Source organism: Jaculus jaculus, chromosome 8 (genome assembly GCF_020740685.1).
Source record: "Jaculus jaculus isolate mJacJac1 chromosome 8, mJacJac1.mat.Y.cur, whole genome shotgun sequence".
NCBI classification, from domain to species: Eukaryota; Metazoa; Chordata; class Mammalia; order Rodentia; family Dipodidae; genus Jaculus; species Jaculus jaculus.
Genome location: NC_059109.1, coordinates 88,495,183 through 88,567,271, shown reverse-complemented (window position 1 = coordinate 88,567,271; position 72,089 = coordinate 88,495,183). Strand labels below are relative to the sequence as shown.

The 72,089-nt window shown below is 38.7% G+C and overlaps 1 protein-coding gene and 1 non-coding gene across 2 annotated transcripts; one reads left to right on the top strand and one right to left on the bottom strand.

Moving 5' to 3' along the window:
• The first annotated feature begins 23,830 nt into the window (after window positions 1-23,830).
• On the top strand, window positions 23,831-62,941 carry Tmx4 (thioredoxin related transmembrane protein 4). The gene is made up of 8 exons (XM_004661449.2): window positions 23,831-24,070; window positions 36,506-36,621; window positions 49,358-49,403; window positions 50,951-51,079; window positions 53,229-53,274; window positions 59,180-59,281; window positions 60,816-60,876; window positions 62,240-62,941. The coding sequence occupies exons 1-8, from the start codon at window positions 23,904-23,906 to the stop codon at window positions 62,611-62,613; spliced, it is 1,041 nt and encodes a 346-aa protein (XP_004661506.2). The 5' UTR covers window positions 23,831-23,903; the 3' UTR covers window positions 62,614-62,941.
• An 8,143-nt stretch (window positions 62,942-71,084) lies between these two features.
• LOC123463280 lies at window positions 71,085-71,275 on the bottom strand. Its single transcript, XR_006638860.1, has one exon. It is a non-coding gene; the product is annotated as a U2 spliceosomal RNA (small nuclear RNA).
• Between the last annotated feature and the right edge of the window lie 814 nt (window positions 71,276-72,089).

The following is a 72,089-nucleotide window of genomic DNA, read 5'->3' as shown; positions in this document are numbered from 1 at the left end:
CGTTAGCCAGATGCACAAGGGAGCGCATGTGTCTGGAGTTCGTTTGCAGTGGCTGGAGGCCCTGGCATGCCCGTTCTCTCTCTCTCTCTCTCTCTCTCTCTCTTTCTCTCTCCCTCCCCCTCTTTCTCTCTCTGTCTGTCACTCTCAAATAAACAAAAATTAACAAAAAAAAAAAAAAAAGAAATTGCAAAAGAGACTAGGAAATGGAAAGACATCCCATGTTCTTGCAATCCTCATTTAAATTCCAATGGCATTCTTCATGGAAATACAAAAACAAACCCTAAAATTCATTTGGAAGCACAAAAATCCTTGAATAGAAAAAAAAAAATTGGAGCAACAAAAATAAGACAGGCTGGCGGTATCATGATATCAGATTTTAAACTATATTACAAAGCCATAGTTACAAAAAACAGCATGGTACAGGCACAAGAACAGACACATAGATCAATAGAACAGAATAGAGGATGCTGATGCTAATCCAGGAAGCTATAGCCATCTGATTTTTGATGAAAGGACCAAAAATATTCACTGGAGAAAAGGCAGCCTCTTCAACAAGTGGTGCTAGAAAAACTGGACATCTATATGTAGAATGATGAAAATAGATCCTTGTCTCTCTCCATGCACAAGAAGCAAGTCCAAATGGATCAAAGAACTTAATATCAGATGCAAAATTCTTAAACTGCTACAGGAAAATGTAAGGGAAACCCTTCAACATATTGACATAGGCAATGACTTTCTGAATATAACCCCAGTTTCTCAGAAAATAATATCACCAATCAACCACTGAAATCTCATAAAATTTAAAAGCTTTTGTCCAGTTAAGGACACTGTGAATAGAGTAATGAGGCAACCTACAGAATGGGAGAAAATCTTTGCCATCTATACATTTGACAGAGGATTAATATCCAGAATATACAAAGAACTCAAAAAACTAAACAATAAGAAATTAAACAACCCAATTAAAACATGGGCTATGGAACTAAATAGAGAGTTTGCAAAAGAAGAAATACAGATGGCATATAAACATCTAAAAAATTATTTTACATCCTTAGCCATCAGGAAATTGCAAATTAAAACTTCTTTAAGATTCCATTTCACTCCTGTCAGCATGACTATCATCAAGAAAACAAGTGACAATAAATGTTGGTGAGAATGCAGAAGAGGGAGAAACTTTCTACACTGTTGGTGGGATTGTAATCTGGTACAACCATTGTGGAAATCAGTGTAGAGTTTCCTAAGACAGCTAAAAATTGATTTGCCTATATTACGCTCCTAGGAATATATCCTAAGGACTCTTCTCATTACCTTAGAAATACTTGCATAACCATGTTTATTGTTGCTCTATTCACAATAGCTAGGAAATGGAACCTGCCTAACTGTCCCTCAACAAATGAATGGATAATAAAGATGTGGTATATTTACACAATGGAGATCAATTCATCAGTAAATAAAAATGAAATTGTGAAATTTGCAGGGAAATGGATGGAGCTAGAAAGGATTATACAAAGTGAGGTAATCAAGGCCCAGAAAACCTAACACATGTTTTATTTCATATGTAGATCCTAGTTACAAATGTCCAGACTTGTGTGTGAGGTATAATGAAAATTGGTAGCAGAGGCCAGTAAGCTCGAAAACAGCTATAAGAGAGGGAGGAGAGGGGTTGACCCAAGGGGTTGGTACTGTAGATATGCAAGTAAATGGACAGATTACTGTGGGTGGAATTGCCTAAATGATGTCAGGGAAGAGATTGAGTAAAATAAGTGTGTGTGTGTGGGGGGGTTATCAAAATTCAGGATAATGTTAATAAGCCACATGATAAGCTACTCTTTTTGGATAATGGCACACCAAGAAGCCAGACACTGTTACTAGAAAAATTTCAGTGCCAGGGATGGGATACCTTCCAGTGAGTTGTTGGCCAGGGAGGTCTCTGATACCCCCAAAACATTACAAGCCATTGCCAAGGCTCTTGGTTTCCCACCAGACATAGATGATAATACCCTATTGCTAAAGACTCCATATGCCTGGGCTGCAAGGCCAGCAAGAAATAAAACTGGGACTGAGCTGAAAACCTTCTCCTGGTAGACCAGCTGACAGAAAACTGGAAAAGGTGCACTGCATGCAATGTTATGGGAAAGAGAAGCCATCAGTGGTATAAACAGTGGACAATGAAAGCCTCAAGTTTGGCCAGCCAGGCCAAATGAGACAATGTGTGGAATAATGGCATGTCTATTATAGGGGAAACCAACTGTTCTCCACTTGGACGGAAGACCCACTCTGTGGGAGAGGATACATGTCTGGTACTGAAAACCTAATCAAAAGTCTATGGTGTGGGTGGTCATGAGTATTAGGAGTGTAATGCCTGCTCTTGTCTGGCTAAATACATATATCATACTCACCAAACTGCCCTGTAGTCACTTTATTTAATGTTCATCCCATATATTAATGCTACTCTCACCTTTGGTTAGAGAAGCTTCCCTTTTCAGATATCAGTTACCACTGGGATAACCAAAAAGGCACCATAATGCTGAGAAGATGTCATGGAGGAATGTTAAAGACTAAAACATTTCTATCACACCTTTCAAGGTTCAGGGTCCATCGTGGAAGATGTGGCAGAAAGAATGTAAAAGCCAAAGGAAGCATGAGACTGCTTACAATGCAGTCAATCAGACAGAAATTGGCCTTGATACCCATGACGTGGCAGTGGCTAGCACTATCTTCACAAGATCCTCATAATAGGAGGAAATCTCCAGACACATGTGCCCCCTTGTGCATCTGGCTAACATGGGTCATGGGGAATCGAACCCTTTGGCTTTGCAGGCAAGTGCCTTAACTGCTAAGCCATTCCTCCAGCCCTCTTCTCAAGTTTTAACTACTATATTTATACTTTCCATTTTCTTCCTAAATTGATCAAAATATCTCAATAATAATTTTGTGATATTCGGGTTCAAACCCAAGGCTTCACATGTGCTAAGTAAATCTATACCACAAGACCTCCATTTGAAGTTAAGTATACAATTCAGTGCTATAATTCTATCTATAACATGCAAAAGCATCTATTATCAATTTCCAAAACCTTTTTGTTTAGAATTTTTATTTATTTATTTGAGAGAAAGAAAGAGGCAGATAAAAGAAAGAGAGAATGGGCACACCAGGGCCTCCAGTCACTGCAAACAAACTCCAGATTCCTACACCACTTTGTCCATCTGGCTTGCTGGAGAATTGAACCTGAGTCCTTTGGCCTTGTAGGCAAATGCCTTAACCACTAAGCTGTGTCTCCAGCCCAATTTCCAAAACTTTTATGTCACTTCTAAACAGAAACTCTACCAATTAAATAATGCTTCATATTTCTTCCCCTCATCCAGAAACCTTTGATCTTTCTGTTTTGTGGTTGCCTCTTGAAGACTCTGTATAATGGAGGGATCTTGCACTAGTTGTCTATTGGTTTCTGGCTTATTTCACTTACTTTAATCTTATTAAAGTTTATCCATTTTGTATCACGTATTAGAACTTCATTCTTTTAGGTTCCTTTATTTGAATGAATAGAATACCAAAAACAATTCCAGGTACTGGTTTGGATATGGAATAGTTCTGCTTCTCATATGTTGCCTATAAAGATGCAAAATAGTTACACAATCACAGACAAATGCTGCATGGTGTCACTTATCTTCAGTTCCAACTTGGACCTGCTCAAGTTGCTGACATACCTGATAGGAAACTCAAGGCTCAGACAATAGGGATGGAAGGGTTTCGGGGGAGGGGCAAGAGGGGAAACAAACACAAAACTAAATCCAAGCACTGATAACCATAGAAACTTTTATCCTTGGAGATAGCCTAAAATATATAACCTTCAAAGGGAGTAAGTGGGGATCACATGAAACATAGGGCCCTGGAGAGGGTGGGATGAAGCCTAATCTTAAAAGAAAATAATTTTTGTCTCTGGCTTGTAAGTCACAGCACCAGAGATTGGTTGCTACCCACATTAAGCTATTGATCAAAGAGATCTATGAGGTGCCCAAATCAAAACAGCTTCCTGTCAAAACATTTGATTATCTGCCTGAGTCAAAAGATGAGACCCAGGCTGGAGAGATGGCTTAGCAGTTAAGCGCTTGCCTGTGAAGCCTAAGGACACTGGTTGGAGGCTCGGTTTCCCAGGGCCCACGTTAGCCAGATGCACAAGGGGGCGCACGCATCTGGAATTGGTATGCAGTGGCTGGAAGCCCTGGCGCACCTGTTCTCAACCTCTCTCTCTCTCTCTCTTTTTCTCTCTCTCTCTCGCTCTCTCTCTCTGTCTCTTTCTCTCTGCCACTCTCAAATAAATAAATAAATAAATGATGAACAAAAAAAAATTAAAAAAAAAAGATGAGACCCTATTGCTGAAGACACCATATGTTGCCAACACAGAGCATGGAGACACCTGGCTGGAGTCCAGAAGAAACCCAGTTCCCAGACAGTTAGCCTGTCTAGTGCTAGAAAGCACTACATGAGCTACTGGGGGAAAGTGGCCAACAATGGTGTGAGCAACCAGAGGTCTAAGCTACTTAGAAGCAAACATGCTCATAAGATGCACACAGCCTCCGTGGGTAACCAATTGCTTTTTGATTGGCTAAGAGATTTGCTCAGTGTAATGGAATCTGTATCTAAAATCTGTTCTTTTCTAGAAGGTAGCAAGTCTGGAAGAGATAAACTATTCCTTGCATTTTAGTCAAGCTGCATCTGAAACCACAGAGAAACTGGGGAGACAGCAAGAGTGCAGCTCCCATGCTATTCCTGATAATAAGCACCAGGGTGAAGGATACAGACCCTGAGGATACTCAACACCTACCAAAGCAGAGATCCAGATGCTACCAAGAGCTCATCACTGAAATAGACTTAAAATTCACCTACCACAGCTCAAGGAATTTTCAAAAAGAGGTGGAAGAAAAGACTGTAAGAGCCACAGGTTGAGACATCATGCCCAGAGGCATTCCCTCCCCACAAAAATAACTGACTGGTATTTCCACAATGCATAAACCACAGCCCCGTAGGGAATACCTGCAAACTGACTGAGGAGCATACCCAACAGAATGGGTGCAGGGATGAGGGAAATGAGGATATCAACGCATAATGTATCCATATGAAATATGTCAATAATAATAATAATAATAATAATAATAATAATAAATAAGAAGAAGGAGGAAGAGGTGGTGAAGGAGGATGAGGAGGAGGAGAAGAAAGATGCAAAATAATGCTGTAATTAAGGAAAAGAACTTGGAAATTTCCTGGGATCTTAATATATCCTTACTGTTTGACTCAGAAATCCCATTCAAATCACATGAAAATCTAAGTACACACAAAAAGTGCATACATAATACATACATATATACATATTGCTTTCTATATATATATATATATACACATACATATATATGCATATGTATATTCATTGTAATTCATCAAACATGGGAACAACACAATGCCCCTTAACTAGGCCCTGCATATATGATGTATAATGTAGTATATTTAGTAATCAAAAACAATATTAAAAACACTCAGCAACATGGATGAGTCTCAAATGATTTCAGCTATATTGTGTTACATGAAAGAAGACAAAAATTTTAAAAAGACTATTATATACTATAATTGCACTAATGTGAGGTTCAGAAAAATAAAACTATATGAACTAAGGACAGATCAGTAGCTGCCAGGGTTAAGGCATATATGATGATATATTTGATCAAATCATCATAATCAAAAGTGGGCATGTTCTACAGAACATGTTCCATATTTGTTAATAGCCAAGTTTCTTCTAAACACAAATGGTGTAAGTTGCAAAAAATACCTAACTTATGCCATGATTGACAAGTTTTCCTCTTCAGGATGATGGAGTACAATATACAGTTGGTAGGATATGCACTTTGAAATTGAAGTATTATCCTTACCTTTACTAGTGTTGCTCTGGTGATAAGAAGTTCTCATTCAGCCTGTTTATCATGAAAATAAACAAACAATAACAACTGACTGCTGTATTTCTACACTTGCTTACTTTCATGTTACTAGACCACAAAATCTGATAGAAACAGCTTAAGGGAGGACAGATTTATTGTGACTCACAGTTCATGTAAAAAAAAATACACACACACACACACACACACACACACACACAAATATATGTTGAAAGTTACTTTCTCATTGTCCCATTGTTGGGACTAACAAGTAGGGTTTTTCATATTTTATTTATTTGACATAGAGGTAAAGAAGTACAGAAAGACAGAGAGACAAAGAGAGAGAGAATGGGTTCACCTATGCAAATGGACTTCAGATGCCTGATCTACTTTGTGCATTTGTCTTTATGTGGGTCCTGGGGTAATGACTGCTCAGCAGGCTTACTATAAGCACTGTTAGTAACTGAACCATCTCTGCAACCCTCCAAAATGGTTGTTACCCTCATCCCACAGCTTGAATCTACTGTTTTCTCATATAAGTAAAAAATGGTGGTGCATTCATGTTCTCCTACAAACAGTTTCTGCTGCTCATCCATATTTCAGATTTGTTAGTGCTTCTGTTTCCAATTTCTTCAATGAGAGATTTAGAGGCTATTGGTCTTCAGAATTTTTAATTATCTATTAAATTATTTGATGAATATGAGATCAACAGAGAAAGTGATTAGATTTTTGAAATAAACATCATAAAGTAGCCTATTACTTTTTGCCTTTGGGGGTCATGAAAGGTATAATTCAAAGTTAGTTAGACTTTTCTTTTGCACTTGTTGAAATAAGGGCATAAGCTGAAAACTGACAGCAACGTTTTTTTATCGCACAAGTTTTAAAGTATGCATTGTCCTCATATTAGCATGCTTTCAGAAAAAAAAAAAATTAATGTTGTGATTAATTAGGTCTTAGGCAGTGCTGTAAATCTTCATGGAACATGGGAAAATGTCATTTAGTTATGTCAGAAAAAGAATCATGACCACAGACTAACCACGATGCTAAGGACATTTACAGTTAAGGTAGGTGTATGTGCAGCAATAGAAGAAAGCAGAAACTCAGCACCATATACTCACTTCACATGTATGTTCTTTGGTTATATTTTTCATACATCTTTATTTTTTGTGTATATACACATGTGTGTTATATATTCAGGTACTTGTGTATGTCTGTGCAGATGTATACTCACATGTGTTTGCATGCATGTGGAGGCCAGGTGCTGTTCCTTAGTTGCTGTCTAGCTTTTGTGTGGTAGGGTGAACCCTACATATTCTGTCTCAGCCTCTGCAGCATTAGGATTAAAAGTTTGAACCACTGCCTTTTTGACAATATACTGAAGATCAAACTCAGGTCCTCATGCTTGTAAGGCAAGAACTCTACTAGTTGAGCTGTCTTCTCAGTCCCTTAAATAACATGTTAAAAGAAAAGATGTCTAATAAGTACCCAACAGAAGATTGAATCTAATGCAATTTAGATCCTGAAATATATAACATATATGACTCTTATTTTTATTTTTATTTTTTATTTTTTGGTTTTCCAAGGTAAGATCTTACCCTGGCTCAGGATGACCTAGAATTCACTATATAGCCTCAGGGTGGCCTCAAACTCACGGCACTCCTCCTACCTCTGCCTTCCAAGTGCTGGAATTAAAGGCATGTGCCACCATGCCTGATTTTATTTTGTATATTTTATGAGGCAGAATATAAGGGCAGAAAATCAATGTGACATGAGAAGAGAAAGAAATCCTTCACCCTGAGCTGTAGTTGGTCTTTCCTGCTGACAGAGACAACTTCAACACTACTAACAAAACTAAATTTATCTACAGAGAAAATGTGTACTTTCTTAATGACCCCTCACACAAGAATATTAACGTCCACCAATAAAATGTGCTTACTTAGGGCCAGAATATTTGTTTTCTTGAATTTTAACATATTAGCACTCCTCTCATCCATAAGTCTAAACAACATATCTAATAAAACCAACTAACAATTCAATTTGCAAAATGAAGTTCATTAAATTAAAAGAGAAAGTAAATCAGCTCATATATTTTTACTTAATATTTAATGTTTACCTAAATTTGAAGCCTTGCTTAATTTTTAAATTTCTTGTGAATTGTACTCATTAAACAATCTAACTTATAAAGCTCTAGGGTCGGGCTGGAGAGATGGCTTAGCAGTTAAGCGCTTGCCTGTGAAGCCTAAGGACCCTGGTTCAAGGCTCAATTCCCCAGGACCCACGTTAGCCAGATGTACAAGGGGGCACACGCGTCTGGAGTTCATTTGCAGTTGCTGGAGGCCCTGGTGTGCCCATTCTCTCTCTCTTTCTCTCTGCCTCTCTCTCTCTCTCTGTGTCTTTCATTTCTCAAACAAATAAATAAAAATTAAAAAAATAAAGCCCTAGGGTCACATATATAGCTATGATAAAAAATAAGGTAAGACTATCTCTTGAGACACACTTGGTTATGTCTTATACTTTCCTTCAATATCTCAGTTTCTATTAACACCTGTGTTTAAGATTTATGTTTAAAAGTCTTTGAGAAGGCTAGAGAGATGGTTTAGTGGTTAAGGCACTTCCCTGAAAGCCTAAGAACCAGGGATCAATTCCCCAGTACAAACACAAAGTCAGATGCACAAAATGCTGCATATACCTGGAATTCAAATATAGTGGCTAGATGCCCTTGCATATGTATTCTCTTTCTCTTCCCCGTCTCTCTGTCTCTCTCTTCCTGCAAATAAATGAATAAGTAAATACATAAGTAAAAAATATTTTTAAAAGAAAGGCAAAAATGTCTTTTAATAAATTCCAACTCCGTTTCATAGTAGTTCATTCTGAAACTATTTCCTGAGGTTAAGCTAAGATTCCAGTTCTAACTATGTGGGTGTGTCTGATTTCTCAGCCTGCCCAGGCTGTTGCATGGGGCCACATCTCCCTCCAGCACTGCCATTGCTCTAACAATTCACACATTTTCTTCAGAGTTTTAATCTACACCATAAGTGTTTAGAACCAGTGAATGGCAAGCAATGTTTTTTTTTTTTTTTTTTTTTTTAGTGGAAGCAAGGTATTTGTTAGCAGTATTTGTAGTAAGTTCAAAGATCAACTTGAAATAAATTAAAATAGAAAAACAGCTGAGAAATTTAAGACCTTTTTTTTTTTTTTTTTTTACTAACAAGTGAATATCAATTTGGTAGTTTAAAAGAACAAAGGATATTGGTGTTTAAATCATAGAAATTGGCAAAGTCAACAAACAAATCAGGGCTCTTCCACCTCAAAGCTGTTGGTTATTTATCAGCACACCCCTGGTGATTAGGCTAACTTACATTTTACATGTTAAAGTACTGTGTCTGTTTCTTAGTTCATTGTATAAATGATTTAAGTGAAATATACTTTCATTTCATTTGTATTTTCTTTGACATTATTTACCTTGACTGCTTTCTTTACATCTATCGGGAACATGGCAGTTTGAATAGATGGCCCCCACTATATTCAGTGTTTTATTAGTTTACAGTTTGCATCTGTAGCCACCTGGCTGGAGGTGGTGTCACTGGGTGGATCTTAAGGTGTGGTGGTAGGTTTCAGATTTCAATCTAAAGATATGCAAATTATGCCTAGCTGGAGTTCCTGAAGTGTGCTGTGCTGTGTGGCTTGCAAGTGAAGATGTCTTCTGGAGTAGTAAGCCAAGTTTTATGGACTATTCTGATGAGAGTCTGCGAATGCTAAGTGCAGACAGCATTGAACTTCAAGGCTTGGCTTATGAGCTTTTTAAGGGGAAGGAAAGACTGCATAGTACTTTGTTGGAACTGGGCTACTGGCATAAGGGCTGGCTGTGTCCTGCTGCCTAGGCCCAAAGAGTTTGATCAAGTTTAAATTTGTAATGGACTGATGTGCTTGGCTAGAGATATTGGACTGAGAGATTTCAGATTTTAAGCTGGAAAATCCCAAGCAAGTTAAAATTACAGGCACTGAGACTGGTTTTAGGCTACTGAAGCTGCTATTGTCAACACATTAGCTATCTTAAGGAAGATGGTCCAATTGCTTTACATTAAAACAATGAAAACTATGCCTGAGGAAAGACTATCATAGAAATGCAAACACTTTTGGAAAGAGTTGACTGGAGAAGGAACCTGCTTTTCAAGGTTAGGATTAATTTTGTCCCTGAATTAAGAATATGGCTGTGTCCTGTACGCCTGGTATTGGATTCAGAAGCATGGAAGATGTGAGGAGTGGTCATGAATTGCACATGGTTCTAGGAGCTGCTGCTGAGATGCAGCATGAGGCAGGGCATGATGCCCTGATAGGCTGAAAGAGCCTTTGGACGATGGACTGTGAGTTGCATGAAGACCTTAAGATGTTTTGGATATACCAGGACTATGCAAGCACTACCATAGAGTTCACTGTTGGCCTGAGATGGAAGTGTTCCCTGGCTACTCTGCCCAGCTGGAGGGGCGGAATTGGAAAATCTGGAGACTATCAGTCTTTGGTTGTATAGGACTTGCTGTGCAGAAGTTTCATGTTTGTTTGATGGTGGTTGAGTTTGCATTGTTTTAGTCTCTCCTTGGTATGCATTATACCAGTTGAAAATGTTTACTCTGTACATTTATATGTTGGATGTATTTAACTTGTTTGATTTTACAGGACTCACTATCTTAAATTGGCCAAGACTTTGGGGTCCTTTGAAATTGAACTGAGTACAATTTACAATGTGTGATGGTTATAAATGCATTGGGGGCCAGGGGCGGAATGTGGTAGTTTGAATAGATAGCCACCAATATATTAGTTTTTTATTGTTTGTAGTTTGCATCTGCAGCCACCTGGCTGGAGGCAGCGTCACTGGGTGGATCTTAAGGTGGGGTGGTGGGTTTCAGATTTCAATCTAAAGATATACAAAGTGTGGCAAGCTGCAGTTTCTGAAGTGTGCTGTGTTGTATGGGTTTTGGATTTTGGCTTGTGCTTCTCTGTCTGTGTTTGTTCCTGTGAAGGCAGGCCAGCTTCTTTTGCCATTTATGGAACTTCCCCTGGATCTCTAAGCTTCAATAAATCCCTTCCTCCATAACTGTGCCTGGTCTGGAAGTTCATCTCAGTGAATCTGAAACTATCTGCAATGCTTGGTTGTTAGGCTAACTTACTATATTTCACATGTGAAAATACTGCATAAATTTCTAAGTTCATTGTAAAAATGATTTATGTGAAATATACTTTTATTTCATTGTATCTTCTTTGACATTATTTACATTGACTGTTTTCTTGGCATCTATGAGGAACATGGAAATCACTTCTGAGCACTGTCTCCAATTGTTTGCTAAGTAAAATACAAGATGAGAGATTCTTGATTATCTAATCAAGATTAGCTAATATTTTTTTAAATTTATTTATTTGAGAGTGACAGACACAGAGAGAAAGACAGATAGAGGGAGAGAGAGAGAATGGGCACGCCATAATATTTCTTAATTCATTATTTTCACCATGGTAATGCCCTCCCTCGTCCCACTTTCCCCTTTGGAACTCCATTCTCCATCATATCCCCTCCTTCTGTCAAACAGTCTCTCTTTTATTTTGATGTCATCATCTTTTCATCTTATTAAGATGATCTTCTGAAAATGGAAGGTTCTCAACCAAAAGTGAGAATAGCATTAATAAAGAGGTATAAACATTAAGAGAAGTGCTTACTGCATAGTTTTATGAGCACAGTATGTACATTTAGCCAGACAGCTGCAGAAGTTACAACCCTAGGGCTCATAAAGTACTCCATCTTTTAGGTTTTCAGTATCAGGGATGTATTCCTTCCCGTGGAGTGGGCCTCCAGTCAAATTAGAGGGTGGTTGCTTTCCACCATGTCAGATGTGCCACTATTGCACCATTGGTTCATTTGGTCTGGCTGGCAAAATTTAAGTCTTGCCTTATCCACTGTTGAGTATCTTCATTGGTGATTTCTCTCTCTCATTGAACTCATGGAGATTGCCTTCTTCCAAATTTCTGTCAGCTGGTCTACATGGAACAGGTTATCCGCTCAGTTCCAGCAGGATTTCTCAGTGACCTTGCAGCCCAAATAGGTGGAGTCCTCAGAAATAGTATCTTACCATCTATTCCTGGTGGGAAACCAAGGGCCTCACCAATGTCCTGTAATGTTTTGGGGGCCACAGCGGCCTCCCTGGCCAACAACTCACTGGAGGGCTTCCCATCCCTGGCACTGAAAATTTTCTAGTGACTATCTACAGCTCCTGAGTGTTCCATTGTCCCAAAAAGTAGGTTTCCATTTGAATTATTTATATCCTCTTAGATTTTGATTAGCCCTCCCTCCACCTTTCCTTTACTCAATTTCTTCCTCTGACTTCATTTGGGCCTTTTCACCTCCATTAATCTATTCTTCTACTAATATGTATACAATATCATCCTATCAAGTACCACTTTCCTTTCCTTTATCTTCACTTTATATATATTTTCTAGATTACTGGCCTTTGTTACTGAATTTTCTTCCTACTCACACAGAAGTCTAATCATCTGTAGCTAGGATTTACATATGAGAGAGAACATATGATGCTTGGCTTTCTGGGCCTAGGTTACCTCACTTAGTATAATGCTTTCCAGATCCATCCATTTTCCTGAAAACTTCTTAACTTCACTTTTCTTCACCACTGAGTAGAACTCCATTGTATAAATGTGCTATATCTTCATTAGCCACTCATCAGTTGAGGGACATCTAGGCTGGTTCCATTTCCAGATGTTGTGAATTGAGCAGCAATAAACATGCTTGAGCAAGTATCTCTAAGGTAATGAGATGAGTCTTTAGCATATATTCCTAGGAGTGCTGTAGCTGGGTCATATGGTAGATTTGTTTTAGGAAACTCCACACTGACTTCCACAGTGGCTGGACCAGATTGCATTCCCACCAACAATGTAGAAGGGTTCCACTTTTTCTGCATCCTTGCCAACATTTATGGTCATTGGTTTTCATGATGGTAGCCACTCTTACAGGAGTGAGATGGAATCTCAACATAGTTTTAATCTGCATTTCCCTGATGACTAGGGATGTAGAACATTTTTTTAGATGCTTATATGCCATTTGTATTTCTTCTTTTAAGAACTCTCTATTTAGTTCCATAGCCCATTTTTAATTGGGTTGTTTGACTTCTTATTATTTACTTTTTTGAGTTCTTTGTATATCCTAATCTTCTTTCAGATGTATAACTGGAAAAGATTTTTTTTTTCCCATTCTGTAGGTTGCCTCCTTGCTCTTGTCCTTCAGTCCTTTTATATAGTGTGTTACATTTATTGATTTGCCTATGTTGAACAATCCCTGCATCTCAAGGATAAAGCCTACTTGGTCAGAGTGAAATATCTTTCTGATATATTCCTGTATTGTGTTTGCCAATATTTTGTTGAGAATATTTGCATCTAAGTTCATGAGGGAGATTGGTCTGTAATTTTCTTTTTCTTTCTTTCTTTTTTTTGTTCTATCTTTGCCTGGTTTGGTATGAAGGTGATGCTGGCTTTGTAGGATTCTGGTAGGATTCCTTTTTTTTTTCTTCTATTTTATGGAAAAGTTTAAGAAGCAATGGTGTTACTTCTTACCTGAATGTCTAGTAAAATTCACCAGTGAATCCATCTGGGCCTGGATGTTTTTTAGTTGGGAGCTTTTTGATAACTGCTTGGATCACCATACTTGTTATAGGCCTATTTGATTAATCTCATCTTGATTTAATTTAGGTATGTCATATAAATCAAGGAAATCATCCATTTCCTTCAGATTTTGATACATTTGGAGTGTATGTTTTTATAGTATATCCCTATGCTTTTTTGAATTTCTCTGGTATCTATTGTGATGCTGCCTTTTTCATCTCTAATTTTATTAATTTGTACCTAATTCTCTTTCTTTTGGTCAGATTTGCTAAGGGTTTATCAATCTTGTTTATCCTTTCAAAGAACCAACTCTATTTCATTGATTCTTTGGATTGTGTATTCTGCAGCATTTGGATGAAATGTCTTGTATATATCTATTAGGTCCATTTCTTCTATGACCTCATTTAGGTCAGATGCCTCTCTGTTTACTTTTTGCCAGTATTATCTATCAATTGATGTGAGTGGTGTGTTGAAGTCACCCACTACCTCTGTTTTTAGTGTTATCTGTGACCTTAGTTCTAGTAGTGTTTCTTTGATGAAGTTGAAAGCTTTCATGTTAGGTGCATATATGTTTAGGATTGTAATGTCCTCTTGTTGGAGTGTGCCTTTAATCAATATGAAGTGACCTTCCTTTTCTTTCCTAACTAATGTTAGACTGAAATCTACCTTGTCAGATATTAGGATGGCAACCCCTGCTTGTTTTCTAGGACCATTTGCTTGAAACACCGTCTTCCAACCTTTCACCCTAAGATAATATCTATCCTTTGTAGAAAGCTAAGTTTCTTGGAGGTAACAAATTGAAGGATACTGATTTTTAACCCAGTCTGCAAACCTGTGTCTTTTGGTTGGGGCATTGAGACTGTCAATATTAATAGATAATGAAAGTTGTGTCTTTAGTTTTGCCATTTTTTTGTAGTTCCTCCTGTTTTACCTTTGTTCTCTTGTACTACCTAGTATTTGAATATGGTTTGTTTTTTCCAGGTTCCTTATATGTGTGCTTTTCCTTTTCTTCAGTGTGGAAGATTCTTTCAAGTATTTTCTATAGAGCTGATTTTGTCTTCAAATATTACTTCAGCCTGCTTTTGTTGTGAAATGTCCTTATTTCTCTGCCTATTTGAATGGATAGCTTTGCAGGATAAAGTAATCTTAGTTGATAGTTGTTGTCTTTCAGAACTTGGAATACATCACTCTAAGCCCTTCTGGCTTTTAAAGTTTGTGTTGAATAATCTGCTGTGTTCCTGATGGGCTTGCCTTTGTATGTAACTTGATTTTTCTCTGTAACTGCTTTCAATATATTTTCTTTGGGCTGTATGTTTGGTAGTCGTGGTGGTTTGAATAGAATAGATAGCTCCCAATATATTCAGTTGTTTATTTGTTTGCAGTTTGCATCTGTAGCCACCTGGTTGGAGCCACTGGGTGATCTTAAAGTGTAGTGGTGGGTTTCAGGTTTCAATCTGAAGATATGCAAAGTGTGTCTAGCTGGAGTTCCTAAAGTGTGCTGTGGCTTTTGGGCTTTTGGGGTTTTGGCTGGTGTTTCACTCTCTTTGCTTGGACCTGTGAAGGCAGGCCAGCCTCTTCTGCCATTATGGAATGTCCCCTAGATCTGTAAGCTTCAATAAATCCCTTCCTCCATAACTGTGCCTGGTCTGGAAGGTCATCTCAGCAAACCTGAAGCTATCTGCTACAGTAGTTTAATTATAATATGGCAAGGAGAGGTTCTTTCAGGTTTTGTCTGTTTCGTGTTCTAAAGGTATCGTTATTGGTTTCTCTTTCCAAATTTGGGGGAAGTTTTCTTCTGTGATTTTGTTGAAAATTCCTACTATGCCTTTGGAGTGAACTTCTTCTCCTTCTATTATACCCTGAATCCTTATATCTTGAAATTCCCATTCAAACTTTCTTATTAGTTTGTCTTTTCTTTGTTGGACTGTATTAGATCTGCCACCTGGTCTTCTAGTTTAGCTATTCCGCCCTGTCTTTCATCCATTCTACTGGTGAGATTTTCTACAGAGCTTTTTATTTCATTGACTGTATTCTTAATTGCTTACTGTTTTCTCTTTATTATTTGTATTTTCTTATTTTTGTCTTGTATTGATCTCTTTATTTCATCAAATTGGTTTCCTGTGTCTTCTTTGATTTCCTCTTTGACTTATTTGAGCATACTTATAATCATTCTTTTGAAATCTTTCTCAGGCATTTCCTCTAACTCATTCTCACTGGAGGTCATTTCTGATGCATTAATGCTTTTTAGTGGATTTATAAAATCTTGGTTGTTGGCATTTCTTGTGTTATAATGTATACATTTTTGCATCTTCAATTAACTTTATGCTTGGATTTTCTAGTTAGCTGCAGTATTATTAGATGTATCAATCAATCTGATGTTATATATCTTCAGGGTAGGAGCTTAATATGCTAGGTGTGGCTCTTAAGATTCTCAGAATATGGGCTGGAGAGATGGCTTAGTGGTTAAGCGCTTGCCTGTGAAGCCTAAGGACCCCAGTTCGAGGCTCGGTTCCCCAGGTCCCACATTAGCCAGATGCACAAGGGGGTGCATGCGTCTGGAGTTTGTTTGCAGAGGCTGGAAGCCCTGGCATGCCCATTCTCTCTCTCTCCCTCTATCTGTCTTTCTCTCTGTGTCTGTCGCTCTTAAATAAATAAATTAAAAAAATTAAAAAAAAAAAGATTCTCAGAATATCTACAAAAGTGACCCTACATGTTGGGTTTGCCTGCTATGACAGTATTTAAGTAGGCTAAGTGGAACAAAATACAGGTAGATTCTAAAATTTAAGTAAACAATGTACACATTCAGTGAAAAACAGCACAGAATATTTATGCAAGAGTAGGTATTATGACAAACAGATCCTCTAACAAAGTCTCAATCCCTTAGGGTGTGTGTTGTCCCACACCCTTAATCCTTTCAACTAGGAGGTTAAGATTTATGGTCTGTTGAGGGTTCCATGTCTGCTTGTGACCAAGTGAGACTCTTCCCTCATGAACAACAGAAGAGGAAACAAAGCCACTATAAGTCAGGAAGCAACAAATAATAAATAATAAATAATAAAGCCCAAAATATATCTTATTTAAGAATGACAAATCTGACCATCCATCGGATTTAACATATAATTTATACTGGTATGGAAGGTGCAATTAGCACTTCTAATTCTTCCTATATACCAGGCTTATTTTGTGGATACTGACCTGGTGTAATCCCAGTTTCCTTTCTGGATGATTTTGCTCTCAGTTATGTTGCACTCCTGCTTGCGTCCCTCTTTGGTGTGCTGTGGGTTTAAGTAGTTTGGCTGGGCCGCTGGATCACTACTCTGGTCTCTGGTGCTGGGTGCTGTGATCTCCCCCAAGTTTCTGGTGCTTGTGCTGGTGATGGGGGAGGGGAGACTGTGGATGGTGGCTCTAGTTCTCCCACTGGTCCACATGATCCTCTACCTTGTGATCTGGTCCTCCGTTGGTCTCTGCGGTCCTACCTTCACGTTTCTTAAGTTGGTGAGGAGCTCTGGTGTGAGTGTAAAATCCACTCACCAGGCTTTTCCTGTGGCTCAGCCACAGCCTCCCCTCCCCAGCCACCAGCACAAGCACCAGCCTTGTCTGGGTAGATCTCAGCATATTTCTATTCTGCAAGGCTTCTCCTACCATCTGTTCTAGGGCATATTACTGTGTCCTATTTAAATTTTCCTTTCTATCTCTTGTTCCTGTAAGGCATTTAACAAATCTGTTTGTGTAATTAAATTCCTGTATAATTATTACTTTCTATACTAATTTTATAGTATTTCTTAACTTAATATTTCCATAATACATTCATACTCTTCATCAGGAAAACCATTGTGTAGTCTTAATTCTATATCCTTTTGTTAGAGTTTTGTAGTCTGAAGGCAATCTCCTTACCTCCTTTTGATTAACCTCTTAATTCCCAAGTTACCAATTGCATCAAAGCTTTTGGCTGATATCTAGATATTCAAAGAATTTAAGACTTTATCTTGAGAATTGTTTCCTTATATACATTATTCATTGAAATATAAGGTTCAGAATAAAATAAGTACTTATCTGATCCTTACAGATTTTCCAAATACACCTTACCACATTGTCTGAATATTTTGAAAGTCTGAACAACTTGAACAAAAATTCAGTGAATTCCAGAGTGCTTAACTACCCTGATGCCAAACCACTGGATGCTGAAGGCCTTGAACATCATTCTGTCTAATACTGTTTGCTCAAACAAGGATCTGAAGAACCTCCTCACATAAGAGAAAATGGAAGAAGCAGGTTTCATTGTTTTTCAGAACTATCACCTGCTACACACCCAAAATAAGTCCTTAGAGGAAGATAGTAAGCCCACCAGAATCAGCTTGAGCATACTTTCATGACAAACAAGTCCTTCAGTATCATTTGGATAGATTAAATATATATAAATGATTTATTTTTATGCTTCTTTTTAGGGGCCAAGTCTCATTCCTCTCCTTGTACTCTGGGCTGACCTTTAAGGACTTGTCTCGACAACAGAATGTGGAATAAGTGACATTCTTAGACTTCTGACTTGAGGATTGTAAAGCAGTGTATCTTCTACCCATGTCTCTAGGAACTTTTCCTGTAGAGTAAGTGAGTAGGGCAGCACTGAGAGCACTACATTTTATGGAAACCAACACTATACACACAGAGATCCTGTGGGACAGCAGAGGTGCATAAACAGTCCCTATGCATTGTGACCATCCTGCATCAAGGGCAAGAATATTACTGTGAATTTTGTTAACTTTAGTCTAAGCCTCCAAGTATCTGCCATCATGTAACATAGCACAAGATTTAGTTTAATTTAATTTTAGATGTTATTTTTAAGAGAGGAACAGAGGAAGAGAAGGACAGAGGGAGAGAGAAGAGGAGGAAAGAGAATGGGCAAACTAGGGCCTTTCAGTTGCTGTGAATGAACTCCAGATATGTGTGCCCTCTTGTATGCCTGTGCAACATTTGCACTTGCATCACTGTGTGTCTGGCTGCATGGGACCTGGAAATTCAAATGTGTTCTTAGGCTTTGCAGGCAAGCACCTTAACTATTAAGTCACCTCTCCAGCCCCTACACAAGCTTTTTGAAAGCTCTTAAGTCTACCAAACTCTAGAGCCATGGCAGAAAAGTTTTGTGATGGCTGTTAAGGCAGCACCAGCTAAGCTGAGTAGGCTATGAGGGTGATAACCTATACCTTTATCTATGTGAAGCTCATTAAGAATCCCAGCAGCCAGGCAGGACTCAGGACGTAGCTGAACAAGTCAAGCTTCCATGGTATTCCAGAGTCCTATAGCCTGAACTTTCCTTGGAAGTTTCTGCAGCAGTAAAGGGGAAGCCTGGGGCATCTTTGAACCAGTGATTAAATGCTTTAATGTGTAAGTGATATATCCCCACTCCTTTTTTGTTAGATCATAAGCCACAATCATTCCTTTAACTTCACAAGACTGTAAAAGCATATTCCTTCATGCACTGACAAAAAGAGTAAACTGGATATGTGTCTGTGACATTTTCTCCTTGTTTCTTGCTATGATGTCACTTCATCCAAATCCATAGAATTCCTTTTCCTATTAAGAACTGTACATTTTCCTGTTACCATAGTAACATTATAGTACCCCCATTGCAAAAAAAAAACAAAAAACAGTCTGGATACAAAAGCTCTTTTACTCAGTATCAGGTTCCGATGTCTTTAAAACTGTACAGATATACTTTATGTAAATGGAAAAATGATGTGCATAAAAAATTATCACAAATCTTGTTGTGTTAAAACAATACTGATCATCTCATAGCCTGTGTGCACAGAGTACCAGCTAAGCCTCATCCCTTGGCTCTGGGTCACTTATCAGTCTGTGTCACCTCAAGAAGGTTGGAGGCAGATTCACATGGTCACTTACATAGATGTTCCAAGGTTAAGTTCTAGTTAGGCTGCTGAACAGAGGCCTTGGTTCCCCATGAGATACTGGTTTAAGGCTTCCCTAAATTCCTTGTCACTTGGAGATCTCCATACACAATCTCAGAATGAATAATAAAGAAAGAAAAATAATGAGCTTTTGATCAGAGAAACCTACAAGGTTTCCCAAAACAATGACAGACTTCTGTCAGAGTACTTGATGACCCAGCAAAGGCCAGTGGTAAGACCCTATTGCTGAAGACTCCATACGCAGCTGACGCGTAAAATGGAATGACATGGCTGGAAGCCAGGAGAGAGACAGTCCCCAGACAGTCAGCGCGTTTAGTACCAGAAGGTGCTACATAGGCGACTTGGGGAAATGACCAAGATCTGTCCAAGCAATGCATTATTTAACCTAATTAGCAACAAATAACCTGATGTGATGCCCACACAAGTGCAATAGTGGTACACAGCCATGGTGAGGAACCAATTGCTCTTAATTTAGCTAACTGATCCACTCAGTGGTACTAGACCCATAGCTGGAGCTGGGAAACAAGTCAGAACCATACCCAAACACAAGCCCACTCTACAATATCAAGCTACCATCAATCATGGGGTATAAGAGGGCCTACACCTACCATACTGTCTATCAAAAAAGTAAGTGTTATCTCAATTTTCCGGGTGCTAACTTACTCTCCGTTGGAGAATCTGCTTCTCTTTTCCAGATAGATGCAGATCCTAAGAAGAGAGCTACCCCAACATACCTCAAAGGGGTCCAACTGAAACTAAGGACAACTGGCAAAACAAGCAAGGGTGATGTTTTCCTATGAACTGGATACCAGCACAAGGGGAAAGGAGACCAACACAGAGAAGAATCAATGCCTACCAAATCAGAGAGCCAGAGCCTCAGAGGCCCCCAACACCTCATCACTGAAGCAGACCAAAAATGAACCCAACATGGCTCAGGGAAATTTTGCGGAAGAGGGGGCGGAAAGAATGTCAGATTCACATGTTGGGTCATGATTTGCAGAGACATTTATCATACCAATAACTGGGGGCTAACTCCACAATGCAAGACCCATTTTCATCAACAAGGAGGGTCCAATGGGAGGGGGTAGATCACAGATGAGCCTAAACAATGGTACCAAACTGCCTGTATTTACTGAAAAAAAAACTAATAAATTAAATTTAAAAAAAGAGAGAAAAATAGTTGTAGCAGGATGAAAGCCCAAGTTTTTTTTTTTTTTTTTTAAATCTTATTGTGGGAGATCTATTCTGTCACTTTTGTTGCATTCTAATTAGAAAGAAGTGAGTTAATGGACCCAGCCCACACTTAGAGGAGAGAACCACATTTGACTTTGAATACCAGGAAGAAAGGATATTGGGGCCCATGCCTGAAACTTTCTACTGCAAGTGCTATTATATGGAATGCTTCTCTAATGCAGGGACACACAAATATACATAAAGTGAAGCCCTTTACCCTGAAGAGTTCCTAGTAGGTTTTGAGATATAAGGAGAGAGTGTGAAAACCACGTGTACTTGTGCAACATATGAGAGGTGTGTTAGAGTTATACAGAAGATCTATGAGATCAGGAAAGGGATGCTCATTCTCCAAGGGCTGTCAGTGATACATTGAGATCTACAGAACAGAAGCAGGATAATGATATAAGAGTGAAGAGTCAAGGAGACATGAATGTATACATTGTGCTCGGTGGATGGGGTTTAGCTTTGCATTACTGGAGATGATGGGATAAAAAGTAGGCAAAAATGAACTGGACTGCATGTTAGACTATGTGATATGGATTTTAGGAAACATCATTTTGGAAGCATTGTAGCATATTATTGCTTCCATATTGTAATAATCACCTTTCCTGAGTCATACCATGAACCATCAGCACAGATGCCTTTTGGAGCACGTTTGTTCCCAAGATGCCATGGTTCAGAAGCATCAAGATCTAGATGCTATCTTGGTCTGGCAGCAGCAGCTTCCATGTTCTGGTTTGTGTCTCATGACAAAGTCTCTCCCAAACTTTCTTGCTGTCTTGCTTCTTACCATCCTTTATGTCTTCCCCATCCAAAAGACAAGAAATGCAATTTTTGAACAAAGTTGAGAGATAAGAAGTGTTAGAGTTAGGAAATGTTTCAGTAATAAGTTTCTTTTGTGCCTCTGATGCATTTTCTTTTTAATTTCTCATTTAAATATTTCCATAAATTTACACAGAAGTAGATAACATACTAAAATGCACTTAGTTTTAACACTGACTAATGTTCTATCACTCTTGCTTCATGAAGTTTACACTTGCCACATTTTAATTCTGAAAAAGTTAGTCTATAGCAAATTCTAAGTGTTATGCCTGCCTTCCCTACCTCCTTTCATTCTTTCCTTTCTTCATTCTTCATTTTTTTTTTTGTAGTACGAGGGATTGAACCTAGAGTTTCCTGAATGTTAGTTAAATGCTCTACCACACAGCTGTATCCCTAGATGTCTTTTCATTTTTGATTTTTGAGACAATGTTGTGAGTTTCCTAGGCTGCCCTTGAACCTGTGATTCTCCTGCCTCAGCCTCTGAGGTAGCTGTGATAATAGGTCTTTGCTGCCAAGTTATGTGCATCACCTTATTTTGCCATATGTAGTAAACAACTTTAGATTCATTGAGATGAACTTCCAGACTAAGCACAGTTATGGAGGAAGGGATTTATTGAAGCTTACAGATTCAGGGGAAGTTCCATAATAGCAGAAGAAGCTGGCCTTGCCTTTACAGGTCCAAGCAGAGAGGGAGAAGCACAAGCCAAAAGTCACACAGCACAGCATACTTCAGGAACTCCAGCTAGGCACACGTTGTTTCCTTTAGATTAGAATCTCAAACCCATCACCACACCTTAGGGCTGGACTCTAAGATCTACCCAGTGACCTCACCTCTAGCCAGGTGGCTGCAGATTCAAACTACAAGCTAATAAACCACTGAATATATTGAGGGCCATATATTCAAATTACTACACCATATTTCACTCTCTATTGCCAATAAAACCTTTAAAATATAGGCATAATATCTTTGTTGCATTCATCAGTCAACAATTATTAATATCAAAATGAGTTTGAAAATCAATCATATATTCCCCACAAAAAGTACACTGAAAAAAATAATAGATTTCCTGTTTGTGGATAATTTCCTTTTATAGGTACATTAAAATGTTTCTACTGAGTTCGTGGGATTGACGTGCTCACAATAACATTCTATCAAGAGTTTTGCAGGCAAAGTTAATCTTTCCTATTCTACTGATTTCAGACTGACCTTATGTCACCTGAAATGTTCTGAGTTTCCTAGCCATCTTTGCCTAAGTCAAGGACAGAAACCACATCCATTTCATGATAAATTAGCTACCCTGGGTTGGAGAGATGTCTCAGCAGTAAAAGGCTTTGCTTGCTTGCCAAGTGTGAAAGCCCAACAACCCCTACCCACATAAAGCCAGATGCATAAAGTGGTGCATGTGTCTGGAGTTCGTTTGCAGTGGCAGGAGGCCCTGGTGCACCCATACTCACTCACTCTGTGTCTGGCTCTTTCTGTTTTGATCTGTCTTTCAAATAAATATATAAAATATTTTAAAACATTAACCACCCTCCCAAATTCTAATACTGTGGACACCTAATAGATGCTTATAAAACACAAGTTGAGGAATTTAACCTGCTCTCTAGCTGCAATTAAGTCTTCTGTCCTTTGACAAGGAAGGTTCCAGCATACAGATTCACCTAATGTTTATCTGGAAAGAGAAACGAAAATTATTTGTTTACTCTGCATCTAGGCTTAACAAAAGTATAGCTGTGGAAAACATGGAGTCCATTTTACTGCAACTAGCAATTCTTACTAACAGACTCGGTACATTAATACCTGTTTCAAATATTTTAATAAAATTATTAAAAATATCTTTTTGTGAAAAATTGCATAGTTTACTGTCATATTTCTATGATGAAGGGGTGATGCTTCAGTGTGCACACACGGAGAGCACATATTTGAAGGAGCTTCCATCTTCTCTCCATCCATCCACTGAGCTATCTGCTGCCACTGCTATCTCCGAACAGGGGTGTGCTCATTTAATGACTGGCCACGTTTCTCTCTGGAGGAGCACAAGCTGTTACTTACACATTAGGTCTTCAATTTATTTTCTGTGTGATGGTCAGGAAAAAAAAAAAAAAAAAGGCAGCCGTTGTCATGGCAACTGACAGCAGGCCCGCGCTAGCAAGTCGGGCGGGGGCGTGGCCTGGGCGGGGGCGTGGCCTGGGCGGGCTGGGATAAGAGCTGCGCCGCGGCGGCGCGCGCAGGTCGGGGAGGTGAACTGGCCTCAGTCCCGTGAGCTCCGGCGAGGGCCCGTCGCCGCCCCCGAGCCAGGCCGCGGCCCGCGGCATCTCCCTCTCCCCGGGGCCGCCCACGGCGGGCAGCATGGCGGGCCGCCCGCTGCTCACGGCGCTCCTGGCCGCGGGGTTGGCGGCAGCGAGGGCCACAGAGGGCCCCGAGCAGGCCGCGCTGCCGGCCGAGCAGAGCCGCGTGCAGCCCATGACGGCCTCCAACTGGACGCTGGTGATGGAGGGCGAGTGGATGCTGAAATTGTGAGTGTGCCCTCACGCCTCGGGGCCGCCGGCCGCCCCTTCCGGCCCGTTCGTCGTCCTCTCTGCGCGGACCTGGCAGCTACCCGAGGCGCATGCGCAGACTGCCTTCCGCAGAGAACACTGCAGCGCATTCCCCCCTCACCTGGTTTACCCTGGCTTTTAGTAGCAAACTTTTTTGGGAGGGGATTAAGCGACTTATTTCCTCGGGGAGTTGGGTGAGGGGAGGAAGTAGGCAGGAAAACCGTGTGTTTCCAGTTACAAGTATACCAGTATTCTAGAAACGAGTCTGTAAAATGGTGCATCCTTGTGTGTTGAATGAGTCATTGCAGATCAGGAAGGCTGGTCACTTTGGAGAAAAAGCCACTCTTCCTTTTGAAGACCTTGAGTTGTCATTGAGAAAACAAACATCTACATGTGTGCCTAAGTTTTAACGCAAGATTATAGATAAATCCTGACCTTTATTATCATTTTTTAAAGCAGAACTTGTGGGTGGGTGTCATAATTTATTTGCGCTAATGCCCTGGGTGGAAGTCAGTAGCCCTTTTGAAGCCTTGTTTGAAGGAGATAGAAAACTATAGTTTTGAATTAGGAGCAAGCAGGGGGTTTGTAGATTGTAGCTTACAATTAACCTCTTAGTAAGTAAGTTATCATTTCAAAGAAGATGGACTTGCCAGGAGAAAGTTGTCTTGATGGGCTCAAGACTGTCATAAGGGCTTGTCAAGCAAAGAAATATTTAGAAAAACAACTGTTGAGACTACATCTCTGTGGTTTCAGGTAATATAAGTAGTCACTACTATTTGATAATTGGTTCTATGTTGAGGATATAAACCATCTCAAAATTGGATTTTTATTTAATCAGGACCATAATTTGATTCTTTTAATGTAGGTTACAAGCAGATGCCTGTGGTATGCAAACCTCAGTGTGAGATAAGGGCCAAAAGTATTAACTCCTTACATGGATTCAAGAATGCATAATTGCTTCAATAATATATATTGTGTTCTCCAATTGCTTCTAGCTTTGGGTTCCAAAGAAAGGAAGTATTAGATCTCAAAATGAAGTGTCCCTGTTATCATAATAAAATTAGTGAAATATTTAATAAAAGTTACAGATATGAACAACTTGTAAAGATAAACCACTTAGGGATTTTGGATGGAAGTAAGAATGCCATATTCTATTTCAGAGAAACTTAGATGGAGCACAGCCCTGTTTGTAATGTTTGTAAGGATTTTGTTAGTTCTATAGGTAGTTCTTTTTATTTATCTTTTGGTAGGTCCTTATACATGTAGTTCTTTCCTAGATGTAAGTTTTCTGGCATGTGATGACAGTTACAGTAGAAAGACTTATATTTAATTGTATCAACTTTTTTATGGTTCTTTTTGAATGCTTTGTGGTGTTCTTGGTTTTTAAGTGAAAGGGGAAAGAGTACTACAGCTGAGAAAATGGAAGACCCAATAAGTTTTTAAATGAGTGACTTCCACTCATAGGTCTGGCCACATTGATGGTTCAACTTTTACTCTTTTGTATCTGCCAGCCCAGACAGTTGCTGTGAGTTTGTATGTGTCCAGCTGCAGGGTCTATGCTCAGGTTGTGATGCAAAGAGTCTTGTAACCCGGAAGGAAGCTGTGTCTACTGGAAATCATTTTTGTAGAAGTTCTTTTCATTGAGTACATTTCAGAAAAGGCAGATGGGAAGTGATAAAAGAGGAGAGGCCTTGAGCCGTTTTCCTTCAGCTTATTTCTGTAAACTTATTAGAAGTGCTTCCTTTATAGACTGTGGCTCTTGTCTATTTTTCATATATTTTCCTGTATTATTAGTTGATAGTCCTCCTCTTTGATAAATCCAAGTCTTAAACACTATAACAGTCACTCTATTTTCAGAGCCACAATAGGCCTAGTATAAACTTCCAAGAATTCATTCAAATTGCTATCATCAGGTTTTGCTTGATGTATGGAAGAGAAGAAGTAAGAGCTCCCATGGTATGCGTTTCCCCTTGATCTGGCCTTATAATTGGAGAGGACTAGGAGTGTGCTGGCGATTTGTTTAGCTTCTGTGCAGAAGTGAGTTAGAACACTTTGTGATATTGAAAATTTGGTAAAAACATGACATTATTTTTGAATGATAGTTCCTTATTTATTTATTTATTTGCTATCTTTTTCTGGGTGTCCTTTTTATATTGCAAGTCATACGAATCTTTGAAATAGAATCCATAGCTATTTTTGTATTAACAATTTATTTTTAAAGACCTAGCAATGTGACTGCCTTTAAAATATGCATAGCTCCCATTGCAAAATTTAATTTGTTTTACTTTATGTTCATTATGTTCACTAGGGTCTCACTCTGGTCCAGGCTGACCTGGAATTAACTCTGTCATCTCAGGGTGGCCTTGAACTCATGGCAATCCTCCTACCTCTGCCTCCCGAGTGCTGGGACTAAAGGCGTGCGCCACCACGCCCGGCTGTGTTCATTTTTTTGATTCTTGCAACTGAATCCCATTTTAAAAGCTCTTCTGTGTTTAAGAGAAATATGAGTTAAATTGCATTTGCAGTGATTCACTATTTCTACTCTGAAACATTTTTGCAAGTCTGTAAAATGATTCTGTTTTATTTAGGTTTTCTCTAGTGTTGTGAGTTTATTGTATACTTAGTTTTCTCTTGTTTGCTTTTATGTATTGTTTGATATTGCTAACTCCCCATTTCTGCCATATCACTATAATTGGCTTGCAGTCCTGTAACAAAAATAATCTTCACATGCTTGCTTTCTGTTTCCATTCTGTTAGCTTTCCTCAACTCTCTCCTTTTGGCCATCTTTGACACTTGTTTGACTTTGTAGCAGTTCTTTAGAGTGCTACTTGTGTTCTTTTGTGGAACACAAAATATGCACATTGACTCTCTTTGTGTACTGTTCCTGTTAATTTCTACCCTTCTTCTCCCCAAGAAATAAATAGATATCCCCTGTGTTATGGAGGACTAGCGCTGGTAGAAAACTTGTACATTATAGAAAGATTAGATTAGCTTTCACAGTGTGGACTGGGCAGTCCAACAGTGGCTCTCTGAGAACCTTCTCAGTCCATGCAGCTGCCTCAGCAGTTCCTGCATCAGCACTGATGGCCTGGAGGCTTTCTGGAGAGTATTGGTTTTCAGTTCACATTGGAAGACCCAAGAAGCTGGGCTCTGAACTGATCAAAGATGGCAGCAACATAGTAGAAACTCTTTATCAGCAAGGGGAGAAGACCAGAGAGGAAAAAAGAGCCTCTTTTTCCTAGAACCTTTTACATATGGGCTCTCTACCCATTCCGGGGAATGACCTTGTTAATCAGCCCTCATGTAAACACCCTGACAGACCCACCCAAGAGGCTTGTCTCTTGCTTGACTTCTAATCTGGTCAAAGTGGTGTAGAAATTAATAGTCACATCCATGTAGCTTAATTTTTACTGGTTTACCTTTCTTATCCATAGAAAACAATATCTTGAATTAAATCAATTTACTACTACAAAGGATATTGAATTTACAAAGCATGACTTTACTTTTTTGTTCATTTTTTGCTTGTATGTATGTCATGTGGTGTGTGGGGATTGGGTGGGGATGGGTGTGTGGTGTGGTATATGCATTTGTATGTACCCTGTGGCACCCCATGTACTAACCTGCAGAGGGGACACTTGTGGAGAGGGAGGGGATGCTTGCCTGCAGTGGCACAGCAGAACATCGGGCGTGCCACTTCACTGCTCTTCTGCCTGTTCTTTCTTGAGGCGGTGTCCCTTACTGATACTGGAGCTTGCTGCTTGATCCTGAGCACACATAACTGTTGAGCCATCTTTCCAGCCCAAGTGAAAAGATTTTTACTTTGTTCTTGGGCTGCTCATGTTTCAGAATTGAGATTAGATACCACAGATGTAGCAGAGCCTGGTCATCTTCAGGACTGGAGGGTTAGTATTATCTTCCTCTGTTCTTCTAGTACAGGGAGGAGCATGCTGAACATTATTGACATAACATGCTTGTTTCTCTACTTTAGCAGAGGGTCTTGCTTCACTGACTGAATGTTTAAGAGGTTGGGTCTGTGTCAAGTTCAGGCTTGCAAACTTGAGAAAGGAAAGGAATGAGCTACAACCCAGATTTCAAGGGATTACCTTTGGTCACTTTGATCTGAAGGAAGTGATATGTGTCATTCATTTATTTAGCAAATGTCTACTGAACACCAAACACAATCTGTATTAGACATTGATTGGTGCTTTCTCAGTAGGGCAGTATTTTCTTTTGGATTGGACAAATCTTTGCTGTATAGGGATGTGATGTAGAACCTTTAATATCCCTGGTTCCTGCCCATTACATTCTAGTAACAGTTTTAGTCATGCGACATCAAAATCACTCCTTTCTCCTTCGCTAATTTTCAAAGGCTTCTCACTGAAAGCCACTGCCTAGGTATTGTGGGTATTTAAACCATCTAAAGAAAGAATTTGTTCCCATGAAGGATTAAAGCCTTATTAAAACTTATTATCTGCCTCACCTCACTCCTCATTATAGCTACAGTAAGTATCTCCATTGCTGCCATATATGTTCTAAACACTGTTTTACTTGGGCATTTTGGTAGTTCTGTGTATTATTGACATTTTGTTAATGAGAGACTATGAAAACTTGAAAAGGTTAAGGCTTTGGCTAAACCCTAATCTTCAGTGTGACAAGATCAAAACTAGCATGCAGATCTGTTGTGGTTTCAATGTAAAATGTTCCCCATAGGCATGTGTTTAAACATTTGGTACCTAGCTCATGGCACTATTTGGGAAAGTTGTGGAACTTTTAGGAGTTGGAGCCTTGCTGAAGGAAGTGGGTTACTGAGGGTGGGCCTTGAGGTTTTATAGCTTGTTCCTGCTTCCTCTGGCTGAGATGCGTTGGGCCAGCTTTTCACTCCTGCCACCGTGTCTCCTTGCCACTCTGATGGACTCTATCATCTTTAAATATAAGCCAAAATAAACTTTTCCTAAGTTGCTTTTGGTTAGATATTTGTTCACAATAAGCAAACAGTAATGTAATACCAGGCCTAAGCTTTACAGCCTCATTTTAAAACGAATAAAACAACAACAGTACAAAAACAGTGGTGTAGTCTGGGAACACAGAGGATCACAGAAGCCTGGCTAACTGGTTAGGCTCTGTACTGGCTGGCACTCTGCTCTGAGAGGAGGCTTGTTTTCCAGGATATAAGGGTGTATCTGTTTCCACTATCACTAGTTTCTACCAATGATTGTTTGCAGTAAGCTCATTCCTGATCCTGTTCTCCACTTAAGTAGGCACTCACTCTCCTTTTCCCTGAAGAAAACCCTTCCTTACTATGCCTCGTATATCTAGCAGAGGACTCACCACACTAGTACCTTGTTGTGGTTAGTTTTGCATTGATGTCAAAAAGCACCAAACCAAAAGTGGCTTATTGTAGGCAAGGGTTTATTTTGGTTTAGAGACTTGAGGGGAAGCTCTGCGATGGCTGGGATGAAAATGTTGCATGAGCAGAAGCTGGACATCACCTGGCCAACATCAGATAGACAATAGCATCAGGAAAATATGTCACATTAAGAGGAGACTGGCTATAACAACCCTAAGCTTGCCTCCAACAATACACCAATTCCCAAATTGCTACCAGTTGGGGACCTAATATTCAGAACACATGAGTTTATAGGGATACCTAATTCAGACCACTACATACCTGTATATTTGGTTATCTGTTTTTGTACTGGGTGTTTGCTTTGTTCCTCTGTGTGTTGCAAGCACTAAAGTAGCAAAACAAGGTTTGTTCCTTACTGTCAGGTAGTGGTTGTTCAGGAAGTAGTTTTGCTAGGTGTAATGCATAGCTATTTGTCTTTTATTTATTTATTTATTTGAGAGCGGCAGACACAGAGAGAAAGACAGATAGAGGGAGAGAGAGAGAATGGGCGCGCCAGGGCTTCCAGCCTCTGCAAACGAACTCCAGATGCGTGCGCCCCCTTGTGTATCTGGCTAACGTGGGACCTGGGGAACCGAGCCTCGAACCGGGGTCCTTAGGCTTCACAGGCAAGCGCTTAACCGCTAAGCCATCTCTCCAGCCCTTTTTTTTTTTTACTAAGTTTATTAGAGAGAGAGTGAGAGGATGGGCACACCAGGGCCTTTAGCCACTGCAAATGAACTCCAGATGCATGTACCACCTTGTTCATCTGGCTTTTGTGGTACCTGGAGAATGGAACCTGGGTCTTTAAGCTTTGCAGGCAAGCGCCTTAACAGCTGAGCCATCTCTCCAGCCCATAACTATTTCTTAATCAATAGCTTCAAGTATTCATTGAAAGAAGCATCTGTGTACATTTTTTTAAGTATTACCAATAGTTACTACCAGCTCCTATTTGTTTGTTGATGCTGTAGATGGAATGTGGCCGAGGACCTTCAAGATCTATGTACAAGTGATTATACAGTCTTTGCCTTCAGGAAACATTCATTTTGGGGACAACATTGAATATCGCTTTCTCTAGCAGATATTAAATATTACAAGTTTTATACAGCTGAAATTTTTATTCTCTGTTTACATTTGTTGTAAAGTGTGGAAATGGCTTTCTAAAAGAATGCATTTTAGTTTTTCAATCATAGGAGTCTTGCTAGATATAGAAAAGACACTTGATGTAGTTGGTTATGTATGTGTGTGGGACTGACCACAGGGTGTGCACATGCTAGGCACTCATGCTACCACTGAGCTACATCCAGAGCCCTACTGGTTATAGTTAAGATGTTATTTGTTGATATTTTTATTTGATTTCATTTATTTACATGGCATAAACAGGTACCTAGTATACTCCTCTTTTGTTCTTTATTGTCACAGATCCTGCTCCCTTTATTTTATAAGTAAATCCTAAGTATAATTTGACTGTATCTGTCATTCTGTGATAAGAAAAACTCAGAACAGAAAATGCCCCGAGAAACATTGGTGAGATTAGAGCTAAGACAGAATAAGAACTGTTCACTTTTAGGTGAATAAATACTTATCTTAGTAAAAATTTCTTTCTATAAACTACATTTAACTAAATTCTTGCTTTAATTAATTAATTTATTTGAGAGAGAGAAAAAGAAAGAGAGAGAGAGAGAGAAATAGAGAGAGAGAGAATGGGCATAGGGTTTTGAGCCATTGCAAATGAACTCTACATGCATGTGCCACCTTGTGCATCAGGCTTACATGGGTACTAGAGAAATGAACAAGGGTCCTTAGGCTTCTCAGGCAAGTACCTTAAACCTCTAAGCCATCTCTCCAGTCCTAAATTCTTCCTTTAAAATCCATAGTATAGCTAATGAAGGCACGTGTTAAATTTTTTATGACTTCACACAATAGAGAACCTAGATTCGTCCACCACCTCCCTCTAGCAGAACCCCAGTGTGGTGTTCTTAATCCATGAAGACTGGCATGAGGAACAGAAGCAGGCTGTTGATTTTTGGTTCCCCACAAATTGTTAAACGTAGTGAACTCAAATTCAAGTTGGTGTAGTTTTACAGAGCATTTTTGCAGTTTGTAATGTATTTCATATGGATCTCTGAAGCTTGACAATTTTGTTTTATCACTGGGACCTGCAAAAAGTTAAATAGAAAAGATGCTGGCAGGTTCTAGGACTATAGTGATGCCAATTTACCCCATGGGGCCTCTTAAATGATTAATTTATGCATAAGTCACAAAGGTGTGGTATGTCAGATCTTTTTCTGAGAAAGGACTACCACTATGAAAAAGTTATAAATAATGTAAATGAAGATTCCGTTCCGTTTGTTGACTTTTATTTATATGTAGACATACACGTGCATAAACAACTTATACTTGCACATACATATTGAGAGAAAGAACAGGAGTGAAGTCACATAATTCATCTTTGTTTATTCAAAAGTTTTACCCATAGTAGGTTCTAAGTTCCTGTCTAAATAACTGTCATTTAGAAAAAAATATTAATAATGTAAAAAGCAGTAATAACAATGGACCAGCTTGCACAGGTAACTCAGACCTGATGTTCTTCACTGAAAGAACATGGTAGTGCATTCTGAGATAACTTCTAATTCTCAGAAACAGTGGCATTGTCAAGGCCACAGAGCACTGCATAAAGTGAAATCCCTCATTTTTTGTGTTGTTTCTGAGGGTGTATCATAATTATATACCTAAAGGTCAGTATTACCAAAGTACCAATTTACATAATTGCCTTTCTAGAGATTAGGAGGGGCTGTAATATTTTAAAAAAAATTAAATTTGTAAGATTTCAAGATTACTGATACACATGTATGCAGTGACAGAGTCCCAGGATAATAAGGCAAAGAACATCTGAGATTTGTTAATTATGCTTCAAAATTTTTCCTCAGTTTTTGCACACTGTTTCTTATGCCTTCAAGCTCCTTCCCTCCTGAGCATTGGTCTTAGTGTTGAATTTTTTTCTTGAAGATTTTATCACACAATTCCTCCATCTGAGTTTTTGCTCTGAGAAGTCTCAGATGACCCTAAACAATCCTCTGAACCTCCTTTCTCTTTGACATTGAGGTTGTAAGGTTCAATTGTGCTCATGTATCATAAGCGTTGTAAAACAAGCATAATATTACCAAGGTACTTTGTATACGTGCCTGCCTTGCATGCATCATCCAATCTCCTACAACCTTCTGAGGAAGCTACTGTTATTATCTCATTTTACAGGCAAGGAAGCTGAGGCATGGAGAGACTATTAATTTGCAAAGTCACATGATTAATTCATGGTTGTCCTTTCAGAGTTCTCTGGCAGAACTCTTATCCAACTATATCATGACAAGTATTAAAATGTACCAAATAATTCTATTCTTTTTCAAAGTCTTTTTAAGAGCATACATTAATTAATGCTTCATAATGGGTTTCATTATGACATTTTCATGCATATCTTTAAACACATTTTTCCCAGTACCCTCTCGTGCCTCTTGCATGCCCACTGATACAATGCCTTTTCAAAAATTGTCCCCTGTCTACTTTCATACTTTTAATACTTACTTTTGTGAACTGATGAGTTTAATTGGGGTTATTTGAGGAGCATGTGTGAGGGATTATTTACAGAATAATGCATGAGAGGTTATTTGCAGCTGATGAATAAATTACCAGTGGCTGCACCACTAAAGAAAAATACCTTTCTCTCCCATAGCAACCATTAACTTTCTATAAATCTTCAGTGAGAGGAGTCAATAAAGCCCCTTCGTCCATATTAGAATGCTGATAGGCTCAATCAATCTTATGTGGGTCTTGTACTTATTTTTCAATTGCCCAGTTGTCACCTTCTATTTTGATATTTAGGAAATAGCTGTTTTTTGGGGGGGAAGAATATAATTTTCATTAACAATGTAGTGATTTGATTTAGGTGTCCTCCATAAACTCATGTGTTCTGAATGCTTGATTCCCCAGCTGATGGTATTTTGGGAGGTGCAGAGTTGCTGGAGAAAGTGTGTTGCTGTGGGTGGACCTTGCTAGTTTTTTAGTACTAGTTTCCCAGTATTAGTTCAGCTCACTTTCCTGCTGCTGTTTGCCACCTGTTGCAGCAGAGTTGATGTCCCGCATCTGCTCTGCTATCATGGAGCTTTCCCTTGAGACTATAAACCAGAATGAGCAAATTTCCTCCCATAAGCTGCTTCTGGTTTGTACCAGCAATGAGAAGGCAACTGCACACTTACTTTATTCAGGATGCACACCCTACACTATAGATGTGGTGTACTATACCCTGGAAATGTGATACAAGCATTACAAGTGTGTGTTCAGAGATCTTACCTCTATAGTTCTCTGGTTCGTGTCTTGGTTAGCTCTTAGGGTTTGCTTGGTAGACTACAGTGAGGTTCAAGACCTTTTAGAATGATCTTGAAATTAACTTTAGTAGTTATTTCTGGAGATGGACTTAAAGAAAGTTATCATCTGAATATTGCTGCATCTTGCTGCTGGGGTCTGGCTGGAACAAGGAATGTGTACTTGGCCTTTGGGAGGCCCTTTCTTACCTGGACTCTGCACGATTTTTAGTATTGTCTTCCTAAAATAATATATCTTACTTTTGACTTTTTAACCTTCCTAGCCCATCTTTTTATAACCTTGCCTTGTTTCTGTGTTTTTGCATTTTTCTGTTGTAATTCAGTAAATCCAATTATATGCATCATTGCATTGCTTATTGCAGTGGTACTTACAGACATGTTTTTTTTTTTCATGCACATTTAAAAATCAAGATATTATAAAGATTTGAAGCCAGGCATGATGGTCCATGCCTGTAATTACAGTACTCCAGAAGTTCAAAGCAGGTTGCTAATTCCAGACCGTGTTAGCCTACAAAATTAGTTCAAGGCCAGCTTGGGCTACATATAAGTGATGCTGTTTCCCAAAAAATACTAAACAGATGTCACTCAGTGGTAGAGCACTTGCCTAGTATGTACATGGCCTTGAGTTTGATCTTAGCACCTCTAAAAAATAGAAACTTTAAAAAAGGGACTTGTTGATTATAATCTGACAAGATGGAGGCTTGACCTTGTTACAGAATTTGATAAGTCTACCTCTTTCTCCCTTTTTCTTTCCTAAGCATTGTCTGTGTGTGTGTGCGCTCATGTGCACGTGCTTGTGAACACACATTGGTTTGGCAGACATTCTTTATTACCTTTCTTTCTCTTTTACCCTTTTCTTCCCTTTATATAGAAAAAATAGGAACTATTTTCTCTGAAAAACAATTAAGGAGTGGTTTTAAAAAAGCAAGGGAGAATTGACATTTTATTTTTATTTTTGAGTCAGTATATCCCTTAGTCCTGGCTGAGACTATAAGTGTGTGTCACCAGAAAATTGATAATTTTACAGTGTTTAGCCTACTTTTTCATATGATATGTCTATTCTATCAAGTCTCTAAAAAGCAGATGCAAAAATAAGAGCATAGTTAAACTAAGACTCATTAAGGTCCAAGGTCATACTGCTTTGCTAGTATCGGTCCTTTCTGCCCTCTATCACTTGGTGTTATTTATAAACCATAACAATCACTCATTGTATATGAAGTTTAGTGATACCAAGGCCTTAAAATTTTTTGCTTCATTTATTTCTTCATATTTTGGCTTTCATGACTTGTTTTTTAAAAATTCAACTTGAATAGACTTAAAAAATATATCTAGTTTGTTTTGTCCTATAATATTTTTCAAAATGTGCCTGATGATTTTATTCCTTCCTGCAGTATCCTGTTCTATTTTGTATGATTAATATATTATATTTACTGTTTGATCTTCTACATATTAAGCAGAACCAAATGTTTCTCTACTCGTATCAGTGTATTTTTGTGACATTCTGCAAATGCTAATTTTCCTTTTAATTGTGTCATGTTAGTACTTTGAAATGAGCTTCCAGCATATGACATTTGTTTGTTCACAATATTTTATATCAAGCATTGCCCTGCCAGTGCTGTTAGCCTCTCAAAGCTTAATCAGATTCCTTCTAATTTCACACTACATCTCACTTTCTGTTTTAGTTTCCTTGGATTGTTGTAACAACTTATCACCATGTGAGAGGCTTTAATTGCTTCTCAAACTGCTTTGGAGGTCCCAAGCCCAAGGTTAAAGTATAGCAGTTTAGGTTTGGTGCCCTCCGAAGTGCTATGGGAGTGTTCCTCTATGCTGCTTTCCTGGTTGCTGGTGGCCACTGGCATCCTGTGGGGTTTCTTGGTTTGCAGTTGCTTAGGACCAATCTCTGCCTTCCTTTTCACTGGCCCTTGTCTCTGTTCTCTGTGTCCAGGATCTTCTGGCTCTCTTGAAAGAACTGGTACTGGCTCTGAGGACCCATCTTAGTGATCTTTTCCCAAGATCTTTAATTTAATCCCCATACCCCTATTTCAAAAAAGGTTACTTTCATAGATACTTGCACTAGGACATGGACAAAAAATTTATATTTTGAGGGAATATTGTTCAGTCCAATTTACTTTCCAAATACCAAACTAATTTGAGTTACCATTTTAACAACTTAGAATAAATGCAGAGAAAAGCGCAGGGCTTTGTGGTCTGATGTTTTTGTGGTTTTAAAAAAAAAATTTCCTTTTTATTTTATTTTATTTTAATTTTGAAACAAGGTCTCACTGCATATATCAGACTGTCATGTAACTCATAATTCAGTCTCCTGACTGCTAGGGTATAAGGATATGCTATCATGCTCAAGTTTGGTTTTATGATGATTTCCAGTACATGAGAAGGCAGTATTACCACAGTGACTACCCATCCTTCCAGTTATTTTGATTATCCTTTGCCTTTTCCTGACCAATTATTCACAGAACTAACACTATAGATTTTTTCCCCCAGAATGTCATTGTAATCAGAACTCAGCACTGAGCTTGAATGAAGACTTAACTCCTTTTACAGCCTTGTTAAAGGATCAGTGCCTTTAACTTTCCATATGTCTTAGATGAAAACATCTGTTTTATAGGTTGTTATGCATGTGTTTTCCTCTTACAGCTATGCTCCATGGTGTCCATCCTGCCAGCAGACTGATGCCGAATGGGAAACTTTTGCGAAGAGCGGCGAAACGCTTCAGATCAGTGTGGGAAAGGTAGATGTCATTCAAGAACCAGGTACTGTCCATGATCAGTATTTGATGCTAAAAGTTTAGCAGCTGTTTATCTTAAAGTTTGTTTTTAACAGAAAAATGTTACACAAAATCTGCATGTTGAGTTCCCAGGAATGAACAGGTTACGTTTTGGCGTATCTGGGTCAGTCTGTGTGCATGAATGCTTATACATACAGAAGTGCATACATTTGTATTTATTACTACTGTTTGCTGAGACACTGGCAGTAAATTGCAGGCATGAAAGTTCACTCCTCATTTCTCCTTTTGCATGCTGAAAGTGTTTAACTATTTCCTATGGTTCATTGTGTAGATTTTGAACCAGGATCCAACAAGGTTCACAACTTGTTTTAATGTACTTCTAGTTTCTGTTAATCTAGAATTATCATGCCAATTTTTTTATTGTAAACTTTTTAATTTAATTTTTTTATTGACAATTTCCATAATTGTAAACAGTATCCCATGGTAATTCCCTTCTTTCATATATATATATATATATATATATATATATATATATATATATATATATATATATATATATATTCTGTCTGTATGGTTTTTTTTGTTTTTGAAGTAGGGTTTTACTGTAACCCAGGCTGACCTGGAATTCACTATTTAGTGTCAGAGTGGCCTCGAACTCATGGCAGTCCTCCTATCTCTGCTTCCCAAGTGCTGAGATTAAAGGTGTGTGCCACCACGCCCAGCTCTGAAATTTATACTTTTACTGAATAGTTGTTTTTATCTTTCATTAGTTTGGTTCAATGTATACTGGTTTAAGACTTGTTAGTTGGACATACTCTATGACTGGCTTAATACAAATGAAGTTACATGTTCATGAAATTAAAAAAAAATATTCATAGAAAGTGAAACTATCAGCAGAGTGAACAGAAAGTCTAGTGTGGAAGAAAATTTTTGTCATTTTTCCCCCTTAAACGGGGGGCTGATAGCTAGAATATATAAAGAACTGCAAAAACTAAACACATAAAAATGAAATTGCTAATCACAAGTGACCTAATGAAATGAGTAGCAAGTTCTTAAAAGAAGAAACTAGGGCTGGAGAAGATGGCTTAGCGGTTAACCTGCTCGTTTGCAAAGCCAAAGGATCTTGGTTTGATTCCCCAGGACCCAAGATGCACAATAAGGCACATGTGTTTGGAGTTCATTTACTGTGGCTGGAGGTCTTGGTATGCCCATTCTCTCTCTCTCTCTCTCAAATAAGTAAATAAAATACATTTAAAAGAAGAAACAAAAACACTCAAAAGGTATTTTTTATTATTTTGTTTTATTTTTTCTCAATTTTTAAAAACATTTCCATGATTATAAACAATATCCCATGGTAATACTCCCCCTCCCCCACTTTCCCCTTTGAAATTTCATTCTCCATCATATCCCCTCCCCATCTCAATAAATCTCTCTTTTATTTTGATGTCGTGATCTTTCCTTTCTCTTATGATGGTCTTGTGTAGGTACTGTCAGGCACTATGAGATCGTGGATATTGAGGCCATTTTATGTCTGGAGGGAGCATGTTGTAAGGAGTCCAACCCTTCCTTTGGCTCTTACATTCTTTCCGCTACCTCTTCCGCATTAGACACTGAGCCTTTGAAGGTGTGATTGAAATGTTACTCGGTACTCTAGTCACTTCCTTCCAGCACCATGATACCTTCTGAGTTGTTCCAAGGTCACTGCCATCTGCAAAAGCCAAAGTGAGAGTAGCATTAATATAAGGGTATGAATATTAAAAGAAGTGCTTACTGGGCAGTTTGATAAGCATAGTATATGTACTTATCCAGACATCAGAAGATGTTACACCCCTAGGGATCAAGACTAGCCCTGTCTTAAGCTTTCAGTATTAGGAATGTATTCCCTCCCTTAGAGTGGGCCTCCAGTCCAATTGGAGGGCAATTGGTTTACACCATGACTGATGTGCCACCATTGCACCCATTAGCTCATTTGGTCTGGCTGGCAAATTATAAGGCTGCAGTGTCCACTGTTGAGTATCTTCACTGGTGGTATCTCTTTCTCCTATTAAACAGCAGGTAGGATGGCTTCTTCCAGATTTCTGTCAGCTGGTCTACATGGAGGAGGTTATCAGCTCAGTTCCAACATAATTTCTCAGTGGCCCAAATATTCGGAGTCTTCAGCAATAGGGTCTTACCATTGATTCCTGGTGGGAAACCAAGGGCCTCGGCAATGGCCTATAATGTTTTGGGGGCATCAGGGACCTCCCTGGCCAACAACTCACTAGAAGGTATCCCATCCCTGGCACTGAAAATTTTCTGGCAATGATCTATGGCTCCTGAGTGTTCCATCGTCCAAAATTGGAGAATTCCATATAATTTATTTATATCCTTTTAGATTTTGATTAACCCTCCCTCCACTGTTGCTTTACTCAATCTCCTCTCCTGACCTCACTTTGGGCCTTTTTACCCCTGTTAATCTATTCTTCTACTTATATATACAGCACCAACCTATTAAATACCCTCCTCCCTTCCTTTCTCTTCCCTTTGTATCTCTTTGTTAGCTTACTGGCCTCTGCTACTGAGTTTTTTCTTTTTCACACAGAAGCTCAGTCATCTGTAGCTAGAATCCACATATGAGGGAGAACATGTGGCGCTTGGCTTTCTGGGCCTGGGTTACCTCACTTAGTATAATCCTTTCCAGATCCACCCATTTTTCTGCAAATTTCATAACTTCATTTTTCTTTACCACTGGGTAGAACTCCATTATATAAATGTGCCACATCTTCATTATCCAGTCATCAGTTTAGGGATATCTAGGCTGGTTCCATTTCCCAACTATTATAAATTGAGCAGCAATAAACATGGTTCAGCACATACTTCTAAGGAAATGAGATGAGTCCTTAGCATATATGCCTAGGAGTGCTATACCTGGGTCATTTGGTAGATCAATCTTTAGCTGTTTTAGGAACCTCCACACTGATTTCCACAATGGCTGTACCAGATTGCATTCCTACCAACAGTGTAGAAGGGTTCCTCTTTTTCCACATCCCCGCCAACATTTATAATCATTTGTTTTCATGATGGTAGCCAACCTGACTGGAGTGAAATGGAATCTCAATGTAGTCTTAATTTGCATTTTCCTGATGATTAGGGACATAGAAAATTTTTTTAGATGCTTATATGCCATCTGTATTTCTTCCTTTGAGAACTCTCTATTTAGTTCCATAGGCCATTTTTTAATTGGCTTGTTTGTTTTCTTATTATTTAACTTTTTGAGTTCTTTGTATATCCTAGATATTAATCCTCTATCAGATATATAGCTGGTGAAGATTTTTTTTCCCATTCTTTAGGTTGCCTCTTTGCTTTATTCACAGAGTCCTTTGCAGTACAAAATCTTTGTAATTTCATGAGGTCCCAGTGGTTAATCTGTGGTTTTATTGCCTGAGCAATTGGGGTTGTGTTCAGAAAGTCTGTGCCAAGATGAATATGTTAAAGGGTTTCCCCTACTTTTTCCTCTAGCAGTTTTAGAGTTTCTGGTCTGATGTTAAAGTCTTTAATCCATTTGGACTTAATTCTTGTGCATGGAGAAAGAGAGAAGGTTCTATTTTCATCCTTCTACAGATACATATCCAGTTTTCACAAAACCATTTGCTGAAGAGGCTGTCTTTTCTCCAATGAGTGTTTTTGGCATTTTTATCGAATATCAGGTGGCTGTAGCTACCTGGATGTGTATCTGGGTCCTCTATTCTGTTCTATTGATCTACATGTATACTTTTGTGCCAGTACCAAGCTGTTTTTGTTACTATAGCTCTGTAGTATAGGTTAAAATTAGGTATGGTGATACCACCAGCCTTATTTTTGTTGATCAGTTTAATTTTAGATATTTTAGGTTTTTTGTGATTCTGAATGAATTTTTGGATTGTTTTTTCTATTTCCATGAAGAATGCCTTTGGAATTTTGTTAGGGATTGCATTAAATGTGTAGATTGCTTTTGGTAAGATTGCCATTTTCACAATATTGATTCTTCCAATCCAGGAACAAGGGATGTTTCTCCACTTTCTAGTATCTTCTGCAATTTCTCGCTTGGGTGTTTTAAAGTTCTCATTGTTGAGATTCTTTACTTCCTTGGTTAGGTTTATCCAAGGTACTTTATTTATTTATTTATTTTTTTGATGAAATTGTGAATGAGAGTGATTCTCTGATTTCATCCTCTGTGTGTTTGTTGTTACCATATATGAAGGCTACTGATTTCTGTGTATTTATTTTGTATCCTGCTACATGGCTGTAGGTTTTGATCAGCTCTAACTGTTTGCTAGTAGAGTCTTTAGGGTCCTTTATGTATAGAATCATGTCATCTGCAAATAATGATAACTTGATCTCTTCCTTTCCAATTTGTATCCCTTTTATGTGTGTCTCTTGCCTTATTGCTATGGCTAAGACTTCCAAAACTATATTAAATAAAAGTGGGGACAGTGACACCCTTGTGTTGTTCCTGATTTTAGTGGAAATGCTTCCAGTTTTACTCCATTTAGTAATATGTTGGCTGTAGGCTTGTCATAAATAGCTTTTATTATATTGAGATATGTTCCTTCTATTCCCAGTCTCTGTAGGGCTTTTATCATGAAGGGATGTTGGATTTTGTTAAATGCTTTCTCTGCATCCAATGAGATGATCATGTGATTTTTGTCCTTCAACCCGTTTATATAATGTATTACATTTATAGATTTGTGTATATTGAACCATCCTGCATCTCTGGGATAAAGCCTACTTGGTCAGGGTGAATGATCTTTTTGAAATACTTTTTGCATCTATGTTCCTGAGGGAGATTGGTCTGTAATTTTCTTTTTAAGTTCTATCTTTGCCTAGTTTTGGTATCAGTGTGATGCTGGCCTCATAGAAGGAGTTTGGTAGAATTCCTTCTTTTTCTATTTCCAGGAAAAGCTTAATAAGCAATGGTGTTAGCTCTTCCTTAAAGGTATGGTAAAATTCAGCAGTGAATCCATCTGGGCCTGGGCTTTTTTAAGTTGGGAGATTATTGATAACTATTCAGATCTCCATGTTTGTTATAGGTCTATTTAAGTGATTAATCTCATTTTGATTTAATTTAGGTAGGTCATATAAATCAAGGAACGCATCCATTTCTTTCAGATTTTCATACTTTGTGGAGTATATGCTTTTATAGTATGTCCCTATGATTTTTTAAATTTCTCTGGAATCTGTTGTGATGTTACCTTGTTCATCTCTGATTTTATTAATTTGTGTCTCTTCTCTCTTTCTTTTGGTCAGATTTGCTAAGGGTTTATCAATCTTGTTTATCCTTTCAAAGAACCAACTCTTTGTTTCATTAATTCTTTGGATTTTTTTTTTTTTTTTGTTTCTATTTCATTAATTTCTGCCCTAATCTTTATTATTTCTTCCCGTCTACTGATTTTTGGTTTGCCTTGTTCTTCTTTTTCCAAGGTTTTATAGTGAAGCATTAGGTCGTTTACTTGTGACCTTTCTAATTTCTTTTTTTTTTGGGGGGAGGGTTTGAGGTAGGGTCTCACTCTGGCTCAGGCTGACCTGGAATTCATTATGTAGTCTCAGGGTGGCCTCGAACTCACGGTGATCCTCCTACCTTTGCCTTCTGAGTGCTGGGATTAAAAGCGTGTGCCACCACACCCGGCTTCTAATTTCTTAATATAGGCACTTAAGGCTATAAATTTACCTCTTAGAACTGCCTTCATTGTGTCCCAGAAGTTTTGATATGTTGTGTTCTCATTATCGTTTGACTCGATAATTTTTTTGATTTCCTTCTTGATTTCTTCATTGACCCATTCATCATTTAGCAGTGTATTGTTTAGTTTCCATGATTTTGTGTATGCTCTATAGCCTTTCTTGCTACTGATTTGTAGTTTAATTCCATTGTGGTCAGATAGGATGTAAGGAATTACTTCAATTTTCCTGAATTTGTTAAGATTTGCTTTGTGTCCTAATATATGGTCTATTTTAGAGAATGTTCCATGTGCTGCTGAAAAGAATGTATATTCTGTACCCTTTGGATGAAATGTCATGTATATATCTGTTAGGTCCAGATGCCTCTCTGTTTATTTTTGCCCAGGATGACCTGTTAATTGATGAAAGTGGGGTGTTAAAGTCACCCACCACCACTGTGTTTGGTGTTATCTGTTACCTTAGTTCTAATAGTGTTTGATGAATTTGGGATCCCCCATGTTAGGTGCATATATGTTTAGGATTGTAATGTCCTCCTGTTGGAGTGTGCCCTTAATCAATATAAAGTGACCTTCCTTATCTTTCTTGACTAACGTTGGACTAAAGTCTACCTTGTCAGGTACTAGGATAGCAACCCCCGCTTGTTTTCTAGGCCCATTTGCTTGAAACACCATTTTCCACCCTTTCACCCTAAGATAATGTCTATCCTTTGTAGAAAGGTAAGTTTCTTTGAGACAACAAATTGTAGAATCCTGCTTTTTAAACCAGTCTGAAAACCTATGTGTTTTTGTTGGGGCATTTAAGCCATTGATATTAAGAGATATTATTGAAAGGTGTGTATTTATGTTTGCCATTTTTATTTTTTTTATTTTATTTTATTTTTTTGTGGTTCCAGTTCTACCTTTGCTCTCTTGTGTTAACTAGTATTTGAGTATTGCTTGTTTTTTTTGTAGGTTCCTTATATGTGTGCTTTTCCTTTTCTTTAGCATGGAGGATTCTATCAAGTATTTTCTGTAGAGCTGGTTTTGTCTTCAGATACTCCTTTAACCTGCTTTTGTCATGGAATGTCCTTATTTCTCCATCTATTTGAATGGATAACTTTGCAGGATAAAGTAACCTTGGTTCACAGTTGTTATCTTTCAGAACTTGGAATATATCACTCCAAGCCCTTCTGGCTTTTAAAGTTTGTGTTGAATAATCTGCTGTAATCCTAATGGGCTTGCCTTTGTAGGTAACTTGATTTTTCTCTCTAACTGCTTTCAATATTTTTTCTTTGGTTTGTGTGTTTAGAAGTTTGATTATAATATGGTGAGGAGAGGTTCTCTTCAGGTTTTGTCTGGCTGGGGTTCTAAAGGCTTCCTGTATCTGCATTGGCACCTCTTTCCCAATTTGGGGGAAATTTTCTTCTATGATTTTGTTGAAGACGCCTACTATGCCTTTGGAATGGAATTATTCTTCTTTTACTATGCCCTGAATTCTTATATTTGATCTTCTCATAGTGTCCTGAATATCTTGAAATTCCCACTCATACTTTTCTATAAGTTTGTCTTTCTCTTTGTTGGACTGTATTAGATCTGCCACCTGGTTTTCTAGCTTAGATATTCTGTCCTCTCCTTTATCCATTCTACTGGTGAGATTTTCTACAGAGTTTTTTATTTAATTAACTGTGTTCTTCATTGCTAATAATTCTGACTGGTTTTTCTTTGTTATTTCTATTTCCTTATTTATGTCTTGTATTGCCTTCTTTATTTCATGAAATTGGTGTCCTGCGTCTTCTTTGATTCCTTTGATTTCATCTTTGAGTTCCTCTTTGACTCCTTTGATTTGTTCTCTGACTTCTTTGAACATATTTACTATCATTCTTTTGAAATCTTTCTCAGGCATTTCCTCTAACTTGTTCTCACTGGAGGTCATTTCTGATGCATTAATACTTTTAGGTGGATTTATATTGTCTTGCTTTTTAGTGTTTCTTGTGTTATAATGTATATATTTTTGCATCTTGGGTTAAGGTAATGCTTGGATTTTCTAGCTTGCTGGGTATTCTTAGCTGCAGGGTAGGAGCTTAAGGTGTTAGTTCTGTCTCTTAAGACTCTCAGAGTATCTACAAAGGCGCTCCTAGGGGTTGAGTTGGTCTAGTTCTCTCGCTGTTCCATGTGTTCTTCTACCTTGTGGTCTGCTCCTCCGTTGTTCACTGCTGTTCTCCCTTCATGTTATCTTGAGTTCGCAGAGAGCTGTGGTGTGAGTGGGAACTCCCCTTGCCTGGCTTTTCCTGAGGCTCAAGCCAAGCGCTGCATCTGCGGTCTGGTGTTGCCCTGCCAGATGCTCTTCCTCCGGGCCTTGTGGGCTCTGGATGCTGTTTCAATTTCCTATCCACCTCACTTTTTAGTAATAGTGTGTATTTTGCTTTGGGTGTTTTTTTTTTTTTTTTTTTTTTTGGCTTTTCCCTCCCTGTGCTGCTTTGGCATGGTACCTATCCTGCCATCTTAACCGGATGTCCTAAACAGGCTTTTTTTTTTTTTTTTTAATGTTCAGAATATCCTTAGCTATCACAAAAATGCTAAATAATACTTTGGGATTTATTTCACCCCAGTCAGAATGGCTGCCATCATGAAAACTGATGACAGCAAATTCTGACGAGATTATGGGGGAAAGGGAACTCTTACTCACTATTAGTAGGAGTGTAAACTTGGCAGCCACTATGGAAATCAATGTTAAGGTTCTCAAAAAGCTAAAATTTGAACTATCATATGACTGATATAACTAATCCTATGACCAAAGGATTTATAGTATGAATATAAAATGTTTATGATGTGCATTCTTACTTTGTTACAGCGACAAAACACTATCACAGAACAAAAGAAATTGCAGGAGAGAAGTAGTAACCAGCTTAGCAGGAGGGATGGGGCTCAGAGGAGTCTGGGAGCCCAGTGAAGAGAGGACATCTCCTGTCGTACCAGTTCAGGGCAGGTGCCCAGGGCAGCTTGTCTCAATTCTTGAAAGCATTTTGAGTATTTACTTTATAATTACAAAATATAATTTCGTGGATGAGCAGATGAAAGCCATTATGATGATACCATTTTCCCCAGTTCAGCACATACTGGAATTTTAAAAAATATATATTTTATTTCTATTTATTTATTTATTTGACAGAGAAAGAGAGAGAATGAATGGGCTTCCAGCCACTGCAAAGGAACTCTAGATGCCTGCGCCCCTTTGTGCATCTGGCTGATGTGGGTCCTTTGGCTTTGCAGGCAAATGCCTTAACTGCTAAGCTATCTCTCCAGCCCTGGAATTTTTTGTATATTGTTTCATCAAGTCTGCCTTGCCCCTAGGAGTGCTGTCAGAAATGATTTTATTTCTTTTCTGTACAAGGAAAATTTAAGATGAGGGAAAAGCAAGAATTTTTGAAGTATTTATGCATACTAACTAGTTATGTCTATAATTGTTCCATCAATATATCTAGAGATTCTTGTATATATTTTAAACAAAACTAATATTTCAGAATTACCAAAACTAGAGGTGGTAAGCATGTACTTTCACATCTAAGATAGTCTAGGACTAAGTTACTTTATATGCCTGGTTAATAATACAGAGGTCAGGCAATGTTTCAGGTGTTACATTGTGAAATTAAGTCTGATGAATATGTACTTGAATCATGTGTTCCATTCCAATGAGAGTACTTGTCAAGGACTGTAACACAAGCAGCTGTTGATACCTATTCTAACCATGGGTGGTTAGAGTGGAGCCAGACTCTTAACCCAGACAGGAATGGTTAGGGCTGCCAATTTGATACAGAAGCCAACATACTTTCTATAATGTAGTTAGTATTACATTTTCAGTCTTGCAAATTTAGAAACAAGCCTTTTGTATTCTATTTTTTTGGCAGCTCTATTGCAGTCTCAAAGGTAAGATTAGTTTTATGTTTGTTTTTTTTTTTTTTCCCCATTACCTTTCCCTCTACTCTCTTTCGGGAGGACTACCAGTAATAAATATTTACTTTGCTTATAACTGTGTTACATACTTACTGCATTTTAGCTTTATAACAACTGAAAGAAGACTGTTTATCCATATTTTGGAAAACTAAGGCTCAGACATGTTTAGTCACAGGTATCATAGATTATACATACATAGTAGAACAAATGCTGTTACCTTTCTGTGTTCTTTTATATACAACATTTAATTCCCTAACATCAGCTAATTTCTTCCTAACTTTTAGTTTTTTTCTTTTGTAATGCTTAGATAAGTTTTCTGGTAAGAAATTAAATTTTGTATATTCTGGATTTATGCCCTTTTAATGCATGCCAGGCTTTATTTTAAAGTGGAAGTTATATTTACAGTAGAAAAGTCATGTAGAAATTTTGGGAGATATGGTCACACCTTGGTCTTTTGTTTGAAGGTTTAAGTGTGTACTTCCTTTTTCCCCTTTCTTATTCTTCATTCCTCTCATCTTTCCTTCTTTCCTCCTCCTCTTTGTTTGGGGGTTATGTACCTGGGATCAAACTCAGGCCTTCACACATGCTCAGCAAGTGCATTGCTTCTGCTAAATCCCTAGTGCTCTTTTAAAATTGTACTTTTGAATTTCAGTCACAGTTTCACAATATTACCTCAGCTGTCCTTGAACTTGCACTGTAGTTCAGGCAGTCTTTGAAGTTGCAGTAGACCTGCCTCAGGCTTTTGAGTAGCCAGGATTACAGGTGTAGTTGAGCCATACGCCTGGTGCTTCTGTTATTTCTGAAGCTGCTGGAAGCTTGCTGCAGTATGTAGGTCCAGAAATAGCTTTGGTCTTACTGTCCAGATCCTTCACAGAGCCCATGCCTCCCTTAATGTCTTTAAACTCTATAGCTGTAGCCTCAGGTGCTTCTCTTTTCCAAAGTACTTGTGATTTTGCTTTGTATGTGATGAAAATCTCCTTGGCACCTCGTAGCATGAATGTAAAAGAAGGGAACTTATATTTGGAGCAGTGAAGTGACACCCAGTGTTTTCAGCTTTCTTTCAGCCTCTCAGAGATGACATTTACTTGAGATAAATTTCCACTGTTGTGACACTGGCAAGGGTATAGTAGTGTGTCACAATAAAAGGATGACTTAGGCTCTTCTGGGTTTTTTTTTTTTTTTTTGGTGAATTTAGTAAATTCACCCTCAGTGACAGTCTTGTTCTAGAGAGTAAACTCACACAGGTCTTCCATGTTACCAACCTGACTTAATAATTCCATGTGGGCTTTCAAATTTGAGGACATGGTGACAAAGGAAGTGATAAAATCAGGTGTTCTTGAGGTGATGCAGTTATTAACAGTGGTCTTTATTTTTAATGTCTCTTAATTGACAGCTCTGTAGTTGCAGGAAATAATAGCAGTTTTACTCACTGAAGTTCATGGTATATTTTTTTGTATAGATATAGTTTGTTTTGTAAAAGTATGTGAAATTTCCAAAACACCTAGACTAAAGCAGTTAGCATGTATTAAATCTACTTGCTTAATGTGGGATTAAATATAGAAAGCTGTAGCTGTATTTATGTAGTACTCATGTTAATCCCTGCGACATACGTTCTTATGTTTTACATTTTTTACTTATTTATTTGTAAACAGAGAAAGTAGATGGATGTGCCAGGACACCTGCCACTGGAAGCTAAAGATGCATGTACCACTTTGTGCATCTGTTTTATATGGGTACTGGGAAATCAAACCCCAGGCATTAGGAATTAAAAGCAAGTACCTTAAACTGCTAAGCCATCTCTCCAGCCCTGGATCATATAAGCTTTTATTTGCCTTTACTAATGCATTGGATAGCAGTTGATATGTGCTTGGTGTGCAGTAAAACATTAGCTAAAACAAATAAAAAAATGTTTGGTTTATGTACATATATTCCCTTTATAGTACTTGCAAATTTTATGAACATATTACAGTTTATATGTAACTATTTTTTCTTTAACTTTAAATTTAATTTTAAATTTCTTTTAAAATAATTATGACTTGTAATGGGATGGAGTTGTATTATTTTATCTTCTTTTTGGAGACAGAGTATCACTATGCAGCCTTAGCTGGTCTGAAGCTAGGTCTGTAGACTAGGCTAGTCTCAGGCTAGTGACAATTCTTCTGCCTCTGTCTCCTAAATGCGTGATTACCATTGTGCTTCACCAGACCAACTGGCACTTTAAGTCCTTTCCTGTTCTTTATAAAAAAAAATTCTATGTATTTATTTAGGGGAGATAGAGAGAGATCGGGAGAGGGAGAGAAAATGATCACACTAGGGCCTTTAGCCACTGCAAACAAATTCCAAATGCATGCTCCAACTTGTGCATGTCCTTATGTATGTGCTGAGGAATCGAACCCAGGTCATTAGGCGTTTCAGGGAAATGCCTTAACCACTAAACAATCTCTCCAGCCCCCAAATCCCTGTGGCTAGAGTTTTTATTTGTCTGTTTTGTTTTTGGGATTTTTGAGGTAGGTTCTCACTCTAGGCCAGATTGACCTGGAACTCACTTTGTAGTCCCAGGCTGGCCTTGAACTCACAGCGATCCTCCTACCTCTGTCTCCCAAATGTTAGGATTAAAGGTGTGCATCACCATGCTGGATAGCCTTTTCTGTCCTTTTAGAGTGACAACTGAAGAATTAATGCTTTTAATTTGTTGAGTCCTTCATTGTTGCTCTAATCTAAACTTAGAACAACCATTTCAGCTTTAATATACGAATTTTAGAGATGACGTTACTGAAACTCAGAAAGGACAGACAGTTAATCCAACTGCATAAGGCTAGTAGGGAAAGTTAGTATTTAAGTTTGGATTTGTGACTCTGTTTCTACCCTTTCAGCTTCTCTACCATCTCAGGTGATACACAGCAGAAAGTTCCAGGGTAGCGCATGGAGGAGAAGCAAGTTGTGTGTCAGTGACTGGAATGTGTTGGGTAAATCAAAATGAGCAAAAAATGAAAGTTCTTTAAGTTGGAAGTGATAAATGTGATTTAGTACTTGGTAATAACATAATTGTGAAAGTAAGCTTAAAGATGCTTTTACTTAGAATTTAGTTATGTGCTTGGATTACCTGATTTTATAACTTTTTGTTGACATTCTTCCTAGGTTTGAGTGGCCGTTTCTTTGTCACCACTCTCCCAGCATTTTTCCAGTAAGTTATAAGAATTTATCAATCTTACAATGATTAGAAAGCAGTAACTATACCAGAACATAATGTCTGAGGAGAGAAGATGATGTTGCTACAGTGATAACTGTCAGGAGAGAGGATGCCTGGACGTTGGGGACTTTGTTTCAGTCAGGGAAAGGTAGTAAGGAAGGTTCAGAGGATACCTTACTGATAAACATAGGGTGGGGTAATCTCAGTAGGTATTGAAGCCAACCAAGTAAAGAAAGTCTTTTCCAATAAAGGAGATAATACCATGAACAAGCTGTGAAACACCGTCTAGGATGTGTGGCTGTTTCTGCATATCTGGTCCACAAGATGCAATTGGATTATATAGGGTGAGAGCCTTGGGTGTGGCAGGGTAGAAGAAAGAAGAGTCTTTGTGGTGGAGTCAGTAGGATTATCTGTGGGAAGGAAGACCTGTGAACAGCCATTTGTAAGTAGTAAGTGCTATTGCTGGAGCCCAGAAAGTCAGGTGAGATTTGGGAGATTGGAGCTAGAATGGAGAAGATAATGTCAAATATCTGTGCTGATTCCAAATGGAGAAGTTCAGTCAGAATGAGATGAACCAGAGATACATACTGAAAATCCCTCACCATTGAGGTAAACAGCATATACTGCAATATATCTAGAGTGAACACACGTAATGAAAGGAGAAGCAGGGAAGGAGAGAAGCTAGGGTTGGCCAATTTAGGACATCTTCCATGGAGTGATCAGACCAGTAGGAAGAAATCTAGAGAGCTCATGTCAAAAAAGTTAAACTAAGGCATCTCAGCTTGCAGGAGCACTTGCCTAGTGGACAAGGCCCCAAGCTCTGTTCTGAGTATTGCTGAAACAAAATAAAAACTAAAGAGGGTGCTGCTCTTGGACAATGCTAAGGAGAGGTGAAAGAAATACAGCAGGAAAGTGTTCCATACATATGGCACTTAGGATTCTTTTGGGGATGCCCCCTTTCAGGCTGAGCAAGTTAAGTAGAGATATGGGAGCCAAGCTCCCAGCCTCACTGAGTATTATATGAAAAATGGAAAGAAAATGACAAATGTAGACTTTCCCTGGGAAGTCTAACTAGGCAGAGAAGCAAATGAAGAAAAATGAAAGGTAGATATGAGTTTAAGCTGCAGTGTCTATTACAAGATTAGGAAATTGGATGACATGCAATTTGAAAAATGGATATAATATTTTTTAATGTGATGACAATGACTGTCTTGCCAAAAATTTCAAAATAATTGGCTGTAAAGTGATGAAAAGTGACTTGCCAAATTATATACCACTGGGCATTTTGCTGGTAGTACAGATTGTTCAGTGTTAAAATAGAATACCCAGTGCTTTTAGTGAAGAGAATATCTCACTTGTAATAGATGAAATTAATGTATGCTGTCTGATTTATGTCCAATTATACTTTTTCTTCAGTTGATCTTATTTAAAATACAACAAGCATTCACATGTGTAGTCCGCAATTATTATAACTATTGTTATTATATGTAAAATCCATTGTTTTAATTAATTTATTTTTTACTTGTTTTTATATTCTGTAGTGCAAAAGATGGAATATTCCGCCGTTACCGTGGACCAGGAATCTTTGAAGATCTACAGAATTACATCTTAGAGAAGAAATGGCAATCAGTTGAGCCTTTGACTGGTTGGAAATCCCCAGCTTCCTTAACGTAAGTACTACTTAATAAAATTATATTAGTTATTAATCCTAAATCATATCAGTAAAATAAGGCTTATGGGCCTTAGCAGTCTAGGTTTTTCTTAACATTCTAATCTAGTTTTCTGTGATTGGTCCACGTAGTTTTTCTGATTTTGTAATTCACACGTTTCAAGCAGTTGTAATCTAGTGGGAATTGAGTAGGAATTGATTTGTGTGAGTTACAGAAAGCCTTTCCTTCAGCTTTTGTACCAAGCCATGTTGACTATTTCCTCTTTACAAACATGGTATTGAGTGCTGTTTGCCATTCTTTCTTCCTTTTAAATAATTGATATGATGGAGGGACAAGGGTTTCATTAATTATACTTAGTATAGGAAATATCATTGTATCTTATATAGAAAATAATATCAATGATATATTTGGCTGCCTGATAGGATTTTGCCAGGGATTTTTTTTTTTTAATTTTTATTTATTTATTTGAGAGCGACAGACACAGAGAGAAAGACAGACAGAGGGAGAGAGAGAGAGAATGGGCGTGCCAGGGCTTCCAGCCTCTGCAAACGAACTCCAGACGTGTGCGCCCCCTTGTGCATCTGGCTAACGTGGGACCTGGGGAACCGAGCCTCGAACCGGGGTCCTTAGGCTTCACAGGCAAGCGCTTAACCGCTACACCATCTCTCCAGCCCGGGATTTTTCACATGATGGGAACCATGTAAGACATGGTAAGATAGGTAAGGCTGAACCATAACAACTATTTCCATGGTTGGTTTTAACTTTTAATGGCTATATTTGTAACTAATTTTATTTGGACATATTGGTATATTTCTATTAGCATAGAAATAACTGACAACATTTCAGAAATAAATGGCATCTGTATTAATATTCAGGAGACACATAAGTTATGCCAGAACTAACTCACCTCTGGCATTTGAATCTACACATTTGATAATAACAGTATGCTGGACACTGCTGTAGGTGCTGGGTGTTGAAAAGTGAATGGCACAGATTTGGTTCCTCAATAGCCTTCCCTTTGGATAATTAAAGTTAGTAAGTCACATTGGAGCCGCAAAGAATCAAACTCTAGTTAGAACTGGTGAGAACACACTGTATCAAGATGGAAATACTGTGAGGTCTTTGTCTGCTTTAGGTGGACTTGCTAGGAGAAGACTGCAAGTTAAGATTGAAGAATGGGAAGAACAAAAGCCCAGGGAAAGAGCAGGAGGAAGCATATTCCTGGGAATGAGTGTAACCTACACATGCTGCATGATTTCAGAAAGAGACTGGGGAGCAGTGTGGTGGCCAGAGTACAGTGAAACGGGAGAACGGCAGCCTAAGTTGTGTCATAGATAAAATGAAGATTAATTGCACAGGGCCTGTGGCCACAGTTAGGAACTTGTGTCCCATGATTCCAGGAAGCAAGAAAGATCAGAAAGATCAAGACTGACAATGACATGGTGACATTATAGGCCTGGAAAATAGTGACGGTACAGTGGTAAGGCTAGATAGAGACAGATTTCAATGGGTTAAAGACATGGTGCTGAAGAAGAACTAGCAAAGACTGCACTTTGGGAGAATTTGTTCTGAAGGTGGCAGATACTGCATGCTGCGGTGGCTGATCTCGCAGGGGCAGAGTAAGTGCTAGTGGAGGAAGAAGGGATGGCAGGAAACCATGCCCTCCACAGGACAAAGGAGTAAAATCCAAAGCACAAGTTGGGGCAGCCTGCTGACAGAGCCAGGGGCTTATGGGTGTATACCAGGCTCAGATTTGTTGGAAGAAAGATAAGAGAGATCACCCAAAGGCTTCTAAGGGAGTGTCTGGAGTAGTGTATGAGGTTTGAAAGGAAAAAGAAAAGGAAAAAAGCAGTGATCTCAGCTTCAGCCTAGAAGGTGGAGCAGGGGCCTTCTTGTACTTCCCAAGAGCCACCAGAATGCATGGTCTTCTCTAGAGAGAAGGGCTCAGGATGAAGAGAGAACAGGATGACTATCAGAACGTATTTGCAGCAGAGTATTCATGGAATCTAAATGTAAAAAGGGAAGTGAATCCAGCAAGAAAACTAAAAGTAGGGTGACCAGTACAGGTACAATACTCCTGCTCTAAAGTTTTGATTATTTCTCCATATTTAATATGACCATGGGTACTTTTTTTTTTTTTCTTTTTTAGGATGTCTGGAATGGCTGGTCTTTTTAGCATCTCTGGTAAGATTTGGGTGAGTACTCAAATTTGAAGAGAGGGTTTTATGAATAAAATTACAGCTCTTAATAATAAGAAAATGCACACTTATAAATACTTTTTTGTATATGTATGTGTGTGTGACTGTGTATATTCTTTCCCACATGGGCACATGTATACGGAGGCCAGAGGACAACCTCAGTGTTGTTCTTAGGAATGCCGCCCACCATTTCTGTGTGTGTGTGTGTGTGTGTGTAATGCACATCTATGTGCCCATGCTATATCCTTTGTACTCACCTGGAGTTCTGCTCCATCACTCTTTTTGTAGTTCTTATTTGTGCCTAATCTGTAACTTTTTTGTGGGGGGGGTTGAGGTAGGGTCTCGCTCTAGTCCAGGCTGACTTGGAATTCACTATGTAGTCTGAGGGTGGCCTTGAACTCACGGTGATCCACCTACCTCTGCCTCCCAAGTGCTGGGATTAAAAGTCATGTGCCAACACGCCTGGTTTAACTGTTTTTTTAAATGAGCCCCAGTGATTTTTATGGAAGTACGTGGCCATGTCCAGCTATTTATGTGTGCCCTGGGGATGAACTCCAGCTGTTTCTCAGGCTTCCTCACTTCCTATGTTTGTTCAGGAAGTGCTTTTAACCACTGCTCTTCACCCTATTCTTTTTAAAGCCAAGGCCTGTTCTGTCTCACTGGCCTAGAACTCACCAAGAGTAGAGTTGTGGCCAGTGAGTCCTGGGAATCCTCTTGTCTCTACTTCCCTAACTCTAGTCACTGTGCATGCCATCATGCCTAGCATTCTTTTAAAAATACTTTATTTATTCATTTGAGAGAGAGAAAGATGCAGATAAAGAGAGAATGGACATGCCAGGGCCTCCAGCCATTGCAAATGAACTCCAGACTCATGTGTCACGTTATGTTCTGCCTTTACATGGGTACTGGGGAGTCAAACTCGGGTTGTTAGGCTTTGCAAGCAAGAGCATTAACCTCTGAGCCATCTCTCCAGCCCATGCCCAGCATTTTTAACGGGTGCTGGGATTGAACTCAGACCCTTGTGATAGTGAGGCTAGTACTCTAAGGAGTGACCCAGCTCTTAGATATATGTTATAATTCCAGTTTTCTTAATGTAGAGCTTCTTGTGGTAATGTGTGTTTATAGAAAGGCATAATTTGAACAGGGACCAGTAACAGCTATGTCACTCATATTTTCTGAGGTGGATGGCGAAGTCCTTCTCACAGCAAAAGGTCTTATGTGGTTTCACTTCACCCCACTCTCTCCTTAAGAAATATCTGTTCTCATCACTGACTGTCTCAGCAGGCACGAAAGTTACTCTGTGTGTTTAGGATTAGCAAAATACAGACTGAGAGAAACTACCTGTGTTTTTTAAAAAAATATTTTTATTTATTTGACTGAGAAAGAGGGAGTGAGGGAGGGAGAGAGAAAGGGAGAGGGAGAGGGAGGGAGAGAGGAGAATTGGTGTTGTCAACAAAAAATTTAAAAAATATTAGTGAATTTAAATCTTTTTAAAGTTATGATTGAAGGTTATGATGTAATTTTAGAACTAAATATTCAATTTACTGTGTGAAGCTGGGTTTATTTTATATTTAGTTCAAATTAAAAAGGTGATGTTGATATGATAAAATAGTAAGATTGTTTCTCAAGCACACTGATGCTTATTGAGGAACATTTAAGAATATTTTTATATCTTACTTTCTTCTTGTATATCCTGCCTTCTAAGATGGAGATCTACTTCAGAGTTTTGGAGGGTTTTGTTTTATTTTGTTTTCTAACAATAGAAGTTAATCAATTTAGATTAAGGGATTTAGTCTTTTCGGGTTAAAATTTAACTGATTTTTTTTTATTTTACTATTTGATATCACATTAAACAATAACATACCTGGTATTTTTTATCTATGTAGTTTGTATTTCATGTGATTTCTATGCTCTTTTATTTACATTGGTGACAAATTCACAAGCACTGAGCAAACTGGGAGCTTTTCCACTTGCAGTTTGTTGAGTCATATAATCTGTGAGCTATCTGAGCTCTCTAACATCTTAATGTCTAATTCAACAGAATAATCATGATAGGTGGTATCATATAACACTGACAGTAAAATTTTGGCACCGAACCTAAGATAAGTGTGCATGAAGAGATGGGTTTCTTTTTCAGGCTAAGAGGTCAGATAGACATTGAGCATGACTATGGCTTCTGAAGACTGTCAGGAACAGGCATAACTGATGCAGACTAGAGTCTGCCCTTGGTCTTCCTATTCATAAGGTTTGGTTTCTGGCCTAGTGAGATCCAGTCATTGACATCCCATAGGTGTCTGGTTTCCAAACTCAGCCAGTCCTAGAGGAGTACCCTGCCTACTCACTTCACCCATTTGCTTTGTATAAAGGTTGGATATCTTAACTGTGGGTAACATCATCTACTTGCTAGTCATCTCTAGCTAATGTGTTGCTGCAATGCAGTTATAACCACCATATGGTAAAAGAGGAGAGAGAGAACCCATACGGGTAAAGTCACAGAAAATAGAAACCTTTGTGTAGGAAAGAATCAGAATGGCTGATGCCAGTGGGACAGGGTGGTTGATGTCAGCTCATGTTCTGTGGGTGTGAAACTGAGAGACTTACCTGCATGAGCACATAGAGAGATGTGAATACTTTTCAAAAGAAAGATGAAGAGGATTGATTAGGGAAAGAGATAACAAAACATGGGTATTGTGTCTGTAGAAAAATAACTGGAGAGAGGTCAAGCAGCCATCAGCCTTGATTTTCTTTGATAGTGGAATTATAGCTGATCAAAAAAAAAAAAAAAACACCACACCTCCATAGCCCCTGTAATCTTTGATTTTTTTTTCTTTGTTGTTGTTTTTGTAATGAAAAGCAGTGAAACAGTAGCAATGTCTAGAAGAGCAGAGCTCACAGAACTCGTGATTTCTTAGTCTTTGTTTTTTTCCATAGGAGTGATGCCAGCTTCCTTTTCTGACATGTAAAGATAAAAGCTGGTCTTCAGAGTCCTGTCCTGGCACTGAGATATTGTAAGGCAAAATTTCTATGAATTGAGGGCTTTTGTTTGGTTTGCATTTGCCCTCCCTAACTTTAAACCAATTTATTTATGTTCATGTTTGAATAGCCCTGAATGAGGAAGTCTTGCCTTATACGTTATCTTTGTACGTTAGTTCTTGTAAGCTTTCTGACACCTAGTGAAATTGGTAGGTAATTTGTACCACAATGTGCTGAGTAGATGATCTATTTTCATTCAGATTATTTCACTCCTACCATGATACTATCTGGCTATGTATTTTGTTGTATAAACTCATAGAGTAATTGTATGTTAGCTGTAATACCTGTCTTCACAGTAGTGTTGACATTCTACTTACCTCATTCACAGAAAACCTAGTTAATATACAATTCCAATTTCTCAGAAGAGACAGCTGCAAACTGCAGAATTGGTTCTAATTTCCCATCATAGTAGCAATATAATACTTTCAATTTTTAAAAAGTAACTAAACATACTGGAAAATATTAATACTGTAAAGGATGCTGTTGAATAAAGTAAATGTCATGAAAGTGATGTACACAAGATTGAATTTCAGGAAGTACTGCCTTTGGGTCTGGTCCAACGCAGGACTAGTAGTCCTTTGGCTGAGATTTTATCTGATGGCGTATTTACGGAGAGAGGTGCCTCAGCCTTCACCTTCTTTTCTCTTTTCACAGTTGGCTGCAGTGCTAGACATTGATACTACTCTGTTATTTGTAGAAACATGGCCAGTGTTTTCCACCTTATATACATGTATTTAACTGCATTTGCTACCTCTGCTATAGACCAGAACTCAAACTACTTAGCATAACCCTGGCCCCTAGGATGTACTTGGCAACTACATGTTTTTAATTGTGGGTATTAGCTGTGGTGACTTCATGTTTTAACTTTTCCCCTTGGTATGGGAAACAGAGGATACTTTAATTTTATTTACTTTTGAACTAAGGCTAGTAATAGCAGTCTTAAGATAAAATTCGGTGATGGTTTACCTAATGTATATTTGTATGAATACTTATGTACACTTTGCTTAAGGTATTTAAAACATTATTTTATTGGATTTGGTGATAATATGGTGTTCCATGAGGCTCTCCTAAGCATTACTATTACTATGAAAGGATGTACATGTGTGGCATAATTTAATAAGAAATGCTACATCCTTGAACAGTCTACGTGATGCATACTGCTTCCCATTTTTTTAAAAATTTTTTTATTTATTTGAGAGCAACAGACACAGAGAGAAAGACAGATAGAGGAATAGAGAGAGAATGGGCACACCAGGGCTACCAGCCTCTGCCAACGAACTCCAGATGCGTGCGCCCCCTTATGCATCTGGCTAACGTGGGACCTGGGGAACCGAGCCTCGAACCGGGGTCCTTAGGCTTGCTTCCCATTTTTATTACATGAATGTAACAGAATTTTAAGGCTTATAAGTACCTGGTGATTTAAAGACTAAATAAAAAACTTGAAAATGATTTTATTCTTAAGTTAACATTTCACATTACATAAAAAATTATAATGGCTCAAGAGGTTTCATTTTTTTTTGTTTAATTTTTTATTTATTTATTTGAGAGCGACAGACACAGAGAGAAAGACAGATAGAGGGAGGGAGAGAGAATGGGCGCGCCAGGGCTTCCAGCCTCTGCAAACGAACTCCAGACGCGTGCGCCCCCTTGTGCATCTGGCTAACGTGGGACCTGGGGAACCGAGCCTCGAACGGGGGTCCTTTGGCTTCACAGGCAAGCGCTTAAATGCTAAGCCATCTCTCCAGCCCAAGAGGTTTCATTTTTAATGGGTGCTGTGTTATGATTAAGCATGATGTATAATTATTAGGTGAGGGAGACAAAATCTATTGTAATAGAAGAAAGAGCTAGCAAAACAGTTTGAGCAGAGTTCTGTACAGATCTGGAACTCTAAAGAAAAACTCCTCAGGTTTACAGTTTCCCAGTGCTGGGAAATTTGACTTGTTATTTAAAAATCATCTGAGTAGTAGACTGGAGTTACAGGTAGAGAACACTATCACATGTAGATAGAATTACAGGTAGAGAACACTGCCACATGTAGATAGAGTTATAGGTAGAGAACACTGCCACATGTAGACTGGAGTTACAGGTAGAGGATACTATCACATGTAGATAGAATTACAGGTAGAGAACACTGCCACATGTAGATAGAGTTATAGGTAGAGAACACTGCCACATGTAGACTGGAGTTACAGGTAGAGGATACTACCACATGTAGATAGAATTACAGGTAGAGAACACTGCCACATGTAGATAGAGTTACAGGTAGAGAACACTACCACATGTAGACTGGAGTTACAGGTAGAGAACACTATCACATGTAGATAGAATTACAGGTAGAGAACACTGCCACATGTAGATAGAGTTACAGGTAGAGAACACTACCACATGTAGACTGGAGTTACAGGTAGAGGATACTACCACATGTAGATAGAATTACAGGTAGAGAACACTGCCACATGTAGATAGAGTTATAGGTAGAGAACACTGCCACATATAGATAGAGTTATAGGTAGAGAACACTGCCACATGTAGACTGGAGTTATAGGTAGAGGATACTACCACATGTAGATAGAATTACAGGTAGAGAACACTGCCACATGTAGATAGAATTATAGGTAGAGAACATCACCACATGTACACTGGGGTTACAGCTGGAGAACTATACCACATGTAGATAGAGTTACAAGTAGAGAACATGAATAGTGCAGTTACACTTAGAGAATACTGCCACATGTAGACTGGAGTTACAGATAGAGAATACCACCACATGTAGATTGGAATTACAGCTAGAAAGTACTACCACATGTGGACTAGATTTGCAGGTGGCCAACCTACATGCTCAGTAATTTTTGTTTCCTTTTGATTTCAGCACCTTCACAACTATTTCACGGTGACCCTTGGAATTCCTGCTTGGTGTTCTTATGTCTTTTTCGTCTTCGCTACTTTGGTTTTTGGCCTGTTCATGGGTCTGGTAAGAGAGAATGCCAATCATTGTCCTTGTCTTCAAAACAGTGTTTTCCTAAGATTGAAATGTGGCCTCTACAGTCAAGCACATAAGCATCCTTTTGTGTTTAATCTGAACAGTTAAACATCATTTGCTTCTTTGGTACTGTTTTCAAAGTTAATGTGAGACAAAATGAAAAATGAATTGAATTATAATTCCCCAATCCTGTCCTTTAAATATTCTGAAGATGTCTGTTGCCCGGAATATAGACAGTGGTTAAAGACTTAATGATGATCTTACTTGAATTGATGTTCATCTTAGATAACCATATATAAGCTGTGATTTCAAATTTTCTCTACTTGGTTAGAATAGTGTGATAGTAAGGCAAGTTGTGAATATACCCAAGAGGGTAGATGAGAGATGTTTTTCTTGTGTATATCCTCCAAATGAACCTCTAATCCTGGTCACCTACATATACAGATACACTGGCTTTCCTGAGGTAGATTTTATTAGATAATTCAAACCAAAGACTGTAATTATTATAGAAAAATAAGACTCAAATTAGATATCCTTTTTGTATATGAAGATTAATATCCCATAGTGATGTTTGTATTTTCTCCCAGCTGTATGGATGAGTTGCAACAACATATTCATTTAGTTTCATAGGGCTTTACAACTTTTGTCATGCTTTGTCACAGATTTGAATCTGTTCTATCTTCCTCTTATACTTGATCGTCTTAAACTCTTATATTGGTCATAATTACATAGTTTTAAACACTCTAAGGTGGAAATAATTGCTGAGTACCAAAAGTTTATATCCAATAATATATTATTAGGAAATGCTGTTTAAACTTCACAATTAAATTTGGCTCTCTAGAAAGGACTTTAAAAACAACCAAAACTGATTCTCAATTGGCATTTTAATAAATCACATATGGGTACAACAAAGTAACTCCTAAAAGCCAGAGGCTTGATTTTCATTTGTCATGAGAATTGTTTAGCCCCATCCTAACTCATCTTTGAGATTGGTTGCTGTTAACCTTAGATGTGGGGTGAAGCACAGCTACCTGTATGAATGGCCCAGTCATGTCCTGTTTTCTTCTACTAATTGTATTGTTAATGTGTGCCTACTGCCCACAGATACTTTCTGATTCTTTCCATTGCAGGTGTCCTAGCCTAGCACTCAGGGCCTTCTCTGAATCCCTGAGCCACAGGAATCCCACTTAGATGACTTAAGAGTAGATAGGCAGCTATGATGCCCACCTTTTCCTGATGGTGCTCAGGCCTTCAGGTCCACCTCCTTCAAGTGGAAGTCTGGATCCTTCTTCTCCCATGACTAGATGAAATCTCTCAGAGAGCTTTACTCATTGTTTATATGGCACTCATGTGCCATATGACTTTATATTAAGCTCACATTTTCCTATTCAACACTTTCCCATAGCTGTTATAGATTGAGCCTAATGGACCATCTGTCTGGTCAGTGGATACAAAGCATAATTCGGAGGCTCTTGGGAAGTACATGCACTGTACACTCACCATGAATCACCTTCCTTCCCCCCAGATCTTGGTGATAATATCAGAATGCTTCTATGTGCCACTTCCAAGGACTGCATCTGAACGTGGTAAGTGTGATATGCTCATGTAGGTATTTTTTGAATTATGTGGTGATCTGTAGCTTAACATTCTCTCTTGGGCTCTTATAAATAGTAAATTTCCCACCTGATTTGTGGGGTGACCAAAATACTGCAACTATCAAATTCTCCCTAAATATATGTTCACTACATAAATTGGGATAAAATGTATTTTCTGCTTTTTAAAATTAGAAAATAGTTCACATTGTGATTGCATTTCCCCTTCAGTCTGTGTCCTTCATTCCTCAGTGGGCAGTGTGATCTCTTTCCAGTTGGAACGAAAAGTCAGAAACTCATGTTTCTGAAGATTTTCTACTGTGTGCCACTATCTCAAGTCCTTCAACAGGAGTCTTTCCAAGTCCTTATATTGCTTCATCCTGGTTCTGGGCTAAATGGCTTAGATTCAGATACCTTTATTACTAGGTTTGAGTTTTATTGGGTGTTTAAATTAACTTGTATACCTTTTTAGTTTTGAAATTTTTGAGGCCTTGAGACTTTTATAGATAGTTGGAGAATATTCTTGTAAGTTACTTTCCTGTTGCTGTGAACAAGTACCTAACCAGAGCATGTTGGGGAAGGAAGGGGTTTACTGTGGTTTACAGTTTAAAGAGGAACTTTCATGCTGGGGATTACATGGTGCCAGGAGCAGATGCCACTATTCACATTGGCACATCAACAGGCAGGAAGTAGAGCAAGAACAGGAAGGGGAACTGGGCCATAAAATCTTAAGGCCCGCCCCTACTAACCCACTTCCTCCAACAAGGGTCCAACTGCTAAAGGTTCTGTACCTTCCCCAAAAGTGCTACCAACTGGAGAACAGATGTTCATTCATATGAGCCTATGGGGGACCTTTTATATTCAAACCACAACTTCATTGTTAAATGTCACAGAAACCCAGTATAAAGTATCATAGGGGTTTCTGGTTTCAAGTTCAGTCCAAATGGTGTTATGTTTGTGTCATTTGGCTCATTCCATGGCTTCCAACAGTCTTGACTCCCATTTTTAAGTGTTAGCAACCTTATAGGAAGAGGAGGCCTGGTCTTAATGACTCTGACTCCAAACTTGCTCAGCTTACATCTGAAACAGTCACTATTATCAGTGGGTAGCTGAGTCTTGTACACAGTATAAAGTACATAGCATGAAGGCATTTTTGTTTACTCTTACCAAAGTCAACATGGTCAGTAAAGTTTACAAAGATCTACAAAAGCCTTGGTATGGTGAAAGTCCCACCAGGAAATCTAACTGATGCTCCCTAGTTGCAGAAAGTTGTCACTTCCCAGTTCTTTACTTCACAGCAAAATACACTCATTTGCTGCTCTTTGTCCAGAAGATGCTTTTTTTCTCTTCTCCACAGAACAGGATCAGAGGCCTGAGGGGCCTCCAGGGACTGAGCAGCTGCAGGATGCAGAGGAGGAAAAAGATGACTCGAATGAAGAAGAAAACAAGGACAGCCTTGTGGATGATGAGGAAGAAAAAGAAGACCTTGGTGATGAGGAGGAAGCAGACGAGGAGGAGGAAGAGGAGGACAATGTGGCTGGCAGCGTGGATGAGGAGAAGTGTGACACCAATGACCAAGAGCTCTCACGGCAGGGCATTGCAGTCCAGGAGGCACTTGAATCTGGTGAGACTGGAGATGTCCCTGAGCAGCCCTGTCCAGCTGGCACACAGGAGGTGACAGAGGACTCATTGAGGCAGCGCAAGAGTCAGCATGCCAGTAAAGGACCCTAGGTTTCCTGGCATCGTTTCCAAGGACACAGAAGAAAAGTCAGTTTCTCTTTAACTCCTGAAAATTTCCCGAGTGAACAAGCCTCTCTTAAAGTATGATCCTAGTCTCACGGGTTGCATGGCTGGAAGTTGTTGTGTGCTAGGGAGAGTCTTTTGGGCACAATCAGTCAGCATGGTATTAGAATGTATGCCAGGACTTGGGAAGGGAACAAATTCATACACTTGGGGGTCCAGAGTCAACCAGAGGACCGCCTTCCCTCAAGTCCTCATTAGAGTGTTAGAGGTGAGGATGCAGGCCTCATGAAATGAATAAAACCACCATACTCCTGAACATCCGTGAAGTGCAGTGGAAGCCTTGCTTTTCATGTGTTGAGCAGTTATTTTCATCACATGTAAAGAAACACCAGATATCACAGCTTACAAATGATTTTTACAGATAGACATTGCAAGGGCCATGGATATAGCTACAGCTTTAGAAAGGAGCTTAGAAGTACATGCCATCCCTCTTGGCCACTCTGGTTATGCTTTATTTCTTACCTTTAAATTTTCTATCTTCTCCACTGTGGGCCTGCAAATTCCCTGCTCATCACAGCAGTTCCTTACTAAGAGCAGCCAGGTTTGCGTCCACCACCCTCCTCCTGATTGAAATGATTAGTGATCAGAATCCATACCCCATGAAGCCAGGAGTGCCAAGAACCTCTGAGAAGGCTCAAAAGGAAGTAGGAGTTTTATAGAACAGATTTATTTTGTTATTGTTGTTTTGTTTTGTTTTCAGTTTATCTTTTTGGCCAACACATAGTCTTCCTCTGTCCCTGTAACATTCCCTTCCACTAGCCTTCCTTGACCACTCTCCCCCACCCTCGTTTTTTTTTTTTTTTTTTTTTTTTTTTTAGTTTTGTTTTGTTTTCAGAAGTAATTCCTTTAGCTGCATTTTTTTTAAGCCGGAAGTGCTCTTAGTCTTACCAGTACACATTAGTCTGTCCTGTGGAGCCAACTTCAATGCTGTGTTGTTTAGTTTCCCACTCAAGATCCCATGCCACCTGAACTGCTTTAATAGTAATTGGAAAACCAGTTCTGCTTCTTTTTCAGTGATGTGCTTTTGGTAAAAAAAAAAAAAAAAAAAAAAATTAATGGAAATCAGTATCAGTATGGAAAAGATTTGAACTTGTTTCCTTAATCTTCTAGTGAATGATATCTTTGTAAATCTCTCACTATTCAATATACTGTGAGTATTGATGGAGCCCAGTTTCTTCTAAGAAATTCATTTATCTCCTCTCTTACCTGATATGTCTTAGAATAAACCCTTAAAATTAGATTCTAGGCATAAGAGAGATGCAAAAAGTCAGTCTTATATCCTTTGAATTGACACAGAGTAATAAGTATAGCTTTATGGTCATCTTTTTAAAAGAATCCCTTTCTCTGTCCCTGTCTACATGGAGATTGCTGGTAGGGGAAGGTTCAGTAACTGCCCTCTGTTACATGATGTCTCCAAAACTTGCACAAAGATTTCTGTTCTGACAGTCCATTTTTAGAAAAGGCCTTTTCATGTTTCTAATTTAGTTGACTATCATCACTTTGTTAAGAGTTACCAATAACTGTCTTCAGACAACATTATGACTTTAAGCCCAAGGCTAGCACAGAGCTGAATGGGAGACTCCTTGTGTTTTTTTCTGCCCTTCAGACAGAGCCTCTTCATCCAAAGTGCTGTGGTTCTTAGTGGCTGTTCTACCTTCCTTATAGAGCTAACCTATACCTGCCTTCCTATTATTGGTCTTCTTTGTTCTGTCGTCAACTGAACAAAGTGTTCAAGGAATGGTAACTTCATTCTCAGAGTGACAGAGTGATGGAGTAAAAAAGATTTCACAGTTTGGTTTGTGTGATACCCTAGCCCCCAAATGAAATACTCTTTTTTTTTTTTTTTTTTTTTTTTTGTAAGCAAGCTCAACAAACTGGTAATTTTTTTTATATGAGAGAGAGAGAGAATGAATATGAATTGGTTTGCCAGGGCCTCCAGTCACTGTAATCAAACTCCAGAGGCTTGTGCCACCATGTGCACATGTGCAACTTTGCACATACTTAACTTTGTGGTCTGGCTTACATGAGAGCTGGAGAGTTGAACATGGGTCCTTAGGCTTCTCAGGCAAGTGTCTTAACTGCTAAGCCTTCTCTCCAGTCCAAAATACTCATCTTTTACTAGACTATTTGATTAGAGAGGAAGACATGAAAATTTGCAGTGTACCTTCCATAAATGTAAACCCAATTTCTAATTGGACCCCAGATTGTACCTATTTATATAATAAGAAAATGTATTTTCTTTCTTCATAAGAAATTAGAGGGTAAGCAGATGGCTTAGTGGCAATGCCTAAGGACCGAGGTTCAGTTCCCCAGTACCCACATAAAAACAGATGCACAAGGTGACACATATGTCTGGAGTTCATATGCAGTAGAAGGAGGCCCTGGCACACCCATTCTTTCTCCCACCCCACCCCTTTCTCTCTCTTCCTTTCTATTGAATAAATAAATAAATAAAATATCACACAAAAGAATGGTCCTTTCCATTCTTAAAGACTGCACTGCATGACAGTTATTACCACCTCTTCTTGCATAGCATAGCTCTGTTAGCTACAAATAACTACTGTAGTAAAAGTAAACAATCTTTTGCCAGGTTGGCTTTAGACAGTGGAGACCCCTTGATAACTATTGTATTGGTAGGTGTTTGAGTCTGCAGAACTGCATTTTGTAACACGTTTGGGATTAATGAAGCAAGATGCTGCTCACTCTGTGGCTTGTTACACTACTTTACAGGATGGGAAATAGTAAAGTGGTCAAAGGAAAATAATAAAATCGAACAGAGTAAACCTGAGCTTTGAGTATAAAATTTTAAGCATGAAGGAGGAGAGCAAGAAGAGGAGTCCTGCTCTTGCTGGTGTGCATCCATATATCTCTGTGTCCCTCATCCCAGTGTTGCACTGTTCCTTTTGCGAGTGTTATCTGCATGTTTGGTTGACCCAGCCTGCCAGTCTACCATCTATTGGTATTCATGTAAGCCTTTTGTGCCAATGGAAAAGCTTCTTCTCATGTAGCCTCTCTTTACCTCAATCTTTTATTTTGATCCTCTTGAGAAGGTTATATCTGGCTTTGCAAAAAACAATTGTGCAGTCTAGTGAAACCTGACGGGGCAGTGCCCTGAAAGGACCAGAAGCAGGAGGCTCAGCTGAAAGGCATCGACAGCTTCAGCACATGACATGGAACTTCAGGTGGAAAATTCTCTATAAAGTTTTCTGTAGATTGTGACACTGTATATGTGACTCATGACTTTGATGTGTTTCCAACATGGTTTAATCATAATTGCTTGTCAGTGCCTTTGTAGATGTTCAGTTTTTCCCCCTCATTGCTTATTTGTATTTCAGAACATTATAAATTGTTCATGTTTTATGTAATAGTTTGAATTATTAAGCCCAGTTTATTTATTTTTCTCTACAGTCGTGTATTTTTTGCTTCTTCAAGTAGATGTGCAGTAGTTGAAATGAGAAATCAAGATCTTGTTTCAAGCAGTACATTGCCTGAATTACAAGTTACCTGATCACAAAATTGTATATAACCCTTGAGCCTTTGTGATTTCACTTTATTATAAATTTCCATTTTCATCAAAACCTAGTGCTAGTGATGACTAAGTAAAACAGAAAGGTGGATTGCTTTTTCATATAAGTATTTCCATAGTAAATCATTTGTGTAGGCAGTTAAAATATTACTTTGTTAAAAAAAAAATTCTCTTATATGCTTATTCTCCATCTGTTGATTTCCCACCTCCCTCATCTCCAATTTTATGATGTAAATGTGTAAGGATTAAATCCAACAACTCCAAGGCATCTCATCACAGGGCACTGTATTGTCTGTAGAAATTCACTATACTTAACCTCCTATGTCCACTGAGTCTTACAGTCTGGGTGGGGGACGGTATGCTGCTGCTATTCCTCTGAGATGCTAGACTTCCCTGGGCTCCTAGGACTTTCAGAGGACTCCATTCTCCACCCAGCCTTCCCCACCACAGTGGTTTAGAAAAAGCGCAAAGGAGATGAGGTGGCCTCTCAGACGTGGATGTAATGGAGATTTGATTTTACCATTTTGGAACATGGTAGTGGGATATACAGGAAGAAGACAGTTACTAAATTTTCATACCAGTAGTTGCCAAAGTAAAGCTCAGAATTCTTGCTCATACAGAAAAAAATACATCTGTTGACTTTAACTTGGCCTAGATGAACTTGGCTCCACCCTTGGGGAAGGTTCTTTGCTAACTTAACAGGGTAATTTGGGGACCTCATATTCCTTCTGATGAGGGAGTAATGGATGCACATTCTCTTATTGATTTTACACAAGTTTTTTTTTCTCCCATTTAAGTGTTTTTGATATTCGCACATTGTTTAGACCCCATAATTATTGCAAAACAAGATTCTGATTAGTCATAGTAACTTTAATATTGACCATTGGAAAGTCTTAGACATCAGAATTCATTGCATTTTGATGTCATACACAAAGCCATTCCCTGAAATTAATATTGTTTCTTGGGTAGAGATCATGGAATAGACCCAGAGAATATCTGTACCCTAAACTTCTAGTTTCTCAAAGTTACTGTAGTTACCTTCTTGTTGGGACAAAATACCTGACCAGAGCAGTTATGGAAGAAAAGGGTTTATTTCCAGCTTGCAGTTTCTAGGCTAATTCTCATCGTGATCGAGAAAGAGCAGACAGGAGGTGTCATATTGCCATAGCAGCAGAGAGGGAGTAGCTCAGCTAAAGTACAGCAAGTGGAGATGGGCTATGGCACCCCAAGGCCCGCCCTTAGTGACAGACTTCCCAAGGGCTGGGGATGGCGGAGGAGGTTTAATCATAAACTGCCCTGGCCAGCGGGGAGTTGAACAAGGACTTGAGGAGAAACTAACCTGGGTGAAAGGAGGCAAACAGACACAAGAAGGAGACCATGCTAGATGTTTGTCAAGGCCTCAAGAGTTTATTCTTACATGTAGGTTTATATAGAGTTGTAGGGGGAAGGGGACGTGGTCAGGGCAAGGAGTTATAGGGGGAAGGGGACATAGTTATGGCAGAGATCACAGAGTTACTGGTTAAACTGCAATGCTGTTGTTTCTTCATCAGCTACTGGCAGGATGGGGGAGTGTTTAGCCAGGTGTACGATCCCATTGTTTTTGGTAGTTGAATATTAGGTAAGGAAGTAGAAAGTTAACTTGTTATATGACAGTCTTTGTTTCTAGTAGTTGAGTATTAGGTGAGGAAGTAAAAACTTAACTTGCTATATGGCAGTCTCTGTTAACATGGCCGAGGTTTGGTTCATAGCTCCCAACATCTCCTCCCTTCTTTTATACAAAAAGAGGGGAAGGCCCACTTTGCAGCGGTGGGAATTAACCAACTGGGGGAGTAGGGACCCAACTCCTCCCGTGGGGATGTCTTTTTCCCACAATCTTTGGCCCTTGGCACCTTTTGGGGAGGGGAGGCAGGGCCTATGTGGTTGGAGAGTGAGGCACGGCCTTAGTGATAACAGTTATGGTACCAACCTCCATGCAAGCCAGGTATACCTCTCAGGGAATCAGAAGTGGTCAGATAAGGACCTTCCCCTGCAGTGCTTTGCCCCGCACCCATGTTGGTACCCATATACTCACTTCATTGTGAGTCCACATGCATAGGACTGGATCCTCATGCAGCTCCCATAGGAGGTGTAGCTATTTGGCCATGACAGGTAGACCGCAGTGATAGCAGAGGTGTAGAGTATAGTAAATGAGTACAGAATGTGAGATAAAGGGAGAGTGACAGCTGCAGGTGGTAAGTCTTCAGTGGCAACACCTTGATCCACCAGCTCCAGTCTGTGATAATGGACCTGTAAAGGCTGCACCTTAATGGCTTTAATCTCTTGACCTATAAAAGACATAATTTTAATTATAATAATGGGTCCAGTTGTGAGTGAGAGGATTAAGATAAGTAGAGGTCCTTCCAGCTTTGTCCTGTTAGTGAAAAAAGGGAGATTCTCTCAGGGAAGTATTTCTTCCCTGGATATGTGAGATGTCACTGGAGCATCATCAGCTTGTTTTACAAGTCTCTTTGGCAGCCATCTCACAGCATTTTCTTTGGTGTCAGACAAGCATACTGATCCTTGGCCCCAAATGAGTACTGGGTCTGGGCCATTCCATTTTAAAGTTAAAGGATCTTTTCCACATGGCTTTGGCAAAGGTATTTTTTGTATTTGTGTGCCAAAAGTGATCAGCAGCTGAATTTCCCTGAGTATCAAGGATTAAAAAGTTTAGGACAAACAAGGCATGATGAAGGATATTTCTTGGAGAGCCTTTTATGGGATATAAACCCCCCATTTTTAACTTTTGGAGGGTAAATGGACCCAGAAGAGGGGCCCCTCTTGCCAGAACACCCCAGTGGGTGTAAAGTCAGTGGCACAAATGACCCGGAGAAGAGGCTTTTTATAAGAGATAAAAGTGACTCTTTGGCTCAGAATTGTAGCCTCCACTATCTTCAGGGCCTCTAAAATTTACCACAGGTAAACTAAATGTAAAATGTTGACAATTCTCAGGGTATAAGGGAAAAAGTAATCTTTTAGGTCAATAATGATTTTATAATATCCTGCAGGAATTGGTACTGGAGTGGGGAGGCCTGGTTGTAGGGCCCCATAGATACCATGGCCTTATTAATTTTTCTAAGGTCCTGGAGCAATCTCCATTTTAAGGGTGTTTTCATTATAACAAAGATAGGAATATTCCAAGGAGAGGTGGTAGGTTCAATATGGCCTGCGGCAAGTTGTTCCTGCACTAACATTGTGGGTGTAGCTAATTTCAGAAGTTAAGGGCCATTTATGTATTTAAGGTATTTTATTTTTTAATTTTTTGGTTATATATTTCTCTCTGAGTGTTTCAGACCATGTAGATAGCCAAAAGTTAATTAAGGATTAATTTTAGAGGTCATTAATGGCTCCCCAAAGAGACTTTAGGGACACAGGAGTGGCCACATAGTTTGCTGGAGTCTTGCCTGTTAGGATGAGTCAGGGCCATGCTGGCCAAGTAATTTTCCCTTCTTTGGGAAGTCAGGAGGGCCAATTGTTCAATTGTGGCTCTCCTGTTTTAGAACGTACACCAATTTTGTTTGGGTCTCCATATCCTCCCTGCTCAGGGGGCCAGTGTAGAAGTGTCCCATCATCTCCAGTGGCCTCATGACATGGGAGTACAGGCCAAAATATTGACACCTTTTACTCTAATGATTCTTGTTGGCTTTGGCTTATACATAGGTGATTAACACAATCAGAAAGGAAGTTACATCAGCCTGGATGTATGTACATATAGAGCACATTTGATTACTGAAATAGACTTAGTTAAAGAATGGCACAAGGGCTTCTAAAATCATTTTGTCCTATCTTTAAAATTTTTGTACTGTGGCAGCATAAGCCATATATCCGAGGCATAGGAAGTAGGCACATCTCACATTTTAAATATCTAACATTTATAATTATAGGTAGAACCTGTTACCAGTTTTGAAAACAGTACCAATTGATTTATAAACTTAACTAATTTAACCTAGAAATTATCAGAAAAGAACAAGTAAGACAGTATAAGGTCTTAGCACCTGAGTGAAAACATCTTTGAATAGTTCAGATACCTGTGTGGGTACAAATTACCCAGAGAACATTGGAAACAGAACCATGGAGCTTGAATTTTATATATATATATATATATATGTGTGTGTGTGTGTGTGTGTGTGTGTGTATATATATATATATATATATATATATATATATATATATATATATATATTATATATAGTTTTTTTTTTCAGATGAGGACCATTGTTTGAGCATAAGGCTGTACCCTAAAGTAGGGAATATGTCTTAAGAGTTAATTTTGTTATAAGCACTGGACTTAAGATGTAAAAATTGAGACAGTTACTTTACATGCAATAGAGTAGAATTTGGTTTTTCTGAGCCAAAATAGTTAACTAAATATTAAACTAACTGTTGATAAAAATTTTTTGAAAGAAAAAACATTATTTGACAACCAATGATTTTGGCTTAAACTTGATAGCGATTGATTTTATGTACCACAGAAATTCTTATAAACATAAAACAATTTTATGTTTACCCAAGACTTAAATTTGATAAAACTTAAGCAAGAAATCCCAACATATTTTACCCTGAAAATTAGTTTTTTGTTTTTTTTTTCTTAAAGTTTGTAAACAGTTTAGGAACCTTTAACTTTTAGGCAAGGTGTTTAGGTTTGGCCTGAAAATTTCTTGTCTTTTTTTTACATTCGCACACCTTTATTTATATACTGTAACATTCTGACCTAAGTACCACTCAAAAGGCATTTTTAAGAAGTAATCATTGAAAAATTCCTTCCCAGTTCCTTCAATCAATTCATCTCACCCCATCATTAATTACCTTTTCTTTTCTTTTTTTTTTTATTCCCCCGAGGGTGTGTACCGTTCCTGGAAGTACTGCAATACCAGGTTGATGCATGGAGTGGACGGAGCAAGCTCCTATTCCAACTCCAAGCTCCAAAAATCCATTTAATATATTGTCCTCGGATAGAGGACATATCAGATATTAAACTGATAAGAACAGATACTACACTTGATCTTAGCCAAAAGGCTGAGAAGTGATTATCTTTCTTAAAAGGCTATTAAAAAATTACACCAAATTGATTAATCCTATTACTAAAAAGAAAGTAGTCTTGGGCTGGAGAGATGGCTTAGCGGTTAAGCGCTTGCCTCTGAAGCCTAAGGACCCCGGTTCGAGGCTCGGTTCCCCAGGTCCCACGTTAGCCAGATGCACAAGGGGGCGCACGCGTCTGGAGTTCATTTGCAGAGGCTGGGAGCCCTGGCGCGCCCATTCTCTCTCTCCCCCTCTATCTGTCTTTCTCTCTGTGTCTGTCGCTCTCAAATAATAAATAAATAAATAATGGACAAAAAAAAAATTTTTAAAAAAAAAAAAGAAAGTAGTTTTAATACAATTTGATATCATTAATACCAATAACACATTTGGAAATGTTTTTATTAGGAGTAACTAAGGCAAATTGTGTTGTTATCTTGAGGCAGGCTGGCTCAGAAGTCAGATCAGTTGCCTCCTCCTTTTAAGTAACAGGACATTACAATCTTTTTTAAAATATCTGACAAATTATAAGTTACCTCTTTAGAGGAAGTTTTGTTGTTTTTAATAATCCTCTATATAAGGTGAACTTGATCTAGAACAAATATCTGGCAAATTCACTCCTGTAAAAGACACTTAACTTTTCCTTTTTAGTTTCTATGCTTAGGTCTTTGAGTTCCTTGAAATGGTTCTCTAGAAGAGAAAGGAATGTCACCTGCGTCCATCTCATCTCTTTAGTTACAAACAGTCACAAACATGATATGACTAGTAAGCACAATGAGCACACATAAACACATATACACACATATAAAAAAAATATGCTCCTGAT

Bases quoted from the DNA above. Each gene is read 5' to 3' on its own strand.
- Tmx4 (XM_004661449.2), top strand. From the start codon at position 23,904: ATGGCGGGCCGCCCGCTGCTCACGGCGCTCCTGGCCGCGGGGTTGGCG. The intron at 24,071-36,505 runs GTGAGTGTGCCC...TTCCTCTTACAG, and splicing joins GGCGAGTGGATGCTGAAATT to CTATGCTCCATGGTGTCCAT. The intron at 36,622-49,357 runs GTACTGTCCATG...CATTCTTCCTAG, and splicing joins AGATGTCATTCAAGAACCAG to GTTTGAGTGGCCGTTTCTTT.